This window comes from Notechis scutatus, chromosome 2, assembly GCF_049901735.1.
Source record: "Notechis scutatus isolate UNSWTSFEM ecotype Mainland chromosome 2, rNotScu1.2, whole genome shotgun sequence".
In the NCBI taxonomy this organism is placed as follows: Eukaryota; Metazoa; Chordata; class Lepidosauria; order Squamata; family Elapidae; genus Notechis; species Notechis scutatus.
The window spans coordinates 178,204,400-178,276,488 of NC_142010.1; the positions used below are offsets into that span (position 1 = coordinate 178,204,400).

The following is a 72,089-nucleotide window of genomic DNA, read 5'->3' on the forward strand; positions in this document are numbered from 1 at the left end:
ATGAACTATTGCAAGTCAAGAGCTACCTGCACAATGATGGGATAAACATGAAAGAAGGGACCTAGGAGCTATATAGTAGGTATCGTATGGAATGTGTGATTCCATGCATGGCTGGAAACTGTGAAAATGACAAATTTCATGCTAGAATTCATTCATTTCATTCATTCATTCTATTTTTTTATATTAGCATAATCATTAGGAAATGGACTCAAAACAAAACTATCAAAGTTGCAATTCCTTATGCATCTGGAACATTGTATGCAGTTCTGGCTACCATATTTGGGGAAAAGGTATATAGCACAGTTGGAAAATAAGGGCATCGAACTTAGAGGAACCAAACACAGCTCTTTCAACAGAAACTGAGAGTATTTGGGATTCTTCAGCCTAAAAAAAGGCAACTGCTGGTACAAACTTCATTGATTTGTAGAACATCGCATATGACATGGGGAAAGAAGCATCTTATTTTATTTTGAAACATTAATTCCAGGAGCCTTCCAATGAAGCTGATGGGAATAAGATCTAGACCAGGTAAAATTATGCATATGGTGCACAATAACCATTAAGAATTCATCACCTCAAGATCTGATGTTGGCTGTTCATTTGGATGGCTTTAAAGGAGAATTTTTTAATAAATTATTCATAGAACTCATATCTACTCAGGGCTATTGGTCCTGAAGACTTAACTCACCTTCACATTGGGGCAGCAGGCATTCAGATTCAGGAATGCAGGAGAAAGGTAGCTTTTCACCTACTTGTGAGTACAACATAGGTGTTTGCTTTGCTTTTGTGAACAAAATAAGATGGTCTTTGGCCTGATCCAGCAGGCCTCTTTTTACATTCAGATGATGACTTTTGGTTGAGCTAAATTAAATTATGTATATTGCCCATGGATATACTATGAGCAAATTATCCTCCTATCTCAACTGCTAGGATAAAGTGTAGTCCATATTTGATTTGATCTCAAGCTAGCAGGGTCCACATCTTTCTTCTTTTTGATCTTCTGCCTCAGCCTTGCTCCATCTGTGAGCAGAAGTTAGACATAATTGGATTTATATTACCTATGTGTACATCTATTGCCACTCAGTGGATGTCCAGCAGAACTGCAAAGAACATGATTTTATGCTTTTATATGTCTGCAAATTTAATATCTCATATAATTATTCAAAATACACTTTGGAGTTATGGGTCAGGCTGGCATTACAATTTATCCAATAGAAGGGGAAAGGAAGAATCCTGTTTAACTTTGCTGGGTAAAAATAAGTATAATTAATCAAACTGATCACAGATGAATCTTTCAAATTGACCTATAATCAGTACTCATGAAAATTAAGAGAATCTCCCCTAATAACAAACATAACATTTGACCTACAGTATTTTCTATGTTGATGGTTATTATGGTCATTGACCAATATTTTATTGGGGTTCATATCTTAAAGAGGTAGCTTCAATTTTTATGCAGAAATAGAATTTTAAATATGTATGTACAAGAAGTTATTATGCTTTTGCCAAATGCTATTTATGCTTTTTAAGAGCCTGTTCTGGAAGTACCCAGATTCCAAATTTCAATTGTTCACTTCGACAATAAATTATGCTGTACCTACATATGCAGTTTAGCAAGGTACATATACATTAGGGGTTCAGTGGGTCTCACAGCCATTGCACAAATTCCACAATATAGTATTAGTGAAGTGACAAAAATAAGATTGACATATCATTTATAATTTTTATGATCTATTTGTATTCTGGGAGCTCAGTTATGAATGCATCTTTAATAGAGCTCGGACTATCTCTAACTAATCGCTATTGTGTTGGGAAAATGAGAAAAAAGGGGTTTCTGAAGGAATAAAGTACTATAGCACATCTTCCTTGTTGTTTCAGCCTGCCAGCTTCTAATTAAGTGAAAGCTCTACCAGCAGCTTGTATCTGAGCCAGCATGCTGAGTGTTGGTTTGCATTTGTTAATGCACATCACTTTTTAGGTACTTAACCTGATACATGATAGCCAGTTTGGAGTTGTGGTTGAAATACCAAGCTAAGTCTAGTATTTCAAATTCAAGTTCTGATTTAGGCACAAAGTTAGTGTAGTAGTTGAAATTCTAAGCTAAAAACCCCAAGTTCTAGTCCTACCTTAAACAAAAAGTCATCTGGGTAACCTGGCTCCAGTCCCTCTCAGCTCTAGGACAAAACCACTTCACTTCACTTCACTTCAGCTCTAGTGGCAAACCACTTCACATATTTTGCTTAAAAAAAAAACCTGCAGGGACTGGTCCAGGCAGTTGCCAGAAGGCAACACTAATTTGAAGTCATTAAAACAATGACTTTATTCAGTGCTCTGCTGAGCAGCTCTGCTGTAAAAAAGAGTCTGTCTGGACTCAAGTCCCACTTTGCAGCGCAGAATGAATCTTTAGGCACTGCACTGAAAATACCAGCAGAACAGGTTACAGGACAGATGTCAATCTGTCTGTTATTTGTAGCCCAGAACCTGCAAAAGGCGTCAACCTAGTATAGTTAGTCAACTTACAACAGATCATTTAGTGACCAAAGTTACATCACTGAAAAAAGTGACTTATGATCATTTTTCACACTTACAATTCGTTGCAGCATCCCCACAGTCACCTGATCAAAATCTAGATGCTGGACAACTATCTCATATTTATGACAGTTGCAGTGTCCTGGGCTCATCTGATTAGCTTTTGTGACATTCTGACAAGCAAAGTAAAAGGGGAAGCCAGATTCACTTTAACAGCTGTGTTAACTAATTTAACAAATGCAGTGATTCACTTAACAACCGCGGCAAGAAAAAGTCATAAAATGGGGCAAAACTCACTTAAATGTTTCATTTTGCAACATAAACCTGGGGCTCAATTGTGGTCATAGCTCGAGGAATACTTATAACAGAGTTGGAAAGGGACCTTGAGATCATCTAGTCCAGTGGTCGCCAACCAGTGGGCCACAGCCACTGGTGGGCTGTGAGAAAATTTTGGTGGGCCGCAGAAAAATCTCACCCCCAGATCATACCCTCAAAGCAATTAATCCAGGTTGCGCAGAAACACAAGGCTGCGCCGCCCACATGGTCCGCAGGAACCCTCCCCACCCACTCACTCCTTACTCGGCAAACTTGCCTGCTAAAATTGTTATTTTTCCTTTTTCCGACCATCATCTGTTCTGCTGTGCAGGGAGATTTAGATTAGCTAGGAAGCAAGAAATGGTTGGATTTCTTGCTTTCTAGCTTTAGATCTTCTGCTCTGCTTTTAAGCACAGCTGAACCTCTCTTAGGATTGAAGTGCAGACTCACAGCAAGCAAATTTGAGACTAGCCGATGGCAGATAGATAGATCACTGAACGATTCTGTGAGCAACTCAACCTGCCTGCTTGCTTTGCTTGATTTTGGGTAAAAGATGCTCTTTTTTAAATAAAAAATTCAATATTTACATACATGGCGTGTTGTGAATTAATTTTATGAGTTTGCTTGCAAGCAAATTTTATGTGACAGACTGAGCTAGCCAATGGCAGATAGATAGATCTCTGAATGAATCTGTGATTCTGTGAGCAACTTAATCTGCCTGACTGCTTTGCCTGATTTTGGGTAAAAGTTGCTCTTTTTTAAATAAAAAATTCAATATTTATATATTTATAATATTTACATCCAAGCCATGCCCAGCCAGTCACATGACCACCAAGCCACACCCATAAATTAGGCCATGCCCACAGAACCGGTTAGTGGTCCCTGGGATTTAAAATTATGAGTTTGGTGGTCCCTGAGGTCCAAAAGGTTGGTGACCCCTGATCCCATTCCAGGCAAGTCCAGTCTCTTCTTAAAAGCTTCCAGTGATGGAGCACCTATTTTCTTTGCTTTGGAAAATAGGTTGATCGGAGTAGTCTGTAATGCCCTGTATAAGGGGGGGACGGGACCTTTTTATACGGTATAAGTACGATTATTATAATTTTCGTTCTCTTAATCTCGAATTGGCGATATTCACTTAATTTCCAAGACGGTGATTGGCTAAACCTAGACCCGGTGGGCTTGCTGTTTCTCAAGGATCTCAACGAGATGCGGTTGCACCGACTACCGTGGCTCAAAATGTGCACTCCTGCTGCCGGCAAACCACTAACCCTCGGCATTTCTGTGTTCTCGGCCCGCCTTACAAGCCTCAGCCAATCGCCTTTCAATCCTGGACGACGTTAGATTCGAGCCGGACCAATCATTCCTCCGCTCGTGGGCGCGCCTTTCTTTCTTCCGCCCTCCCCTGCTGACGGTGGTTTGGCCTAAAGAGCGACGACGGGGCGGAGTTTTAATTTACCACAGCCGCATTCTCACGCGCGCGGCTTTACGCCGTGAAAGAACGGGGAGGGCGTTAGAGTCCCCTGTAACCCCGCCTTATTTGAAATTTGGTCCCGCCCCCTTCTCGTGCAAGCTTACCTTCGCGTTTTCGCTCGCCGCTCGGCAGAGTTGGCGCCTGCGCACCAGCGTCTGTCGCGATGGAGCTCTTGGGGGATTTGCCACTGCGCTTCGCTCGTTTGCCCATGTTTCCCTTCTTTGACTTAGCGCATTACGCCGCTTCCATTATGTCTCTGAAGGAGCAGCGGGGTGAGTGAGTAAGTAGGCCGAGGCCTGGAGTACAAAACTTGTTTTTAGTCCTAAGGGATTCCGGGAGGAGCAACCATAGCTCCTGAGCATGTCCAGAGTCAACAAGCATTCCTTAGGTGCGACCAAAGGGCTTACAACTCACCAAGGCTACTAGCTCAGGCATTTTCCAGATAACAAAAATTAAACTTCCTACTTTGGGTATTTGGAGGATTGCTTATAAGGATTGACAAAAATAGCTATTTTTATTTCTGCGCAGCATAATTAACGTATGAAATTGGACTCCGTGAGATCGATTGATGAACCATCACTAGAAAGTCTCTTTTTATGTATTTGGTAACTTTTGCAGTTTTACAAAGGTTCAAATTATAATTATAATAAAATTATAATAAAATATTCTTTATAATGCATCAAAACTGCATCCCTATTTTTTTTAAAAAAGGGGATCAACTGCTTCGGGAAATAAAAGTTTTTGTCTGATGTTGAAAGGATCTCAGTAATATTATGAAAGCAATATAGGCGACGTATTTGGGTCACAAATAATTTCATACACATTTGATGGAAAAAAATCTTTTAACGCCTAGCAGTTAAGTGGCTTAGCTGAAAGGATTTTATTTTGTTGGAAGGTGTCATGTTTTCTTGATAACAAAACTTCACATAGATTTTGCAAGCTATTTACTATTTGAATGCTTTTAAAAAGGAAGGATTAGAAGATCTGCAATGATTAGCCAACAGGTGGAAATTGTGCAGATTCAGTATAAAGTACCCTAAAATGGCTTACCAGATGTACTTGGTGTTACTTTTAGAAGCAGAATATTGGGCAAGAGAGATTTTTGGCCCACTCAGTGGAGTTCTTTTTATATAACATCCACTGGGAACTAATATGTGAGATAATTTTCTATTTTTAATGCATGCAGAGTATTAGCTTCATTTTTTTTAGCAGAATGACAAGGTAACTGTAATATCAGAAGATAGCAAATTTGAGGGAGTTATTTCATATGTATAGTCATACATTTGCCTGCTTCATCTCTGAAACAGGTATATTTGCTTTGCTTTGATTCATTTTTGTCATTCTTTACAGCTAGACCTGAATTTAGGACCACAATTAAGCCCAATATTTCTGTTCCTAAGTGAGACAGTTGTTAATTGCATTTGCTCCATATTACAATATTTCTTGCTACAGCTGTTAAGCAAACCATTGCAGTTAAGTTAGTAACACTGTTGTTAAGTGAATCTGGCTTCCCCATTGACTTTGCTTGTCAGAAGATGGCAAAAAGGTGGTTTATATGACCACATATACACGGCAACCATCATAAATATGAGTCAGTTGACAAGCTTTGGAATTTTGATCATGTGACCATGGGGGATGCGTCAACGGTTGTAAGTGTAAAAAACGGTTGTAAGTCACTTTTTTCAGTGCCGTTGTCACTTTGAACAGTCACTAAACTTTTTTTTTAAATTGTAAGTCGAAGACTACCTGTATTGTTCTGGATGCATATGCACACACCCCAGGTACAGTTGGCCCCCACCTTGTTTTTCGGAAAGGCCCTAAAGATGTTTGTGAATGGAGATGGAACTGCCTGATCTGTTGTGTTGTTGCTGTCCTCAGTGAAATTGAGTTTGACACCCCTGACATATAGAATTGAAAAATACAAAAAAAAAATCAGTTATTTCTATTTCACTACCTATCATTTTTTATTTTAAATTTTAAAACTTATAATATTTGAAGTTGCAAGGATATAAAAAGTAACAATTGTTTTACTACTAATTTAAACGTATAACAGTAATGTGACATTTTAATGTCCACCTTAGGCATGAAAGTCAGCTGGATGATTTTGGGCCAGTCATTCTCTCTCGGCCCAACTCAAATTCACAGGGTTGTTGTGTGGAAAATAGGACAAGTATTAAGTATGTTCACTACCTTGAGTTATTTATAAAAACAAATGCAGGATAAAAAAAATGTTAAAAAATTACAGTTCTGAGTTTTAAGAATAGTTTTGATGTGGGCACTAAGCTATCTGAGCAATAAAATAGAAACTGAATTTTAAAGATTCAGGTATTGCCATCTGTTGTGGATGCTCTTTTTATGCTAATGTAATTATTGTGAAAAATAATGTTCAGTGGCCTCTCCATTTCAGGTTCTAAAGTGCTCCCAAGTTGCCTAATGGCACGTACAAAATTTTTGCAAGGGAACAGTACACTTCTATCTTCTGTTTCATTTTCTAACATTTTTTCCAAATCGATAGAAAATTATTTTAAAAAGAAAGGATAAAAACTCTCTCTCTGGAAGCCATCCCAGCACTGTTACACATAAATTTATTGGCAGCTGATAGAGATCCATCCCTAATACATTCCAAAAATGCAAGTGTAGTTTTATTTCTCTGCATTTAGGGGCTTTTAAGAAAGGGGTCCCAAGGCACAAATCTAAAGTTCTTCATAAATAGAAATGTTTCAGTTTTTAGAAGAATAATTTAGCAACATTAAGTTATCTAAACCAGTGATCCCCAACCTTTTTATGCGCGCCCGGTACCGGCATCAGCTGGCGCCCTGGCCGGTGCCGGCATCAGCTGGCGCCGCCATCTTTTTTGACGAAAAAGTGCTTCCGGTGAGCTTTCTACCCGGAAAAGCTCACCGGAAGCACTTTTCATCAAAAGATGGTGGCGCCACAACTCAGCGGCCCGGTAGGACTTGTTCCGCGGACCGGGACCGGTCCGCGGACCGGTGGTTGGGGACCCCTGATCTAAACTATAATTTCATTTTAGTAATCCCTGGTTCACCAATATTAATAATCAGTAAGGAACCTGATTATTATTATATCAGGATAATATAGGAGGGCTGTCCAGAGCATTTGCACTAATATTTCTGCTATTCCGGCTATTTACTACATCTCAAGTATAAAAGGCTGACAATCAAATTTTTAAACACTATTTCTTTTTTGCTGAATCAACCAGATTTTTAAATCATACAATAAATTATATGTGATATTTCTTTAAATAGTACATTTTTGTCCGAGGTGTTGATTTTCTAATATAGGATAGGCAAATGTACTAATGCAAATTTTATGTATATTATTCAAATATATTTTTGCAATCTTTTAAAAATAATGTTGAACTATTGATTTTGTCTCTATGAAAAAGAAATCTGCGAACATTCCAGTTTTTTACATTTCATAGATTGCTAAAGCATTGGGATTAAACAGAGAATTTAATAATTTATACATAGGGTGAGAACTAGCTAGCTTTTTGGCTGCTTTTGATAAATTATATTTGTTTTGTAATTTTTCAAAAGCCTTGAAGATATTATTATTTGTTAACAGATTAAGAGTAATTTATTCAATTATTTCTGTTGTTTTTATTGCAAAATGATCTTGATAGTGAGCCAATTCAGTGGCTCTTAGCTAACTTTTGTATATAATGAAAAGGAAGCAGTTAAATGAAATAAGCATAATTAAAGTATTAAAATATAAAGTTACTAAAAAACAAGTTGTTAGAAAACATCGTTATTTTCCCCTGTGAAATATTCAGCTGCATGGATTGCAACCCTTGGCTTCCCCAACCACTATGGCGATTGTTGAGATTATTGCGATTTAAAAAAAGTGGCCAGTACTAATTGTAAATAGAGGATTTTTGACTTTTTAGTCTTAACTAAATATGGCTGTCCCAAGGTTGCCCAGTTGATTTCCAGGTCTAAAATAAATCTAGAATTCATGGTTTCTTGTCTTCTAACTCTTTTCCTTAACTACTACTATACCACACTAGCTCATGTAGGATGTGTGTGTGTGTATGTGTGTATAAAATACAACTTAACCAAAAAAAGAACAAAATCCCTGTGAGACAAAATATATGCATACACACACACACACACACACACACACACACAGAGTAGATATGTAAAAATAACATATCAGTGTTTGATATGGGATTATACTGATCAGTCTTTTCATTACATAAGTAGACAATTCAAAGTCTGAGAGTGGATATACCTGTACATTTCTGAATTTTAAATCCAGAGTAGTAGTTTCTTTCCAAAATACAAAAACTATTTTAGCTACTCTAAAATAGCACTTGGGATTGTGCTCTTAAATTGCAGCAAATTTTGCTTTGGAGTTTGTACAGCTTGTAAGTATGGAAATGGAAGTGTTTTGCTGCCATTCCCAACCTGTAGATTCTCCCAAAGGGGAGGGGAAATTTTGGCTGTGCTTCTTCCAATGAGGTCACTAGTTGTCTTCCTCAGCTGTCTACAAGGTTGGGAAGTTAAGCTGCTTCTTCTCAAGGATAACAACTTAATAATAACTAATAACTGATCTAACTTCATCTTCAAAGGTTTTTATAAATAGAAAATAATCTACTAAGGTATCTTGGTTGTAGACATCTCTATTGTATAGAATTTCAATATATTCATGAGTCTTCCAGAACAATGACATTCACTAACAATTTAGCCAGATTTAAACCCTATTTTTCCAGCACAATGGCAATTTTTCTCAGCATGCTGGAGAAACGGACCTCAAATCTGGCAAAAATGTTAGCAAACACCATTATTCATATGATTGTTCTCCCCATTGGGGAAAAGGCCTGGGTCTTGTGAGTGTACTAGAAGCCTGGGCTCCGTCCTTGCCCTACCATACCTGGGAGACCTGAATCCTCTCCCCTGCACTAGGCTTAATGACCTGTGCAATTGTTTATGGACCACAGTCAGGATCATGATCATTGAACAAATCGTCCAACGAGATCGTTGGTCTCATGACATGTCACTTAACAATCGCTTTGCTCAGTGACCGAGATTCTGGTCCCTATTGTTGCAAATGGAGGACTACCTGTAGTAAAAAGGTATAATTTAACTGAGAGTGTCTAGTTCCAGTCCATTTCAATTTGCTAATATCTAATATGTCTTCATTTCATTCTTTACTGCACTGAACTTCCCTACCTTAATGGTTCTTAGGTTCCATGTACTCATTATAGTTCTGTCTTTACAGCATTCTTTTCTTGATTGATAACATCAACAGCTAAATACCTTGAAAATGTTAATCTATTCATGTAGATTTAGCACATTCAGCAGCCTGTCATGAAACCAACATCTGATTTTTCTTTTTTAGATTCTATTAGGCATGGCCTGATCAGTTGCAGTAACTATATCGCACAGTATAAATATTTTGAAATTCCTCTGAATCATTCTTCTCACCATAAATCCGACAGAATTTACATTTGTCTAAAAGAAACCCATTTGTGTTTGTCAAGTCCACAAAAGGACTACTTCTGCCTAATCAGTAAAATCCCACCTGTCTATAAGAAATAAATGGGGAAATGATCACTTCCTGTGTTATTGACTTGGAGAACTTCCCAGCCACAATAAGACTGGATACATCTGGAAACAGTTTAATCTAAAGAAGAAAATTTATGCAGAAACAAATCAAACTGAGTGGGGGGGTTCCATTCTTAGAAAGAATCAACTCAAACTTTAAAGTTTTCCAACATTTCCCATCCCTCCTATTTGAGTTAGAACTGTCCCATAAAGAGCTATGATGATTGAAATCCCCACATTAAAAATCCCTTTGAATTTATCAATGGATGATTCAATCATATATCAAGCAGGAAACAGGAAATATAAACATTTATATGATTTCTTCAAAGGAATTCCCTCTGAAATTTCAGGTTAATCACGTCTGAATTGTTTAAACTTCCCTTCAAGAGAATATGCCCTCCTTCCCACAATGTGCTCTGTCTTTATGAACAACAGCATAATTTCAGATTCTAAAATGCAAGATTTCCAGTTACTATGTCTCTTGAATACAAATTATATCAGGTAAAACTTTAAACAGTAAATCAAATAATGCGTGTTCCTCCTAGCTAAGCTCACCAGACCAAACTGTTTGTAGCTCAAGATGATGGAGGTGTTTGTACGGACAGGTTTCTTAGTTCCCCCCAAATTTTTGCTGCCTTCAAAACAGAGCTTATCAAACTTTTTCCTCTAAGTTGTACGATTATTAATTTCCACAGCAAATGCTGCAGTAGTTAGTTTTTATTCAAGGACAAATTGGGATTGGATTTCTTTCCCCTGCAGCCTGAGACATTTAGAGTTATTTGCATATTCTGACCATCTCTGGCCCTCTTAGCAGCCCTCACTCCCTGAGTAGCACTATGCTCCCTTTCATAATTGCAGCAAACTGAAGCAAATGGATCACATTGATCAAATTCATGTAAACTACATCTCCCACATTGTGTTGAACTTCATCACACTCCAGCCAAAGATCTGAAGGCAGCATTTAAATAGCATTTAGCATTAATTTATTTATTTTATTAATACACATTATAAACTTCTTTAATGTCTACATTAAGAATGTTGGTTTGTAAGTGAAACCAGCCAGTGAGCCATTTTTATTGGATATATATTGGACAAGAAAAACACCTGTATGATGGAGAAACATAAGGTAGCATTAGGCGTATACACTATACGCCAGGGGTGTCAAACTCAATCTTGTTGTGGGAGGATTGTGACATTGTGATGTTTTTTGCCTTTGCGGAGCTGGGGTGGGTGTGGCCTCCACAGGCCATTCCAGACCGCAGGCCACCAGTTTGACAGGCCTGCTTGCTGTACACTATAGTATACACGATAGGAGTATATTATCATTAGTATACACTAAGTCAGGAAGCTTGTGGCTCTCTTGTGTTTCAAAAACAGATCCCCTCCTTGCCTTCACTGAATCTAACCCATATCTATTCCACCATTTTTCTTAAGCCATATAGTCCTATGGCTTTGATTACCAACCTGCTCTCTCCATCCAAGGGTTCCCTTTTTCTGCTTCTTCACCAGAGCTTCTTCCTCTCAGACCCTTTATTTTCCTTAGAACATGCTGCTCTGGTCTGCATAGAAGTATCATTACAGCTTAAGAAACAAGCCACGATTAAACAATATGCAGAGCTAGGATGGTGAAGTGGTTAGAATGTAGTATTGCAGGCTAATTCACTGCTCACTGCCAGGAGTTCGATTCTGACTGACTCAAGGTTAACGCAGCCTTCTATCCTTCCGAGGCCAGTAAAATGACAACCCATGATGCTGAGGGCAATATACTGACTTTGTAAACCACTTAGAGGGCCGTAAAGCCCTGTCAAGCGGTCTGTAAGTCTACGTGTTATTGCTATTAGTGTAAGCAATATACTAATGTACTGTAGTGTATTAGCAGTAAGCCGATCAGGGAATTTTGCAGCAAATTAAAAAGCCAAATTCCTCATAAAGAGCTGTTTGTATCTTGTTTTCAGGAGTAGTTGAAGTCGCCTATGACAGCCCACTTGCATGTTGGTTTAGTGCTATGCTTTACTGTTTTGGTGGGTCCATATTATCTTCACTGATGCTAGCAGAACCTCCAATTGCATTTCTTGCCAACACCACAGGTGTCCTCCTTGCCTCATCCGTCTGGTAAGTAACTTTTAATATATGGTGTATTTTTTTGATAACTGATACATATTTTCAAAGTTATGGCTTCAAGCCATGCTATAAAGAGTTCATTTTAAAGTTGTCATCTGGTTAAAGAAATCTGTCAATGAATTTTATGATTGTTAATAGAGTTAATTTGCATAAACATGCTTACAGCTCTATCAGTAATTTGGAATGGAAAAAAACCCTTTCCCCCTAGAAAAAGCTTTTTTTTTTTCACTGGAAAGAACAAAAAGTCTTCTGATGGATAGATTTGTGGATAATTTAAACAATGTCTGATTTTAAATACAAGGAATGGTCTGGACTTTTAAAATAAATTTAGAGATTACTAATTATTTAATTATTAATTATTTAATTATAAAGTACTAACTACTATTAATTAATAATTATTTAACAATTAACTATTAAACATTTTGGATTTCTAGGAAAGATATTAGGAATCTATAAATAGTAAGTGAACATTTGATATACAATGACAGACATAAAACCAACAATTAACAATATATAGTTAACCTCCAGATTGTGAAAAGATATTCTGTGAATTTTGCACAGAGTTATTATGAGGGAGAGAGGGAGACTGAAGCGTTACATGGGTTGCCCCTCTGGAATGGTCTCCTGTTGGGTGTTTATTTTGGATCTAACAGTATCTGCCTTCTAGAAAAAGCTAAAGACTGAACTTTCCCAAGAGGGCTTTTGGGGACAAATACCTATTACTGGTTTTAATTGTCTGGTTTTAATTGTCTTAGTATTTTTTTAAAATAAATTTCTATCTCTGCCTGTGTCTCTATATCAGAAACGTGTGTGTGTGTGTGCATGCACGTATGCATGCAAATTTTGTGAACTTTCAAGAATCCTCTGATTGCTTGGCAATATCAATTGGGTTAATAAATGAATAAAATACATGAATAATCCTGATGGGCTGGCATAATCAGTCATCATGGGTGGTCCTCAACTTAAGACTGTTGCTTATTAACCATTCTGTCATGCCCTTGTTGGAGTCTGACTCTGAGGGGGAGATTGAGGAGCTGACAGGGAGTGGGAGTATGGCTCTGGTAGCTGTGGAAGAAACGGGGGAAGAGCACAATCCAGAGGAAGACACAGGGCCATCCCCTCTTCATCCTAGAGCACACAGAGAGGAATGGAGAAGGGAGCAACGTGTCTTATGGAAGAGGATTAGGCCCTGGTCCCTTTCATTAGTTGCAGCTGGGAGAACAGGATATAAGTGGGGCATTTTAAAAAACTCTTTGCTGGAAGCAAAGCATGCTTTATCTTGGTCCAGGCTTATCTGGGTTTTGGCATCTTCCCAACTGTGGTTGCTGCATTATCTTGTGGAAGTCTGCAATTTATCATCCTGGTCTGCCATGTTAATGACTCCAGTGTGGTTTGTGTTGGGCTTTTTTATTTCTAATTATCTTTACTTTTGGTTCGCACTGCATTTACTCTCTTTGTAGACTGTTTTTGGAAGACTTTGATATCAAGCCAAGGATAATTGGACATTGGGGCCCAAGTTGGAGGCATTAAAGAGAATTTATTCTACTTTTGTGACTGTGTTATTTTTGTGTCATGCCCTGGGTCATCACACATTCGAAGTTAAGGAGGACTTATCTTGGAGCTACTTAAGATCCAGATTTGAAATTCTGATGATTGCCCCCGCCCCACAGTCACATGAACAAAGTTCAGGCGCTGGCAACAGGCTGCATTTATGGCCATTTGCATTATCCTGTGGTTACTTGACTGTGTTTTATGACAGTTTTTCTGAAAGCCAAAAACTGGTGTTCTGCTTTTTTGGTAAAACTGTACCTATAGTGAACTGCGTTAATGACTATAGTATTTGCTTAATGAGCAAAGGTCATGAAATTGTCATGATTTTTGACAGCGATGGGCAGGCTTCACTACAGTCATAAGTCAAGGACTACAGCAGTCCAATGCCAGCAAGACCCTCCCTGTTTCCTTCCTTTGCTCCATTTCTATTAACTCAACATTGTTGTGCCAGTATAATTCACCTTTTTTTTAAAAAAAAAAAAATGTGTGCACTGAAGGTATTTTGGATGCAGTACTTACTTTCTTTAAAAATGCCTCATGTTTCTAATGGGAGATGGGTCATTTAAGATAAGTTTTCACATGATTGACGGGTACATCTGTCTATGAGCAAAATGTAAAACAAAAATGCTCGGGGAAAAAAGCATGGTTTTGGATTTTAGTATTTAAAGTGTGTTCATTGATGCTTTTCTTACAGGCTGCTTAGGAGGAGCAAGTTCCAATTGAAACTCAGTGGTGTTTATCTTTCCATATTTGAAAATTGGGTCAGTCAGGCTGCCTACACCCCTTATTAGACTAAAAATGGAAGCCAGCAATCTGTTACCTTTATGGCAGTTACCTTTCCTGGGATTGCTTGAAATTTAACATTGAAGGAACAAAGAATAGAGAAAAGATATACTGTGTATTATGGACTATAAGACGCATTGGACCATAAGACACATCTAGGTTTAGAGGAGGAAAACAAGAAAAAATAATAATTTTTGCCCTCCGCACATCCCGCTTTGCCCTCCCTGGCATCCAGAAGCACTCTGCAGCCCCCAAATGGCCCCGTTTTTGGCCTTTTGAACTCTCTGTGTGTCCTGTTTTTAGCCTCCCTGGCGCCAGGGAGGGCAAAAACGGAAGCCATGGAGGCCTCTGGAGTGCTTCTGGACACTGGAGAGGGCAAAAACGGGAGGTACAGAGGATTTGGGAGGCCAAAAACAGGCACACATTCTCTGAATAAGATGCACAGAATTTTCCACCTACTTTTTTTGGGGGGGGAGGGGAAAGTGCATCTTATAGTCCAAAAAATACAGTCTCAGTCTCTCTCTCTCCCCCCTCTATCTATCTATCTATCTATCTATCTATCTATCTATCTATCTATCTATCTATCTATCTATCTATGGTATTCAGCTTTGTTGGGTATTTTCCCCGTCATTGTAGTGGTGCTTTTAAAGTTGTAGCAACATTTTGGCAGAATCTCATCTGCCATCATCAGGCTTCTGTATGATGGCAGATGAGATTCTGCCAAGCGTGCTACAACTAAAAGCACAACTCAATGACGGGAAATACCACAAACTCATCATTAATGCCCGAAAACTTAAGAAAACATACATACATACATACATACATACATACCGTGTTTCTCCAACAATACGGCCTCCACCAATAGGACGGCCCAGCATGTTTTTGGGCATAAAATCAAATTAAGCCCCTCCCCAAATTTAGGCCTATTTTAAAATATGCAAAATAAGGGGAAGGTCGGGAGACTTGCCGTTAGGAGCGCCCGGCGGGCGGTCGTCGCCACCAGCCATACTAAGGCGATCATGGCCAAGCACAGAGAGCTCCCTACTCCCACCTTTGCTGCAGACACCTTTGGCACCCGCCGCTGTTGCTTTCCCTTCTGCCCATTACGCCGCCACGTTTGGAGCTGCCGCTTCCGTGTTTGGAGTGCCGTCGCCATTTGGAGCTCCAAGCGCGGAAGTGGCAGCTCCAAACATGGCGGCGGGCGATCTTTTTATTTTGGTCCAGCGAAGTTAAGCGAGCAAGAGAGGGAGACTGCGATGCCTCCATCCGAGATGGCAACCTCACTAGTGGATCTGGCAACGTGGCTGGAAGCCCGAATTGGCGGGATACGATGGCAATCTTTTTGGAGCGAGAGGAAAGGGAGAGAAGAGTTGCGGCGTAATTTGCAGGAGGAAGTGGGTGTACCCCACGGCAGGGAGCCCAAGGAAGAAGGGCTGGTAGGCACGGAGCGTCCCGTAGCTCCGGAAGCAGCCTAGAGGCGCGCCGGGAAGAGGCGCAGATGCTGCCTTGTAGTCCCCAAGCCAACTGCGTGCGCCGCCTTTGTTATGTGCGCTCCGCGCTTTGGACATCTCCGTGTGATCGCGACCCTGTCCTTTCCACCTGGCGCCCTTGCTACTTTCTGGCTCTTTAGCAAGGCATCACGGTCTCCCTCTCATGCTCACTCTGAACTTCGCGGACCAAAATAAAAGATCGCCCACCGTCATGTTTGGAGCTTCCGCATTTGGAGCTTCCGCCGCCGTTTGGAGCTCCAAACAGCGGCAGTGCTCCAAACACGAAGCCGGTTGCTAAAGAGCCAGAAAGCAGCAAGGGCGCCAGGTGGAAAGGACAGGGTCGCGATCACACGGAGATGCCCAAAGCGCGGAGCACACATAACTAAAGGCGGCGCACGCAGTTGGCTTGGTGACTACAAGGCAGCATCTGCGCCTCTTCCCGGGCGCGTCTCTAGGCTGCTTCCGGAGCTACGGGACGCTCTCCGTTGCCTACCAGCCCTTCTTCCTTGGGCTCCCTGCCGTGGGGTACACCCACTTCCTCATGCAAATTACGCCCGCAACTCTTCTCTCCCTTTCCTCTCGCTCCAAAAGATCGCCATCGTATCCCGCCGATTCGGGCTTCCAGCCACGTTGTGATCCACTAGTGAGGTTGCCATCTCGGATGGAGGCATCGCAGTCTCCCTCTCTTGCTCGCTTTGAACTTCGCGGACCAAAATAAAGATCGCCCGCCGTCATGTTTGGAGCTGCCACTTCCGCGTTTGGAGCTCCAAATGGCGACGGCACTCCAAACACGGAAGCGGCAGCTCAAACGTGGCGGCGTAATGGGCAGAAGGGAAAGCAACGGTGGCGGGTGCCAAAGGTGTCTGCAGCAAAGGTGGGAGTAGGGAGCTCTCTGTGCTTGGCCATAAAAAAATAAGGCCCGGCCTTATTATGTGAGAAACACGGTACATACATACATACATATATACATATACATATATATGCGCTAGTGATACTCTGAGCAAAGATTATGCGCACTCCAATGTGAACTTCTTAACAAACCAAGAGACCCAGCAATAGCATTTAGGCTGCTTTGCAATTGACACTGATGTCCTATTACCCGTAAATAAAATACATGCTGTTCTTTTTAGGGCTTCTCATTAAGTAATAAACCTCATTAGTAGCATTGAATGGTGTTGGGATGCTTGAATCTCAGCCTTTTGCAGTTGTTGCAACATAAAACTGCTGAATTAACTTCTTGCTGCCCTCGTTTTGCTGAGTACATTTTGTTTAGTGCGGTTTGCTTTCACCCCAGAAGCTTCTCAGCTCAAGAACTAATAACATGGACTAGTACTTAATGGCAGGGAGAGAATATGCTTTGTCTTAAGCAGTTTGGTTTGTGGCCTGACAGACAAAGGTTCTTCTGGGAAACATGTATCTTGACTTTGAAGTTTCCTTCTGTGAACAGTTTCTTTTAATACCATGGGGTTTTCAAATTATGTTCTTCTTTAGCTATCTATCTATATATACACACATTCAGTATGTTCTTGTGGGCTGCCTGGAGATGCTGGGGGATGTCTGTGGGTGGTGGTGATCATGGTAGGAAGGAGATAAAGAGGAAATTGCCAGCTTTGCCTCCTTCCCATTTTCATAAACAGAAGAACAACTTGGAATCTGAATCTATGGGTTGCTAGTTTTGTCACAAATAATTGACAAGCTTAGATTTATCCCAAGCTGCTGAAGCCGGAATGTAGATACAGCGAGATACGCTTAGAATAGTCTTTGTGTATAAAAGGCTGCTGATTGGGGACTTAAATAGTTATGATTCACAATGTTCTAACTTTAGCAATTAGAAAGAGACCAAGGTCAATGGACATCTTCAATCCCTGCCTCTCCGCAAGAATGTCATGGTAAGAAGTAAGACGGAAATTCACCCGATCACATCCCTCTACAAGGGGAGCATCATAATGTTCACAACAGAATAAGTGAAGATTATGTGGGTTGAAACAAATATAGATAACTGGCTTATGACCTGTCCCTTTATTCTATCTTGGGAAAACTCATTTCCTAATTTTTATCTCTGATGTCAGGGTCTTTTTCTTTTTCTTTAATTCATGTGATCAAGTTTAGAAAGCAGTGATTGTCTAAAAATTGGATAAATATATAATGAACAAGGGAATAAATGATGGTATGTTGTTACAAGCGTTCATTGTAAATAATGTCATTATTCAGGCAAATCATTATCAAGGGAAAAATATTCATGTTGAATATGGTTTCATACAAAGCAGTTTTTCTAAATTCATATGCATTAATGTTCTTTGGCTTTAATGTTAGCAATTTACACATATTTTGGTTGCCTGATTCGTTTATATGGGATTTAACCTGCTGCCAAGAAAAATAATGAAGTGTGTTTTCTTTTACATACATTGAGGATTATCAGTGTAGTCTTTGCTACACAATATACTAGCACCACTAGATGGCATTCAAGAATCTCCAAATTTCTAGTTTTTGTATTAAATATTGGTCCAGATTCCATGAGTTGTACAAATATTACAAAATCTCACTGTTAGTACATTAGGTTTCATAAACTCTGGTCTATTTTAAAAAACGAATCGTATAATTCTTTTTGGTATCTCTAACATCAATGAAAATTTTAAAAAATCCCCTTCATCTCAATATGTTGCTGATCCTTGACATAGTTAATCTCTAGAAAATGGCCTGTGAAGCAACTTTTGGTTTGGAACGATTTTGTGTGAATTGAGAAATCAATCCAATTCGGATTCCATAGATATTCCATAGCTATTGTTGGTGCCAATTGATGCATTTTAATTACTTTTAACATGTGCCATTGTGTATACAAGCCAAATGACTTAAGGTTAGCTTGTCTTATTCCATCAAGGGACTAAATCACTTGAGGAGAAGGAAGAAGAAAGTACATAGAGATTTTCCTAAATATTTGAAATATTAATTTCTCTGTATTGTTGTGTTGAAAGTCCCTGTTCCCTTCATATAGTTAATTATCTTGAGAAGACAGAGCTGCACAAAGCTTTAGGACTTTATGAGGAGCAGCTTTTGCATTGTTAAAGCAACCATGTGCTTTTCTAGGCTGGTGCAGCTGTTTCAAAAGCTGCCCCCAAGTTCTCTCTGCATGCATATAGCACATCCTTTAAAGTAGAGGTGGGGAACGATCTCCCCTTTATGACTTGTTGACTTCAACTCCCAGAATTCCTGAGCCAGCATGGCTGGCTCGGGAATTCTGGGAGTTGAAGTATACAAATCATTAAAAGGGCCATCATTCCCCAACCCTGTTTTAAACAAGAGAAAGAACACTAAAAGTGCACAAGTGAAAAATATTAATTCCATCCTAAGTCTCCACATTTGAAGCTTCTTCAATGACGTGACTCATAAGTGACTTTGTAACTAGTGACATCTAATGGTAAATTCTTAGAACTATCACCTCACAATCAGCAAATAAGTAGTTCTTTTATCTACAGTTTCTTGTATATTAATTTCCTTAAGACTACAGTATAAAACTGAATATGCCAGGCCATCTGTAAAGCTAGTTTCCAATAAAAGAAAGTATAACAATGAGTATAGATTGCAACTCTACATTAATATTGATTTTTAAAAGTCACTGTGATAGGCAGGTGAAAATGGAACTGGATGCTCCCTAATTGATCTTGAACTGAGCTGGTTTAAGTGAGAGGGGTTTTCAATATATACAGCTGTATTGGGCTCAGAAAAGAGTGTAGTAGTCCTAAAGAGAGTAGCAACAGCCAGAGGTTGGCTGTCTCAGAGTAATGTGAATGGTGTAAAAGCAAAAAAGTTATAACTACTTGCTTCTGTGGTGTTGCCTTTGAGAGAACAGTTGGTGTTTGGCTTCAGCAGTGGGGTTTTCAGGCAGATAGGTCCAACCACAGGATAGCTCAAGTCCAGATTAGCCAATGAATCTATTGGACCTGAGGGGATGGTGGGAGGTGGCATGAATTCATAAGCACCATACTGTATTGACTGGCAGGTAGTTTAAGCTAATGGGCTTTTCAAAAGGGGCATGTCCAGTGATGGGATTCAAAAGTTCCCACCACCGGTTCTGTGGATGTGGCTTGGTGGGTGTGGCTGCAGGGGAAGGGTCGTGCGACTTGCGTGCACGCACACACACCAAATGCACGCTTTGTGCATGCGTTAAAACAGTAAAAGCTAAGCTACTGCGCCTCTCAGCTGTTTAGCACAGCAATCCGCTCTGCCACGCCAGCTGAGAGGTTAAAAAGGACCTAGGAACAGGGGTGGGCAGGTGGGCCCAACTGCAGAACATCAGAGAGACTCGGAGTGAACCGGTTCTCTGCCAGCTGATCTTCGGCGCTACCAGTATGCTGGAACTGGGCCGAACCAGTAGAATACCACCACTGGGCATGTCCATCTTTAGGGTAACACAACTACCGTTTGTGAATTAATGGGGAAACCAGGGTTTTAAGCAAGGTTTTATTGTGTGGTGCATTGTATTGTTCAATGTGCAGATCCTTTTGTCAATGCAAAGGCTTATTTCTCCTGAAATGCACTGCCTCCTCCTCCTCCTCTTGCTGCTCCTCCTCCTCCTTCTTCTCTTCCTCTTCTTCCTCTTGCAGCTGCTTCTATCTTGGCAGTTACTGTAGAGGAGAGAGCTTGCAAATTTGGTATTGCATTTAGCCCCCAAGCTGCATACACTGGGCCTGACCCCCAATTAAGTGCATGGGCCACTTTTTAGAAGAGTATTTTATTACAAGAATTTCAAGCTGAATATGGAAAACAATCACTTAAACCAGCTCAATTTCATTTCGTGACTGTTGAAAAGTTACAATAGCACTGAAAAAGATTTGATCGGTAGACATTTGAAATACATTATTTGTAAGGTTTTTTTCAACAGCTTATAAAGATAGTTACAAAGCAGCCCTGCCTTCAAAGTTAGAATCTAAAAATCACAAGAAAAAAGAAAAAGGAATTGGGAATAGAGAGGAAAAAATAACTCCTGGCCATAATGTATAATAGTTGAAAAAAAGGAGCCAAAAGTCAGTAACTTGTTGGGTAGTTTTTTGTTACTCAAGTGATATCATCTTTCTTCTCATTCTTTCTTACCTACTTCTTTTCGTTTATGCATCTTGCCACAGTTGTATCTTTACAATTAATGCTTTAAATTAGAGGTGGGGAACTATGGGCCCTTTAGGACTTGTGGACTTCAACTCCCAGAATTCCTGAACCAGCTCAGGAATTCTGGAAGTTGAAGTCCACAAGTCATAAAAGGGCCACAGTTCCCCACCCCTGCTTTAAATGAAAAACAAAAAAATCTAAAGCTTATTTAATTAGATGATGCTATTCCTGGGTAAAAGGGAATTATTAGCTGGCCCAAATACCAGGATCGTTTGGAAGTTCAAACTTACAGGGGAATGGATTCCAAAATGGGGCAAAACAAAAAGGTATAGAATTTGCAGAGACCAGTATGGTGGAGGCAGAAAAGAACTGAGTGAGTTTATTGATTACAAATATTAGTGGAGAAGATGGAAGAAAACTGGGGAAATGGCATGAAGTCGTCTAAAAGAAAGATAGTAGAGCTCAATTTCAGAAAGGCAGCAGTTGATATTGTGACATTTTGCTATAATTTTGAATGTACTGAACCTTTCTGCACTGAGGGAAAAGCTGAAGCGTTTATGATGTCTCTTCTCCCAACCGTGAATTTTTCCTTAAAACTAATATGCTTTTCACTCAAGTAGACTTATCAGACTTACTTAATTTTGTTTTGTTTGGTAAACTGTTTTACAGTATAGTACAAAATAGTTTCATTCCTTTTCCAGTAAGGAATAAAAGGAATTTTGTGAAGGGTAGCACTTGAAAAATGGAAGCAGAACTGTATTTTGTTTTCTATATTGGATTCCTATTGCTGTTCCTTTCCCTCCCCACTGAATTGTTTTTATGCATCTGTATGTCCTTTTCCTATTTCTTATTTGTGCTTGAATTTTGTGTCCCAAATTCCATATATGACTTAGAGATCTATCTATATCTTATATATATTAGTTTTCATATACATATTACTATATACATACTATATTATATACATACATATATGTATGAAGGCTAGGTATCCACTATATAAGTTCCCCAGACATAAAATTTGGAAAGTATGTAGTAAGAGATAAAGCTAACATTTTAAAAAAGCCTATAAGGAGCAGTAATAGTTAAATGAATGTTTAAGTTGCCCGGTATCCTAAGATAACAGATATTGAAACTTAATTTATTGAAAGTGTGATATTTAAGCATCCTGTAGCCTCATACTATTATTTCTTATCATTTATGTTTAAGAAGTTTTTTAATTTGGGAATTTGTTTCATGCTTGCATAGTTGGCATACTTTTGCTCTAAGCATCTTCGGGAGACTGAACCTTTTCCTCCTGATTGTTTAGGTATCTTATATTTTATTGCCCACATGATCTACTCTACCGCAGTTTATGTTTTACACCTATACGACTGATGATTGCAGGAATGAAGGAAGTGACAAGAACATGGAAGATAACAGGTGGAATTGTTCACGCACATAAACGCTTTGCAGACGCCTGGCTAATCATGATAGGAGTCGGTTGGGCCAGAGGTAATACATGAAACCTCTCTGTTCTGAAACTAATTTTTGATCTGTTCTTTACTTGCTTTTATGGAGGGTGTCTGCGACCATTTGGAGAAGAAAGGCTGACTTCATACAAAACTGCTCAGGGTTATTTATTTTCGGCTTCTCAGCCCTCTGAAAATTGCTAATTAGAAATAAATTCCTTTTATAGGAAGCATCAACATGTCCAGAGAAGCAATGTTAGTTTTATGGTGCTATTTCATAGCCTTTTGATAAAATCTGCTGCAATGGTTAACATTGCTGACCTGTAGAAACAAGTTTTCTCTATCTCAAATCCAGGGTTACAGTTTGCTTCCCCCCCACCCCGTCTTATTTTCCTTTCAGTTATGTTGGATAGTTTCCCTACGTCTTTTAATTTGATTAAATCCTTTTTCTTAATTTTCTCTTTTTCATATACATTTTACTTCACATTTATATCTCAATATAAATAAGTTGAAGAACTTAAAGCCGAGAACCTTTTCACATATCTGGTGTTAGGCCTTTGCATTTAAACTGAATGTTCAGCAGAAAGTTCTGCCTAGTAAATGTGTGTAAAATTAACTGGTATGTGGGCATACTACCTGGGTTAAGCTATTTTTTTAAAGTATTTTTTTTTATTATTTTAAAACAAGCAACAGAAAAGTGAGCATAATATATAAATGAAGTTATAATTAAAATAATATATAATATTGTGTGTGTGTTTACACAGTCTAGCCACACTAGATTCAAAGTTCTTCATTTTATATCTAGTCATTTCTGACATACTGAGAGGAACTGAGGAAAGCTCTCCAAATATCTGCTACAGCTTCCTGTCTGAAGCAATTTCTACTCATTATTGTATTCTCTAACCAAATGGGGCCATATAGGATTAGGATACAGGCCAGCCTGGGCAGTTGCATTTGATAAGCTGATCACAGGGAGGATTTTATACTTTATTGGGTGCAAAATTGGGCTGGATGGATTATTTTTATACTCTGAAGTCACTTTTTTTTCATTGAAAATGAAAGCTGGAAAAGAAAGGGTTCATAATGGTGTCCATTGGGAATGGGCTCTGTGACATAAAATAGCCTGTTGACCTGTCTTGCCTATTGGATTATAACAGGGTTGAGAAAAGTTCAGTCCTTCTGTGGCCTCCTTTCAAGTTCTTAATTTGTGCGCATTGGTCTCATGTTATAAGCAATTAGTTCTCCTTATTTGCACCAAGCAAGTTATAGCCCTGTCTTCTTTTAAAGCTTACTGATTTCTTACAGTAAGTATAAGGCCATTACAGATTCTAGACTTCAGAGTGAAGCTGCTGCTTCCTTTTTTTTTCTAATAAAGATTAAACCTTTCCATCTCAGAATAGGATACTTTCTAAAGAGTCTCAATTTGAGGATCCAATTTCAATAACTGTAAAATAGGTCATTTCATTTCTTCCTATAACTTAGAGGGCCCTATCTTGTGCTTCTGAAAGTAATGTGATGGATTTGTAGTTTTCTTAACTAGAAGTGGGATTGAGTGTCTAAGATCTTTTGAACCAATTTAAGCATGTAATAATTTGTATTGAATTACAGGAGCTGGTGGCGGTCTAATATCCAACTTTGAACAGTTGGTGAGAGGTATATGGAAGCCTGAAACTAATGAACTGCTGAAGATGTCATAGTAAGTCAGTGAAAAGCACATAACAATTGGCAGTTCTGGGAACATTTCTTCCCCTCATTGGAAGATCTGTATAAGTAGCTCTTCAGTAATGTAACTTTAAGCAGTATTATAACATGATTTTTTTCTAATTTTTTTCCCTTAGAGAGGATATTTCTCCACACTAATTTGGTATCTGAAAAACCCTTTAAGCACGTGACATTGAAACTTGGCATATTGCAGAACACTGTGACGTCCTTATAACTTTGTAAAAATTGAATAGTGATGGAGCCAGATAATCCAGGAATCTCAGGGACATCAACAGTGGAGTTTGGGGGAGAGTGTGTATAACTGAATTCTATTAAATCATTTAGTGACAATGAGGTTCTCATTATAACATAAGACTATAAAAATGTGCTCCTTTATTTACTAAATCAAAATCTTGCTGTCATATAAACAGACTGCATCTAGCAACCTAGCAGAATTCTGCATTTACTGGAAAATGGGCAAATTTGCACCCTCAAATAATTATCCCCAAAATCTTTGTACTGCTCTTCAAACAGATATGAATAACGATGATAGCCAGATACTTTGGCCCAGTTCTTGAATTAAGTGGATGTCTTATAATACATTCTTTAGGTTGTATATTGTGGAGAATGTTGGTGCTGGCAAACACATTTTTCCTAGAATATAACAACAGAAGAATAGCTGCAATAGCTAAGATCCAGCAAAGCTCATTTTAGCCCACCCTTTTGGTTCTCATCCTGCCAACCAAATGCCTCTGAAGGGAGCCAGAAAGATATCCCTCTCCCATCATTGCTCTTTTGCAATCTGGAGGCATGCTGTTCCTCCTGTGGGGCAACATGGAGATTTCAAGATCACCAGCCCTTGAAGGATCTTTCTTTCAAGAATTCCTCTACCCCAGGAGTATCAAATTTTGGCTGGGGAATTCTGGGAGTTGAAGTCCACAAGTCTTAAAGTTGTCAAGGTTGGACACCTCTGCTTTATCTCCTTTTAAAGTCATCCAAATTAATGGTTCTTCCTACATCTTGTGGGCCTGCATTTCCCAGAATTAATTGTGTGGTGTGTAAAGTGTCTCCGTTCATCTGTTTTAAATCTTCCAATTAACTTTTTGCGTCGCAGTACTGGTGTTTTTAAGAGAAGAAAATAATTTCTCCCTGTCCATTTTTCCCACACTCTGCATGACTGTAAACCTCAAATACATCCCTCATTGATCACCTTTTTCCAAATTGAAGGCTAACATTCTACCCTTTTACTGAAGAAAGTTGTTAAGAGTCCCCTAATCATTTTGATAATATTCCTTTTCACATTTTCCAGCTTCATTATATTATTGTTTTCATTGTGATGATAGAGCTGTACCCAGACATGCAGGGCATGTTTTTCTAGTGAAATGTATAAAGCTCAAATTCCATCCATGGACAGCTGAATTTAGATGTGTTTTTTTTGCCCCAGTAGGCTTCATTTTAGAATTATGTAAATTAAAGTGATATGCCATTTAGCTAACCATTTCCCCAGTTTAACGGAACATTTCTGAAACTCTTTTTACAGACACTCTTGCTTTTTACCACTCTGAATGGTTTAGTGTCACCTACAAATTTAGATGGTTCACTCTAAATGAAAAACTGTTATGAATAAGTTAAAAACTCAAATCTCGGAGACTTAACTTATTATCCCCCATTTAGAAATGTGTCCATTTTATTGTATTCTTTTGCTCTTCTAAAGTCAGTTTTTAAAAAGACTTATTGACAAGGAATTTTGTAAAAAGCCTTTGAAAATACAAGTACAGTGTCCATCCTGTTGAAAGCTCTTCAATAGGTTGATGAAGCAGGATTTATCCTTGCCAATTCTTTAACAAGGCTTGTCCTTCCATATTCATAGGTTGTTCATCTTTTTTAAAATTGTACCCATTTGCATAAAGCAGATGTTAAACTAATTGGCCTATAATCTGCAGGATGTCCTCTGTCCTGTTACTTTACATATAATTGCTCAAATTTTACATTTGAGTTTTTAACTAGCTCTCATTGTTATGCAATGTAGTCTCTCAAATTGTCCCATAATATTTTCTCTTGTTACTGCATTTCAGATATTAGGTTGTTTTCTCCTTGAAAAAAGTCAGTCCGCATTCAGATATCTATCTGCCTAACCTCTGTGCTTGCTTATTTTTTATTATATTTGTCCACTTGGAAGACATACTCATTTCTTGTAGAATGTGCAGGTCATTGAATTTGCTAGTTTCTGCTGTGCTTTTTTAAAATTCAAAATTAGCCGCTTCTGTACATGCTTCCGTAAATACAGAGACAAAGAATTCATTTAGCTTCTTGGTAATTACTGTCTCTTCTCTGAGGATACATTTCCTTCCTTTATCATTTAATATCTGACGGCCTTCCTGGTTTTTTTTTTTTTTTGCTTCAAATATTTCTAAAGATGATCTTATTCCCCCCTTCCCTTTTTTGTCATATATCTTTCAAATGCTTCCTCTTCTTTCTCCTTATCACATTTTCTGCCAGAATATCTGCTCCAAGTCAATAGAATGTTAGATGATTTCTCCAACTTGTCTGCCCATCCACCTGTCCACAGCTAATAATTTTCCAGAAGATGAACAGAATGGGTTAAAATGTGCTATGGTGAAAAAATATATATAGCAGAAAAAGAAATTCACTTCAAGATGACCTGGATCCAGCTAGAGATGTGGAGAAATTCTCCTCCAAAATATCCTACTTGGGAGTTGGGTAACTGCTTCCTCTTGGTTATGTAATCCAGATCTGAAATTGTATAGTCCATCCCAAAGCAAACATACATAGAAGCATGCAGTGTAGTAATCCAAGAGAGAGCAGAAAACACACACACACATACACACAACACACACACACACACACACACGGCATCTTGTGACATGGGATAAGTTATAGACATTTCCTATGGCCACTGCTGGTGAAGAAATTAGAAAAAACATTCAGAAGCCAATCCTTGCATGTGTCAATTATATCGTGCAGCAGATCGTGGTCACTACTTAGGATTAAGACCTAGGGTTGCTTCTCCTTGGTCAGCTCAGGTAATTTATTCTAAGACAGAATTATTTAGGATATATAAAAATCATGACTTGAAAACATAGCCAGTCTATGTAAAGGAATTCGTCATTATTACAAGAATGTCTCTTATGCATGGCCTCCTTATTTATATAAATATCTCAAAATTGTCCTTAGTATTTTGATACCATACCTATGAATCTATCCCTAAATCTAATTTACACTTGAGATCAGATAATTGCCAGACTAGTTCATTGAATGTTTTTTCCTCAGGAATGCTTTCTCCAAGGAACAAGTATAAGACTGCAGTTAGAAAACCATCACCATGAACTTTATTTTAACATTGCCTATTTTGCTAAGAAGAGGAGATGATGTGATTGCTTTCTCCAAAAGTATTTATACAACTACTACTTTAAAGCTTTAAGATTATAAAACTGGTCCAGCACTGATTACAGTAATAAGAATATTGTAGGCCACGAAGCAGCCCAGTTTGAATTTCTGTGGGCAAAATCCAGATAGACAGAGCCTGCTATGAGTAGAACCACTCTCTGTATTCAGCTTATCTTCCGGTCATCCAGTTATCTTTCCCCACAACTATATTACTCCACTTAGAGGGTCATGTCTTCTACTCAATTCTGTTTTTTATTCAGTTCTATTTTAATCAAAGCCTGGGGTCTAGACTGCAATGCTAATAAGTACACTGACATTCTTAGAAAGTAGCAGGGAAGAAGTCATAGGCTGGATGTGGTCTTGATCCATACAAGATGATTTAGGGATTTTAGTAGTAACTAAACTCGGAATAGATGGTAGCTTTTTAACCAAGTTCCACTCATTCTGTGTGTGTGTGTGTGTGTGTGTGTGTGTGTGTAATTTGCAGATCTTTTTCTGCTGGAAGGACAGTGTTTCTTTTAGCAATAGCTGCTGTTCTTTCTCAGTTTGCAGAACCAGTGACAAGTGCCTTTCATTTTCTGTTCTATATTGAGACAGAGCCAATTTCATCTGGTAGATAAAGTGCTGGATTAGAAGCCATAAGACTGAGTTCTGATTCTGCCTTAGGCACAGCCTGGTGCCTCTCAATCCTAGAAGAAAGTACTAGCAAGCCACTTCTGAACATGCTGTCAAGAAAAGTGCAGGGGCTTGTCATCAGGAATCAGAGTTTGACTTGATGGATCACAACAGAAATAAGTGATTAGTATCAGATCCTGATTAGGAAATTGGATGAAACCACAGTTACTAATTCAGTTATTTTTGAGAATGTATTTCTTCTGTTTCTTGTCCATTCTAGTGAATTCTCAAAGCGGCTAACAAAATTAAAATATAAAAGGTTAAAGGCTTAAAATATTAAATATAATTCACTTTATATTGAAGTAGTATCAATTTGATGTTTTAATATGGAAAAAGAGATGCATCTTTAGAAACTTTTTTTTCCTGAACACCAAGAGAGTGAGGGCCAAACACAATTCCCACAAAAGCTCTACAAGAGAAGTACTACACAGCCTCTGCTGTCTACCAGGTCTCTCAGAAGAGGTGCATCTTCAGAAAGACCTCCCTTGAAGAGCTAAGCTGATGACTAAGTTCACAGTGGGAGAGATTGGCCTTGAGCTATTTACCACTTGGAAGGTTAATACTGGAGCAACTTCTTAAGTTGTGCTTGATAAACAAATGTGAAAAATCCAGATCTTTCAGTACAGACGGTAAGTGTCGTCCCCATCCCCCCCACTTTTTTTTTTTTTTTGCATTAATCCCTGGTAGAAGCATCAAAGCTATCATCTGAGTGCAAGGAGGAAGCAAGACCGTAAGGCTTATGAAATCAGATCATCACCTTTGAACAAGTCTTTTCCGCGGATTGCTTTTGGAGTTTAGTGTTAAGCTGTTCCTATATATCAGTGATTCCTTTTCAACGGGTGTTGGCAGGGAGTCTGCAAGGAGAAGATTATTGGAACAATACAATCTTCCTTTTGACCCACTTTATCGATGGAGGTCATTTTTGCATAAGGAATAACCTTCACTCCCTCATATTGGTGAAATATCTATGTAAGTTTCACTTTGGGGGTAAGAATTGCAAGGGGTGGTGAAGATGATCTGTCCCTCAATTCTGAACCTCTTGCCAAGGCCTGTACTTTTTAGTACTCCGGCTTTATCTTTTGCCATCCACCAGCATTTCACTTTGTAGCGATGGAGATGGAGAAGGTCCAGGTCCAACTTCAAAACAATATTAAGAATAATTGAGAATAAGACTTCACTGAGTAAGCTAAGAGGAACTTGGCAGCAGAGTTCAGCAGGGAGATTTAAGAAGGGGAATCTTTAATCTCAAATCTCTTTTCTAACTTGACAGCTGGTGCTTAGCTAACTTCAGAAGAGAGCTAGGAAAAAAACCGACCCTATTTGGTGGTTCCTTAATAAACAGAAGTGAAGAAGAATGCCCATGGTTTACAGGCACGACCTAGAATGCTTGTGTCATGTTAGTGTATTGCCTTGAAATAAAAATTGGCATAGATTTGCAACAAGTGCAAGAAGAGCATAATTTTGTTTGAAGAAAATACACGAATATTCAATCAATGAATTGCCATATTTTAACTTATAAACTTACCATTATTCTTCCCTGCTAATCCATTTGGGGAACAAATTGCACTGTCAAGAGCAGCTACAACGGTATCAGCATGACTTTGACGCTCTAGAAACAGGATTCAAAAACTGGGCACCCCAGAGATGTTTTTATACTTTCAGGCTATGTAAAAAGCTAGAAAGGGGAAAAAAGGAATACTGCTGGAGTATTACTAGCTTTGGAAATTATGCAGATGGGAGCCATCTGGTTACTGGTACCATGGTCTGAATTATCTGGATGATGGATTGCTGGCACAAAACGGATTGCATCTCACCAAAACCCTTTACTATAGACCTCCAATGAAGATTTGAACGAAATGGGAATGCTGCTGTAATGGGACCTATTAAACCACTCAGTGAAATATAATTCAGAACATAAAAGTTAATGTTCTTTGTACATTAATGCTCAGAGTGTGGAAGATACACAAGATGAACATAATTCTTATTATAGGAAATGTGATTCCATAGGTATAAGAGTCCTGGTGGAATGAGTACCAGGATTGCAGTACAGTGGCTGAAGGACGCAATTTGATCAAAGGAACAGAAGCAATAGAAAGGAAGGAGAAGTTAAAAGTATCTATTTCTACTAAGAAATTTAAAAAGAACCTGATGATGGAGGTAGTCTCAAATTATGACCACAACAGGGACCAGAATTTCTGTCGCTAAGAAAAGCAGTTAATTGAGTGTCACCTAATTTTATTACTTTTTTTTTTTTGCTGTGATTGTGAAGTGGATCACTGCCCTTAAGTGATTGATGGAGTCATGAAGGGAATTCAGTTTCTCCCGTTGACTTTGCTTGTCAGAAGCTGGCTGGGAAGATTACAAATGGGGACCCCATGATCCTGGGACACTGCAACTTTAGTAAATATATGCCAGTTGCCAAGTGCCCAAATTTTGATCATGTGACCACAGGGAATGCTGTGTGAGGATTGGCTGTAAATTTGTTTTTTCAGTGCTGTTGTAACTTCCAAAGATTGCTAAACAAATGGTTGTATGTTGAGGATTAAGAGAGACTGGACCAGTCCCATAACTGGCTAATAAATAACTAAGAAAAGTGGAGAGTTGGATAGAGAAGCAGAACAAGATTGACAGAATCCTGGTGAGGAAATTTTTATTGGGATCTTGGAATCCTAGGGGACAATCACTTAAATATGAGCCAGCAATGTGGTGCAGCTGCCAAAAAAGCCAACACAGTCCTAAGCTGCATTAACAGAGGAATAAAACCAAGATCATGTAAAGTGTTAATACCGCTTTATAATGCCTTGGTCAAACCATACTTGGAATACTGCATCAAGTTTGGTTGCCACAAGGTAAAGATGTTGAGACTCTAGAATGAGTGCAGTAAAGAGCAACAAAGATGATTAGGGGACCGGAGGCTAAAAAAGAACGGTTGCTGGAACTGGGTATGTCTAGTTTAATGAAAAGAAAGACTAGGGGGAGACATGATAGCAGTGTTCCAATATCTCAGGGGCTGCCACAAAGAAGAGGGAATCAAGCTATTCTCCAAAGCACCTGGGTGTAGGGCAAGAAGCAATGGGTGGAAACTTAAGGAGAGAAGCAACCTAGAACTAAGGAGGAATTTCCTGACTGTTAGAACAATTAATCAGTGGAACAACTTGCCTCCAGAAGTTGTGAAGAGATTGGACAATAATTTGTCTGAAATGATATAAGGTTTCCTGCCTGAGCAGGGGCTGGACTAGAAGACCTCCAAGGTCCCTTCCAACTCTTGTCATTCTGTACTCTGCGAATTTACTTTGAGTATAAATTTTAAGGGCCAGATAAATTGCAACCTAAAGTACTAAAGAAACTTGCTGCTGGACCGGTAAATCCCTTTATGCATTATCATTAAGAAACTGAAGAATGGGTGAAATGCCAGTTGATAGGAGAAGAGGAAATCTTTTCTGTTGATATCTTCAAAAGAATAAAAAGTATCAGGGAGTCTACACACTAGTTGGCCAGACTCACCATATTTTATTTTTATATTGGGTAAGCCTCTTAAAGGAGAGAATGCCGTAGACATTTGGTATGATAATTAACTGGATCAATATAGCTGGCTTAGAAATTGTATTTGAAGCCTGCTTAGCAATGCTTCCTCATCAGACTAGACTACCAAGTGAGAGGCCACAAGGTTCACCATTGGGCCTTACATTCCTTGTTACTATTAATGACTTGGCTAAAGAGGTGGAAGGAAAGCTAATCAGTTCTGTGGGTTGTACAAAACTGGATAGGATGACTCATGCTTCCAAAATAAAATTAATAATGAGCTGAGTTAGAGAAATGGGAAGAAAATAAGAACATGAAATTTAAGAAGTGCATTCACAGCTGCTTTGCTGTGCTTTCCTCCAGTTCGATGTTGATGGAAACTACACCACACTTAGAAGTGCTGCGGTCTGCAGAGTTTGTATGTGAAGTGGCATGTAGTGAGGAAGTGGATCCTCAGGAGGGAGGGGTGCAGTCCAGGGGAGTAACAGGCAACTCAGCTCAGATATCCTATATGAGAGAAAGAGGGTGAAGACAGCCCTTCCCTAATAGTTCTCAGAGTATACTGTGTATGCAGAGATAGTAGAGTTCTCAGTCTGGCAAGGTCTTTTGTCTATAGGTGTGAAACAATAAATAACTCAATTTGGAAGAATTACCACATACCATTCTTGGGTTTTGGCTTGATAACATGTAAGATGCTGTAAGATTCAGTTTCCCCTGACAGAAATTTTTAAAATTGCTAACATAAGGAAAACCCACTACCAGATACCATTCAGAATGTGAGTCAGAGTGGCATTGTAAGGTCTGAATACTCTATCCCAGTGATCCCCAACCTTTTGACGCGCGCCCGGTACCGGCATCAGCTGGGCGCCGCGCCCGTTACCGGCATCAACTGGGCGCCGCCATCTTTTTGACGAAAAAGTGCTTCTGGTGACCTCACCGGAAGCACTTTTTTCAAATGATGGCGCCAGCGCTCCGGTGAGCTTTTTGGGTAGAAATGGCTTTCTACCCGGAAAAGCTCACCGGAGGCTGAGGCCGCCATCTTTTTGATGAAAAAGTGCTTCCGGTGAGCTTTCTACCCGAAAAGCTCACCGGAAGCACTTTTACCAAAAAGATGGCGGCGCCCAGCAACCATGCCCGGTAAGACCCCTGCTCTATCCAATCGTGTTCTTCTATTGTTTTCCAAAGGACTAATGATCCATCACCCTAACAACTACTCTCTTAATTTTAACATAATAGTTGCTTGGAGTTGTGCAATCCAGAAGTGCAACCCATGTGGTGTTTTTTTTAGAGTCAGAGTTCAAGAAAGAGATTCTGATATTCATGAGAGATATTGGGCATATCCTCACAATTTCTCCAGAACAAATAGTTAATCTGCCAACTAGCTGATCTAGTGATCATTAGATTTGATTTATTCTCCATAGCACCTGAGGGCAGGACAAGAAGCATATTAGAGGTAGATTCAATTTGGAAATGAGGCATTTCCTGATGGTGAGAACAATTAATCAATGGGATAGCTTGCTTCCTAGAGCTGTGGGTGTTCCATCATTGAAGGTTTTCAAGAAAAAAATAGACAACCATTTGTCCAGGATGATGTAAGGACTCCTGCCTTGGGCAGGGTATTGGACTGAAACAGGGTCTAAGAAATGGTGATCCAAGAACCTTATCTGAAACTAAGTTCAGTGAAGAAGGATTGAAGGATCTGGATTGAATATTCAGCCATGAGAAGACTGAGGGGAAAGTATTGTACGGTAGTCTTATTCATTTTACTTTATTCTATTGAATTTGAAATCTCTATTATTCTGAGCAGCTTACAATTAAAAGAAAAAAAAAGTAAAGGAAAAAGAAACTACAGCTGACTGGAAGACCAACTCTATAATAGATTTAAGTCACAGGAAGGCACATTCTAATGGAAGGCTAATGGCAAGAACAATTTGACAGTAGAAGCTGTTACCTAGAGAAATGGTGGACTCCCTCTCTTTGGATGAGAGGCGGGTGAGCCAGTGGTCACAGCTACTTGATTTTCAATTCTTGTTCAGAGCTGGGAGTTGGCTTCTGTGGCTAAATGGCTCCTTCTAACTTTTACAGGAGTGATATTAATGTGCTGTGAGAAACCCATTCCTAGCACACAGGGCATACTGCTTGAGTTGCAGCATCCAGCTTGGCCTCACAGAAGCAAAATTGAGAACATTAAATTGCTTCCACTTTTATTTCTGCCATAGGAAGTCAGAGCTGTAACTGGCTGGCCGGCCACAGCCTACTGCTGGAAGAGGTAAATGAACTCACGGTGGGCATTTTAAGGTCCCCTTGCCCTGTCTGTCTGACTTCCTGACGAGCTTTTTTGTGGAAATGATTATTTTGAAAACAGGGCTGTGACTTCCAGTGTGATAAAAGCAGCAGGGGCATTGAAGCACTTAGGCACCCTGCTTCCATGGCACTATCCTTGGTAATAAAGAATGACAAGAGAGAAACAGAGAAATTCAAGCAGATTTGTTGCCAGGTAGAGAAGAAAAGAATACAGTATGCTTGGGCGTATGAGCTGAATCCTTCAGCTATGATGAAAATTATAATTTCTGTCAGTTTAATTTACCACAGATGTGTGGTTTTTTTTCTGTTTTAAAAATATATGCTGGCCAAGAAAAAACAGCTTTAAATATTTACAGGCAACCATGTAAAGCTGATGAAAAAATAAATATTTATAAAGAGCTCATTTTGTTGCAATATTGTGGAATCTAGACATTGTTTTATGGATTTTCTTTTTTGTTGACGTATTGTTTTTATTTGCAACGTTGTTGGTATGTGTGTATGTGCTATTTGATGTAGATGGCTCAGAGTTGCAATTATGCGAGTTGGGTAGCTATATACTGTAATTCTAATAAACACAACAAATTTAATAGGATGTTAAAAAGAATTTTACCTCATGCAGATACAGAACCCAGCAATTTAGTGTTGATTTAAATGTAATTCTAAATCATGGATGTGATTGTTAAAGATGTTGCAGAGCCACAGAACCTAGCATGGTTCAAAATAGGTTGGGACTGCTGGATGTTAGTTCCCTATTCCTACTCCAAAGCATGGCATAATCAAGTAAATTGAAACCAAACTCAACACCACATAAACTCATTGAGACAGATGGCAGATTTCTGATATTAAAAAAAAAGTCTAGGATATCTCAGCAAGTGAGTCCTCTTGTATGTTTTAAGACAGTGGCCCCCAACCTCAAGAATTGATTCCATGAAAAATGGCAAAAATTGTGGTCTCAAAATTATAAAATGACAATGTCAGTAGCATATAAAGAAAATTTGTATAAGATGTTTTACAGGTGGCATTTCCCCGACAAGAATAGCAAGAATGTTCAAGAATAAATCCGAAATGTCATCAGATCCCTGGCTCATATTACCATATGTGGTGGACTTGTGAGGAGGCCAGGAAATACTGGACTAGAATTCGCATATGGTTGGAAGAAATGATAAAAAAACATATAGATTTGAAACCAGAGATTTTTCTATTGGGAATCTTACCTGATACATTTAATAAAAACTTAAAGTATTTGATTGTAAATGTGTTAACAGCGGCTAGGATTGTATTTGCTAGAAATTGGAAGAGTGAGAAAATACCATTAGAGGAAGAAATTATTAAGAAAATACTGGAATGTGCTGAAATGAGTAGATTGACATTTGAAATTAGAGAACAAGAAGATAAACAATTCTATGAAGTTTGGGATCTTTTTATCAATGGTTAGATAAAACAATATAATAGAATATATATATATTTTGGTTTTGATAATATTTTTAGAATATTATATTAAGATAGATTTGGTATGATTTTACGATTTGTTATAAATTAACTAAATTATAGTTATCTCAAGAAGTTATTTAGTCAGTTGTTTTAGGATATCTGCTTCCAAGTGATTTATTTACCTCCTTATCTTAATCTGCAAGAGAAGATTCCATAAAAAGTTGTTTTATCATTCCTTTAGGATTTTTTTTACAGTTTCTATTTTTAATATATGTTTTTAAATTATTAAAAATTTATAAAAAAAAAAAAAAAAAACAAAGAAAGAACGGTTCCCCGGGGGGACCGAGGGGGATGGGGGGGGATTCTACCCAATTGATGCACGGCCTGGCGCTCCTCTTCCATCCATGGACCGGGTGTTCTATTCGCCACTGGTGTACTGAATAGAAGTCTCACAAGTAGTATGTATATTATCTAATACTCTACATTTTAAAAGAGGGTTTAAAAAAAAAAACATGAAAGAGAAATTAAAACAACTCCAGTGTATTATTAGAAGAGAGGTCCATGCTGAATTTCCTCTTTTCTTCTTTTATTTCTTAATAGCATAGCATAAGAGAACCAAGCGTCTTAGATGGTAATGCCATATTTTCTTGGGCGTTAAGTGTTATTGGGATCAGTTGGGCCTAACTCCTTGCTGCATTAAAAATTCAACAAACATAATTTGAATTGCCAGCCAGCTAATGAGCATTGGTCCCTATAAACAAGTTAACTGATTAAATGTCTGAAGGAAGCCCTGTTAATGATCCTTGGTGTTAACAGCAATGATGAGTGAATATGTATTTTGAGAATAGAGAATTGGAAAATACACCTTGCCTTTTCTATGTTCCTTTTCCCCCCCAGTCCCGTGAAAGTAAGTTTGATAGGAGCAGTGCTCTTCACAATGCAGTGCAACTTTTATCTTCCAATAACAAAGAACAATCTCATGTTGCTTTATACCATGTTTTTGGTGGTCACAAAGGTAAGTTTTTCTAGTTTCTATGGAAGTGTGTTCAACATATTTTTTATCATGTTACAATAATATCTATTAGGCACATTCATGTGGCAGATATGATAGTTTGAACATTAAATAATAATACTAATATGATCCTTTCCAGCTTTGATTGTATATGTCAGCCTTTTTCAGTCCGGTACCCTCCAGATGTGTTGAACTATAGCTGTCATCATTCTAGTTCACATATATTTTCCGCATCTGTCTTCTATTAGGACCTAAAGAATAAAAGGAAAACCAGTCAGGAACGTGTGAGAAAATCATCACTTCCATAACTTTAATTTGAGACAATTGGGCATTCTAGGGAGTGGTTCACAGATGTATTGTAGGGTTATTGCACACTATTTCTGTTCACTGCCAAACCAACTATATCTCCTCCTAATGGCAATTCATGTGATTGTCATATCTTGGCTTTGTTTTTATCATTAAAACTGGGATCCCTGTGACAACATCTGCTAAAGATTTGGCTAGCTTTTCCGTATGCATGAACAGTGCCCCTCTGTAAATGTACTTTACTTTTGTATTGGACTGTACCACAAGGATTGACCACTTGACCACAAGCCAAGGTTGGACAGAATCCATTTTATGCATATTTCCTTTTGCCAGAATCAGGTCATGTTCCCCACCACCACCCGGTCCCCCTCCAACAGTTATTTATCTTCTTTTCCTTGGAAAGGCAGAACTAATAGGGAAATATTTAAAATTCCTCCTTGGGAAGAAAATACCTTCAATACCAGAATGTATCATTAGCATGTCTGCTTCGTTCATTCCACCAGCTCAACAGAACGTTGAAAAGAAATTATATCAAGGGAGTCAGAACTCTTTGTCTATCAGCAGGATAAATTTTGGAAAACCAAACAGAATGGGCCCCAATTATAGCACTGAGGAAGAAACTGGCAAAAGAAAGACCATTTTTGAAAAGATGACTTGAGAACCCAGGGAAAATTATTCCGGAATTAATTTGTCCAAAATCATTATGGGAGAGGCAAGTGGGCAGTGGCTGAAAATGTTGCTGACTGCTTTAATCTAAACCTTTCTTTTGTCTTTTTCCTAAACAAGTGATCCAGAGTATTCATTGTGCCTTCCAGTGTGCACATATACCCAAATACAAGTTTGTATATCACATAAGGGAAGAGCAAAGGAACACAACCACCCACATTACTTTGTTACACAGGAGAAAATATAGTTTCCTCCTGTGGTTTATTGCTGCCAAAAAGATGGGAAAGAATTCCAGAACTGTACTCTGTGTGCTTTCCCCACTTTGTTTATTAAAACTCTGCTGAATTTCAAGAAAAGGGGGGGTAAAAGTATTATAATAAATACACAGGTCACTTTAATTGGCCCAAAGGTTTGCATTGAGTTGTTGGAAAGGTATTATTTAGGCTGACTTTATCCAGTTTTAGTTGCAGAGCTGATGCCCTTGCTGTGTGTTTTCTTGCAGATAAACATGATGGTGACAGGATGCACAACTTCTCCATTTGCTTCCCTGGAGGAAACAATGGGTCGCCTCTTTTTTGGCCAGAAGAAGCCAACTGATTCACAAGCTGTGGATGAGATCAAAGGACCCTTAAATGGCATCTCCTCGCCCTGTGCCTGTCTTCTTGATGGAGAGAAGAGTGAGGCAGTCCAAAAGAAGCATTCAAAGAAAACTGAATAAGAACCTCAACAGTGCTGAGGACAGCCAAAATGGCTTGTTTGTGTGTGCCCATAAAAATGTAGTATTTCTCTTTCTTTCCCAATGATGTGAAATGACAATTGTGCATGAGGTAATTTCTGTGACAAGAGGATAGCTGCACTGGTCCTTCAGAGAAGTTTTCAGCGCAAACAACAGTTCAGTGAAGCTGTTATATTGCCCATGAACTGCTCCGATTGTTTACGGCAGCAGTTCCCATCCTGCTGTCATTTGGACATTTTAGGATGACAGTTCCCATATTTGTTAGCCACCACAGCCCTAAGGGTACCAGATGAGAGAAAGCTTGACTAATTCCTGCCCTATGGTCTGTGTAGCTTCCGAAGTTGGCTATGTTTTTTAAACTACAATTCATAGTTGAATAAGATGCATCATGTCAATTGTTTTTCTAATTAAATTTATTCAGTTTAGATGGCTGACCGTCTCACTATAGTGACTGGGAAACTAACCATATTTACAATCAAAATACAAACAACACAAAGCATCACAGAACATAAAAGAATGATAAAGATACTGTGATCAAATACTGTGAGTTTACTCATTTTTAATGGTTTTTTATTTAAGAAAATAATGCCTAACATAAAAATTTGTCAAAGTATTTTCTCCCTTTTTTTCTCATAGTGGCAATACGTAAGAACCAGATTTTAGAGTATGGTTCATCCAAAGTTGGGCACTTTTAAAAAGCAATGGGAGAGGCTTCACAATATGTATGTTTGGTCTGTATGTTTCTTATTGCTTCCTTATGACTGAACTGATATTTTTTTCTTTGACAAAATATGCTCTTTCAATATTTCAATTTACAAATTTTTTTTTTTAGGGTTTGTGGGATGTATACTTTTCTGATATTTGTACCTGTTAATTTTAGATATACTAATGCCCTGATTTGGAAGCACAAATTCTTAAGTGTTTGCACTTGGCTTGCATCACAAACTAATTTATATATTTTTCCACCAATTTTTCATACTAAATTTTAAAATGTTTGGATGTTAAATGATTTGTAGATACCTCTGCTGGATTCTTGTGCAGGGCAATGACATTTTTTGAGACCAAAATTCATATGCAATGTAACTTTGAGCCACTCTTTATAATTTTGAAAATGAGTATTATTTGGAATCTTATCTGAGATTAAAAAAAGTCAAGACAGGGATTTACAGCTCACCTGCCAGGAAGGTTGGTGAGAATTGCAGGGAAATCTCCTTTTCGCTGATCACCTAACAGCCTATAATGCACAGTCAGTGGCCTACCCTTGTCTCAATCAAGCTGCCTCCATTTCTTTGGTTAATATTTTTCATAAGCATTTTCAGGCTAACATTTGTAATCTTTTATAAACTACTAAAAATTTATATCCAGGTCAAAAATGAAACAGAAAATGGATTTTTTAAAAAAAAGAATAACAACTATTTGTCATATCATTTAGGGCCATTTTCACTCTAGATCTTCTATTGTAGAAGATTAGATCAAGAATGCCCAAAAAGTGAATTAAAATGTCCTTGTAGTGTTATTTTGAACTTGGTTTGTACTGTACATACTTGGAAAATACTTGAGTTGGACGCCAGCAGCCAATGTGCTTCAGAGGTTTATGAGACTTTTTTTTTAATGCATGCTGGTAAAATCACTGATGTCTTTTGTATGGTTGGGCTGAGCTTTTTGATTGGTATGATTAGTGTTGATGCTTTTTAGTCCAAGATTTTTTTGTGAAATGCCTTTGGTACTCTTGTCAACAGGCTCACAGTAATTACAGTGTAGGCTTTATAGCATACATAAATGTGAAAATGTATTTAAAAATGACTGTAAAATACTTAGAAGATGGTGTGCCTTGCATTTGAATTCAGCATTTTAAAAACCTGCTATTAAACAATGGAAACGGTTTGGCTCTCAGTGTGCTAATAATATGATCAGCAAATACATGGACATGAAAAATTCAGTGGCTAACACATTCTCCTTCTTCACCCAGAAAAGCCTATGTTCTTTCTCTATAGCAGGGGTCGCCAACCTTTTGGACCTCAGGGACCACCAAACTCGTAATTTTAAATCCTGGGGACCAATAATATGAATTTTGACTGACGGTGGCTTGCTGACGGTGGGAGAGAGAGAGATCTGATCTAACCTCTCTCTAAAATTTGCTAGCAAGCAAACTCACAAAATTAACACACAACACACCATGTATATAAATATTGAATTTTTTATTTACAAAAGAGCAAAAGCAGGCAAAGCAGGCAGGTAGATTGAGTTGCTCACAGATTCACTTAGAGATCTGTGTTTTTGCCATCGGCTAGTTGAGTCTGCACTGCTTTAGTCCTAAGGAAGGTTCAGCTCTGCTTAAAAGCAGAGTTGAAGATTGAAAGATTGAAAGATTAGCTCGAAAGCAAGAAATCCAACGATTTCCTGCTTTCTAGCTAATCTAAATCTCTCAGCACAGCAGAACAGCTGATGATCGGAAAAGAGAAAAATAGCAACTTAGCAGGCAAGTTTGCCAGGTAAGGAGTGAGTGGGCAGGGAGGGTTCCCATGGAACATGTGGGTGGCGCAGCCTTGTGTTCCCACGCAGCCTGGATTAATTGTTTTGTGGGGGTGCTCTGGGGGTGACATTTCTCTGCGGACCAAAATTTTCTTGCGGGCTACCAGTGGGCCGTGGCCCACCAGTTGGCAACTGCTGCTCTATAGGACCTGAAGCACATTTTGTTCCATTTAGAATATTTGCATTTGCTTATTTTTAATTGAAATGGCAATTAAACCTTGAAAAAATTGGATTTGTTTTATACATGGACGAGAGACTACTAGGGCTTATAATAGGTTGTGAGAATAATCTTGAAAGACAGGAGCAAGAGCTACAATTTGGACAACAGTACTTTAATCGGCTTGGTTTTCGTTTCCTGGCCTGGCCTATTTTGAAAGGCCATTCATCAGGATAAACTTTGGTAAGTCATTCTGTCTTGCTGCCAGGAAAAAAACACACCTCTACATGGATATTTCCCTGAAATCACCAAGAACTGGAGAAGACTTTTAACATTTTTATATCGTAGAACATTTCAGCTAGCCTAGACTATGAGAAGTGTGGGACTGAATTCTGTTTGACTGACCAGTTTGATTGCTCTGAACATTTATTCAGCACCCAATGGTGTATTGGTAGCAAACATCGCTGCAATCTAACCACAAGGCATTTATCTTGAGATGTGGAATAAGAATGGTAGCAGGCAGAAATTTCTGTCATGCCTTCTCCAGTTCTGGTCTCTATATTGATGAGGAAGTCAATATTGAGATCTACCACTAAACATTTGGTTCATCCCTGGAATCTGAAGAAGGCAAAAGATCTATATTCTGCCCCATTATTTTTGTATTTTTGACACTGACCCTTGCATCAAGTAATCTTTTTTTCATAATTTCATGCATGAGTGAAGCTCAAGAGCCAAATATTAAGAACAAGCTGAATGATATTACTTAAATTTTCTCTTTCTGACTTCTAAACAGATGCTAAATTCAGAAGTCTGGATTTACAGTAAGCAAGGAAGAAATATATATATATATATATATATAATTTGGGGTCTTTGGTGATCCATTTTTCCATGTGATTTCCAATTTTCCATGTCATTTCAAAATCACCCTATGTATAAATGAAACAGTACTCGATACCTGTATTTAGCACACTGTTTGCATTAACATTTGATAGGCCACATTTTACTTTGTCCATCATTGGTGTCATTTTGCTAAATAATTGAATAAAAGCCTATTCCGTACACATTGGAGGGGATTTTAAAGACCAGTGATCTGTTTATCCCTGGATTACTTTTTTTTTTTTTTTTAATAAAAGGCCATGAGGTAGTTATACATGTCAATAGATGTTGAATGAAAGCAAAGGAAAAGTCAGTTTTGAGTCCTTATTCTTTATTTCAAAAGTTTAACGTCCATGCAATTCTCTGCCTTTAGGCAACTGCATTTTCCCTCTCCTGCTAGTATAAGAAATCATGACCTTGGGAGTGAGAAAAGAGGGCCTTTGATTGGAACAGCCAATCTCAGTGAGCTTAAATACGAGGGCAGAAACTTTGAATTGTTCTGAGGGAAGAAAAAGATTATTTTTCAAGAGTAATGCTCACACCAGCCTATTGAACTGAACAGCTGGGATGCTGTAGTCTGGACTTGACTTGTGTCAGGCTGTTTTTTCTTCATTTCTAGCACTACCGTATAGTATTAAACTACCCATTTTTTAATCTCCATTTATGAGACAGCCACTTAAGCACTTGACTTTGCTCTTTTGGGGTCAGCTGTGAGTCTTAAACCTGAGATCAGAGGTAGCCGACCTTGGCAACTAAGACTTATGGACTGCAACTCCCAGAATTGCTCAGACAGGACGGGGAATTCTGGAAGCTAAAGTTCACAAGCTTAAAGTTGCCAAGGTGGGACACTCCTGCCTTTGCAGATGGTATGTATGTATGTATGTATGTATGTATGTATGTATGTATGTATGTATGTATGTATAGGTATGCAGGTCTTGGCATGTTCGGGTCTTTTCCCATGTAAGATTGAGAGCATCTTGGCGACATTTCGACGAGGTCGTCGAAACATTGCCAAGATGCTCTCAATCTTACACGGGAAAAGACCCGAACACGCCAAGACCTGCATATATATACATATATACACATTTTCATACTTTTTTAAAAGAATAAATGTCTGTTTCAATCTGCCTGTGTTATTTCTTATTTATGTCACCGTAGGTACTTTTATGAGGCTGACTGAGGCAGTAGACTTTTAAGGAGTACGCTTGCTTTTTGTGTGTTTCACTTTACAACATTTCACTGTTGTAAAGCTGCCATTTCCAACAAAATCTCAGACCGCCTTGTTTTTAAAATATGGTGAAGCTCATCTCAAGCGGTCAAAGGGCTTCATACGGACATGGAAGCCCATCCTTCTGTTCCCTCTCGCTATATGAGATGTAAAAGGCCAGCTTCTGAGAAATGGAGTGTGGCTATTTGCTAGGTTTCTTTTAGCAATTTATGCAGTTTTTGCAGAGTTGAACTGAATATAAAATAATTCCTTCCCCCAGAAGGAATTTCCCCAGTATGGAATAACATCTTTAACCAAATAATCACATGGGGAGATCCACTTTGGTGTGGTTAAAGGTAACCTAGGATGGCTAGGAAGCAGGCATGGACAAATCAGTTCTGAAATGTTGCCCAGAAAACTCCCATAACATCATGAATCTGACTCAAAGGCACATACAGAGACGTACAGTAATGGACTCTGACAATTTTTTTCTTAGGCTTTGGTTCTCTGGGGCACATTCCTCACTCACTTGGGTTTTCTGCTTTTGATGTTTTTTTACTCCAATTCCAATATTCTTTATATTCTTCCAAATCTAGGATGAAGATGTGCTACTGTTTTAAAATTTAGATAATTCTCACTTAAACCACCACAACTGAGCCCGGAATTTCCATCATCATTATAGTTATTAAGCAGGGCACCACATAATCCAAGTCATTTTTACAATGGCCATAAAGTGAGTCACCATGAGGAAACTATCACTGGTACAAAGTGCTGTTTGGTGTGCTAAAATCTTGCCTTTCTTATTGCCCTGTGAGATAATTGCTGGATCTTTCTTTGCTAGTTTGGGGTAAGTGTATGTGAAGTAGCATTGGCAGTGAAGATGAGAAGAATACACACCAAAGAATCAAAGAATTAGAATAGAGCTGGAAAGGGACCTTGGAGGTCTTCTAGTCCAGCTCCCTGCTCAAGCAGGAGACCCTATACCATTTCAGATAATATTAAAAAAAAAAAAAAAACTTCCAGTGATGAAGGACCCACTTCTGCATGCAAGCTGTTCCACTGGTTAATTGTTCTCACTGTTAGGAAGTTTCTTCTTAATTCCAGGTTGCTCCTTGATTAGTTTCCATCCATTGTTTCTTGTCTTGCTTTCTGGTGCTTTGTTAAATAAGTTGACCCCCTTCTTATTTGTGGCAGCCCCTCAAATACTGGAATACTGCTATCATGTCAACCCTACTCCTTCTTTTCTCTAAACTAGCTATACCCAATTCCTGCAACCGCTCTTCATGTTTTTTTTGTCTCCAGGCCTTTAATCATTTCAGATTTTTCATTCACCCTTCAGATTTTTACTGATCTGGAAACAGCACCTGATAGGTCGACAAATGGGGGGGAAGGATGATGACTCTTCAGCTGCCAGTAATTCAAAGATTTCTTTGCCAATAAACACATAGGAAGCCCAGGTCTCCAAAACCTCTTGAAAGATTTCTGCATCTCATGTTTCAAGGCCATGGATTGATGGAAACCTGAAAGGTCTACCCTACACTCCAGCTGCCCTTCTGCAATTTTGAGGCTATATAGCTAGGCTGCCAGAAGCACTATAAAGCGGTATATAAGTCTAAGTGCTATTGCTATCCCTGACCCAACCATAAGCTATAGAAGGTGAAGGGGCAGCGTGAGAATGCCTTTATTGCCTATTCTACCCATGTAAATTTTCATTCATGAGACTGCCTTGTAGTGTTTAGCCTCATAAGCAAACTAGAGCTTTTCTTTCTCTCTTTTTCCCCCTGTTTTTCCAGCATGTGTTTGTAAGCCCATATGGACCTGCTGAGGATCCAGCTGGAAGATTGGCCTCGCCTGCTGTATAGCTCCTGGCACATTCCTTCACACATTATCTCTCTGGGAAGGCTTTGGAATAAGGCAGGATTAAAAGAAGAAGAAGAAGAGGTGGGAGGGGAAGATCATTGGCAATCTTTGGGTTAAACTGCTCCTGTAATTTATCTAGGATGCTGATTTTAGGGATTAAAGTGGTGTTCCTCCCATTTTTGTCCAAAGTTGTCAAGGCAGAAGCTGTTTTTCAGTTCATTCTTTTTATCTCTTCAGTTTAGAGAGTCCAGTCACACTTTACATTAAATGTGTGATTACTTCCAGTACACTGGGAATCCTTTTAAAATAGAACCGGTGGCACAGAAAAAAGATCAGGATCAAAGGTATTGACGTTATATTGCAATTTAAGGATACATATAATCATATACAAACCCATCCTCATTCATTCCTCCTCCTCATTTTTTTGGATATAATATCGTTCCTTTTTTGAGGTGTGAAGTTTTAAGCTTTTAAAATAGCTCTTAAATACACTGCCCAAAAAAATAAAGGGAACACAAAAATAAGACATCCTAGATCTAAATGAATGAAATATTCTTATTAAATACTTTGTTCATTACATAGTTGAATGTGCTGACAACAAAATCACACAAAAGTATCAATGGAAATCAAATTTAGCAACCCATGGAGGTCTGGATTTGGAGTTACACTCAAAATTAAAGTGGAAAAAAACACTACAAGCTGATCCAACTTTGATGTAATGTCCTTAAAACAAGTCAAAATGAAGCTCAGTAGTATGTGTGGCCTCCACCTGCCTGTATGACCTCCCTACAACGCCTGGGCGTGCTCCTGATAAGGTGGCGGATGGTCTCCTGAGGGATCTCCTCCCACACCTGGACTAAAGCATCCCCCAACTCCTGGACAGTCTGTGGTGCAACATGGCATTGGTGGATGGAGCGAGACATGATGTCCCAGATGTGCTCAATTGGATTCAGGTCTGGGGAACGGGCGGGCCAGTCCATAGCATCAATGCTTTCGTCTTGCAGGAACTGCTGACACACTCCAGCCACACGAGGTCTAGCATTGTCTTGCATTAGGAGGAACCCAGGGCCAACCGCACCAGCATATGGTCTTACAAGGGGTCTGAGGATCTCATCTCAGTACCTAATGGCAGTCAGGCTACCTCTGGTGAGCACATGGAGGGCTGTGCGGCCCCCTAAAGAAATGCCACCTCACACCATTACTGATCCACTGCCAAACCGGTCATGCTGGAGGATGTTGCAGGCAGCAGAACGTTCTCCACAGCATCTCCAGACCCTGTCACGCCTGTCATATGTGCTCAGTGTGAACCTGCTTTCATCTGTGAAGAGCACAGGGCACCAGTGGCGAATGTGCCAATCTTGCTGTTCTCTGGCAAATGCCAAACGTCCTGCACGGTGTTGGGCTGTAAACACAACCCCCACCTGTGGACATCGGGCCCTCATACCACCCTCATGGAGTCTGTTTCTGACCGTTTGAGCAGCCACATGCACATTTGTGGCCCGCTGCAGGTCATTTTGCAGGGCTCTGGCAGTGCTCCTCCTGTCCCTCCTTGCACAAAGGCAGAGGTAGCGGTCCTGATGCTGGGTTGTTGCCCTCCTACGGCCTCCTCCACGTCTCCTGGTAGCGCCTCCATGCTCTGGACACTACGCTGACAGACACAACAAACCTTCTTGCCACAGCTCGCATTGATGTGCCATCCTGGATGAGCTGCACTACCTGAGCCACTTGTGTGGGTTGTAGACTCCGTCTCATGCTACCACTAGAGTGAAAGCACTGCCAGCATTCAAAAGTGACCAAACCATCAGCCAGAAAGCATAGGAACTGAGAAGTGGTCTGTGGTCACCACCTGCAGAACCACTCCTTTATTGGGGATGTCTTGCTAACTGCCTATGTTTTCTACCTGTTGTCTACTCCATTTGCACAACAGCATGTGAAATGGATTGTCAAATAGTGTTGCTACCTAAGTGGACAGTTTGATTTCACAGAAGTGTGATTGACTTGGAGTTACATTGTGTTGTTTAAGTGTTCCCTTTATTTTTTTGAGGAGTGTATATAGATAGGAATTTAGTGTTGCAATTAAATAGTGTTTCAGGAAGTCACAAAATCTGCATTTTAAAACAATAATTCCTTTAAAAATCATATATTTAAATGCATGGTTACAAAATCCATACCATTGTATAAAGTTAGCACCCACCCTCTCCTAGAAGAATGAAATATTTTAGGAAATATTAAAAAGGCAGAATATATGTCCCTGGATGAGAAATGGAGAAACATGTTTTTTTAAGAGGCAGGATGCAGACTCACTCTTAATAGCCCACATCAGATGTCAGCACTTAAGAGATAAAGAGCTTATTGAGTTTCTAGGTAGCTCTATTCATAGGCAAAATACTGCAGGCCAATACTGCAAGCAGAAATCCATTCAAGACAGGATATTTTGAAATTCCCTGCAGCAAGTCTAAACAAAGGTAGGATTACCCCTCAGCTACAAATAGGAATTGCTCAACAAGCCCCTTCATTGCATCAGCCCAAACTTCAACCAAACTTAGCTCAAACTCCTAAGATTTGTACATGGCCCCATGGGAGACTGACAACAGCCAACAGAATACATGTTCTTGCACAGGAACAGGAAGTTCAAGGGCAAAGCCCAAGAGAAGGTATAAATACCCCCCATTCTCAACTCCATGTGGTCAGCTATACCAGAACCATGGGCTTGGTGGTTCTGCTTCATTATTAACCATCTTTCCAATCAGCCTCCATGTTTCCAGTGTCTTTCTCCCAGCTGGAACTGAACCAGATGGATATTTCTTCCAATACTATTTTTAAACAAGTTTTAATATATTATAAAATATATTCTATTTTACAAAAATAGCCCTGTGTAAAGTTTGTGACTTTATTTGCTCAGAGTAAAACAAGACAAAGGTAGCAGACAGGCTTGGCAAGCTATGTTAAATAATTTTTTTAAATTTCAAGGAATTTTTTTCTAACTTATATAGTCAGGTAACTATTTTGAAAAATTAACACCATCTCAAAAATTGGAAAACGTGGAAGAAAAAAAAGTTTAAAAACACATTGGCAAAAATAATCCTTTAATATGAACATTGGCCTGATTTTTACTTTAATCTTGTCCCTGAGGTTTTTGTCATGCAGCAGATAAAGCAAGCAAACAAATCAACTAACCTGGTTCTCAAGCCATTTTCAAGTAAAAGCTGAGGTGAGTAATTCCTTTTCCTCCTAATTACTACTCTCCAGATCATTCTAAAGACATAGGAAGACACTGCTAGTCATGGACAACCGTACCCAGGAACTGGAGCTGTATACATGCCCGTTGGTTTAGATTTTCAAAATGGATAAAGTTATAAACATTATATAAACACAGATGCAGGGATGGGTGATAATCAGAAAATTTCCAGGCTTTATGAGAATGGAAAATTTTAAAAAAATAATATAGGAGGTGGCAATGGCAAACAGTTTCTGTATCATGCTCAGCCAACTGCATGAATATGTCCATGCTAAGTCACCAGGCACTTGAAGGCGACTTTATTTTACTCTTATTATGACCAGCTGGGAATAAAACAGTTCAGTAGCATAATAGAATAGCTTCTGGCTAGGCAAGAAGCCCAACACAGCTGGATTCTCGCAGAGGCAATGTGGACGGACGCCAGCGTGATGTCAAGCAGCCACAATTGTTACAATTCTCATACCATATCAAATTTGATTGGGTTATATTCTCTTTGTATACAAGAGATTGTATACAAAACATGATGTCTTTTAAAAAAAAGTTTTATATGTTGCTCTTATATGGGATTCCTTCATCCTATGAAAGACATGGGAGCCCCTACAGATTCTTACCTAAAAGGTAAAAATCAAGTTCATTTCTGCTCATTTGAGCAGTTTCCAACTAAGTAGGTCCTCTCATACATTTGCTACATTCCATTAGTACGTCTCCCATAAGAGAAGTGATTTATAGGTTTTGCTGGCATGTCCGCAGACCAAGGAGTACAGTAGCCAATGAAGGGTGCAGGCTCACCAGCAACGAGGTGTCTGATAGGCTGCTGTTCCACCTTACTCCTTAGCCCCACCCTTTGCCCTAGGAGCTTGGACGAGGCCTTGAACCTGTCAATCTGTTGCCCACCCAGTCATTTACAGCAGGGGTCCCCAACCACCGGTCCCGGTCCGTGGAACAAATCCTACCGGGCCACTGGTTTGCTGGCGCCGCCATCTTGTTTGAGTTTTGATGAAAAAGTGCTTCCGTGGTGAGCTTTTCCGGGTAGAAAGCTCACCGAAAGTAGATTTTGATGACGTGAGCTTTCTCGAAAGCTCACGGCCTTTTCATCAAAATGCGTGAGCTTTTCGTAAAGCCATTTCCCAAGTAGCGGCGCATCAGCCGACCACTGAGCCTTTCATCAAACAATGCGGACTAATGCCGGTACCGCGGCATAAAAAAGGTTGGGGACCACTGATTTACAGGCTGCATTTAGGCCGTAGCATGTGGCTCATGGGTCATAGTTTGCCAATTCCTGATCTATGTCAACACTGGGCAGCCATATTTGCTAGAATCTCTGAACAATATTAAAATCCACTCAGGCAGACAATTTGGCCTCTCATGCTGATAAGTCTTTTTGATAGTCTTCTTTGATAGTCTTCTCTGTTGAAGTCAACAGAGGTGGAGGGATAAGACACCACCTATCCCCAATTTACAATGCAATCATTTTACCTATTCCAAGAAGATTCCACACTTCTGTTTCAGGTGACCCTGAGGTCACAGATAAAACCCCAACTAACCACAAAGGCTCTCAGAGAGTATTAAGACCAGTTGACTGCAAAGGAAACAGCAACACCCCCTCGAGCCAGAAACGACTAGCATGCATGTACAGGAGAAACCTTTACCTTTACAATAAATAATTTTGCATGGTGAATGACAGTAGTTGCTAATGTCAGCAAGCTGAATACAGGCTGTCTTTTATATATCACACAAAACAATAACACTGGAGAATTACATTTGCAGGAATCGACACTCTGCCAAAGGGCTCTTCAAAACTCAGAAACATTTAAAGAAATTAACGAATTCTGGGAAAGAAAAAGGGCATCTGGGTATTAATTACATTTACATCCAGCAACAATACTTTTCAGATCAGTGTTTCTTCTCTTGGCATCAGAAAGCCCACAGCAGACAAGTCCGATGAGAACATTTCTGATCCATCACTTTCAGAGATGAAATTCCAATTCTCTGAAGTCCACTTTCTCTTTCAGAATGAGGCTCCACTCTTCTTCTTTTGCAGGGCAATGCCCTTTGTAACAAAATAAAAAAGAAAAGAAAAGTAGGAAACAGGTTTGAAGGGAAATCTTTATTTAGTCCTATGTTTTGAAATGCTTGCGGCTCTGGCTTTTCATACAGAAAAATAAAAGAAGCATTTTGATTTAAGGATTGGTTTTGTGCTTGCTTCTTTAAGGAACATTGTTCTTTGACAATTTTGATTCTGGCAGAGAACAACTGCTCGGTTCTCTCCCAAATCCGTGATCTAACGCCAGTCTGCAGTAGCATAAAGCTATAACTCGCCATCCCAAACAATTTTATTACCAGACAGGCACCACGGTTTGCAAAAAGAACTTTTCACCACCCCTCTTCTTCCCTGCAGAGGTGTCCAAAGCACACCCCAGTGGGCTGCCACACACGGGCTACAAACTAGGTAATCCTAAAGAGAATAAATCCCAAATGTTTCCAACCACAGGCTGTGGTTCTACTCCAAAGGCATATTAAGCCATAATTAATTTAACTCAAAATTCATTTAAGTGGATTTACTAGAGTAAAGTATGGTTACTCTGAGTTCAATAGGCTGTGCAAATTCAGAAAAAGGTTTTAGTTTTCCTTGATCAGCAGCAGAGCATCCAAATTCTGTGGAAGTGGCCAAGAAAGGACCAGGAACCATTATCATATACTAGATATTATTGTGTCCTAATTTGAGTTAGATTTGTTTCTATTTAAAAAGTTATATCCTTGCAATTGGCATTTAAACTCTTGCCATTCCAACCTTGAGATCTACTGTAAACTTTTAACTACCATAATCCTGAATATCCTTGTCATCAATACACTAACCTGCCTTTTAAAAGCTGCCTTAATATAAAAATGCACCTGTTCCTTACCCTCTCCAAACTCTTTAGCTCCCCAATGCAGAATAGCTCCAAATGAGGAATCCTTGGTGCTCTCTGAACTTGTTTTCTTGCACAAGTTTCATTACCCAAATTAAGTAAAAACCACCAGCACAAGTGATGATGTTACCTGGTTAGGGTAATGAAACATCTGCAGGAAAACAGAGATCACCGAGGACCCCCTCATTTCAACCCTGAGCTACCATACAAATATTTTCCTTTACTGACCCCGCTCTAAATTTTGAAACCCTCTTCTTCTCAGACCATTGCACGCGTGCGGAGAAAGGCGTTATTTCGGCCCATTTTCAAATTATTATGAAATGGCTAAAGGAAGAAGACGGCGCCATAGGATCGAGCTATAAGCCAAGGAGCGAAGTAGACTTATCATCACCAGGAACAAAACGCCGGGAAACTTTGCCACCGAAAGAGTGGCGACCTGCCAAAATAGACTGCTCCTTCCCTCACCGGTTCGTGGTGAGGGTTTTAATTTACAGCCGCCGGCGGTGTCGGTAAAACAGTAGTATTAGCAGCCGCCACCAGCGAGGCGCGCTCTTTTACACCGTCGGCGATTCCCGACGCCGTGCAACGCGAGCGGGGGGCACGGGTGCGCCTCAGGCGATCTCTCGGCTGGCACCAAGCGGGCAGGAGATTTGCGCTCCCAGCAGGAAACTTAAAAAAAAAAAAGAGAGTTTGATAACCTGATCCCCGTTGGGGCGCGCTCGGCTTGGCTCCTCCGGAGGGAGCCCACGTGGTCCTCTGAGCTTTTCCACGCCTCCAGCGGAGGGAGGCCTTCTTCCCGCCTTTCCCACCCCGACCGCTCCCCTTCTTGCCGGCAGGTGGCTCTTTCCGACCGCTGCTGTTCAACTTGAATGGCGTGACGCGCGCCAGGCCCCAAGAAGCACTTGCACGCGCAAATGCTTTCTCTCTTCCCCTCCCCCACCTTCCCCCTTTCTCTCAAGCAAGCGTGTAAATACAATCCCGCGGAGTTGCACTCCACTCGATTCCCCCACCCCCCTTTACGTCTCCGTTCGGGCTCGGGGGACTTCGCTTCTCGCTTGCTCTCCCTCTGCAAGGAGTAGTAATTACTCTTTGGACCTTCGCGGCTCTGACTTGCAGCCTCCGAGACCCTTTGTTCTTCTCAAAGTGTCAGGACGCCGTAACTCCCTCTGCAGGACAAGGGTTGCCGTTACACTGATTGACCCCGTTTATACTTGGAGGCAGGCCAGAGCCTCGAGAGGGTTGCTTGGTTTTGGCTTAGAGTCTGCCGAAATTCCAGCCCTTTGTGGCTTATAAAACCTGGTATTTATGCTTGGCGTAGGGAGTGAACCTAGCTAGTTGTAGCTAAACAAATAATGGTTACTCGGACCATTTCTTGACACAGCATGCCACCACTGTATCCTATAGGAAGCAGATATACCCCACCTTATGCTCCTCGGGGCCATAACTTAAGATTTAAGGCAGCAGGTTAAGGAAAGGGGTGTGTGTTTCTGTTGGAACAAAGGTTGTGCAAAATCTTGGTAAGAGGCTTTGCAGTGCACATGGGAGTGCAAATGAAGCCTTGAACCATTAAAACAGGGGTTGCCTTAGAGCAGAGGGGTCAAACTCACAGTGTCACATTGCCATCACGTGACAATTCGCAATGGTTTTTCCTTTGCAGAGCTGGGACGGGCATGGCCTGTGTGACACATCCAGCCTGCGGGCTGCCAGTTTGACATCCCTGCAGTGAATCTCTGCACACGTGGGCATGTGTACCCATTTTGTCTTGGAGATCCAGGCATGGTTGTCTGAAAGATGCTTATTCAAAAGACAACTGACTCGTTTTCTGAAGGAAGACGGAGATCCAGGTCATGGTTGTCTGAAAGATGCTTATTCAAAAGACAACTGGACCTCCGTTTTTCCTGAAGGAAGACATTTTGCTACTCATCCAAGAAGCCTCTTCAGTTCTGAGGAATCATTCTTAATACATCTTAATACAGAAGATTCTTAAAGTGAATACCGGTATAAAGATAAAAACAGAGACTTTGCATTGAGGGAAAGGGATAAAGAATTTGAAAAAAAAAATGGAACTTTGAGGTTATATATGTGGATGGTAGGAAGGTTATGCACAAAAATGGAAGGACACTTTGATTCCCACAATGGATGAATGGCTGCAAAAGTTAATAGACGTAGCAGAGATGGCTAAATTGACTGCTTTGATTAAAGAAAAGAACAGAGTTTTGTTTCTGCTTGGAAACCGATTTTGGACTATGTGCTGGTGGTGGGGAAAAAAAGTAAAATTTTGATTTTGGGCTTTGCTGATTAGATAGGCTTGTTATTATAAAAATGACAAGTATATATATTATAAAAGAAAAAATTAAGTTTTCATGTTACTATCTTATTCTGCACCAAAAGGAGTTGGAAGTCACTGCTTTTCTATTTCTTTTTTCCCTTCACCCTATATTTTCTGTCTGCCCCTTCTCCTTTCTTATTTTCCTATTATTTTCATTTTTCTTTGTATTTCTGTATATTACATTTTGATAAATTAATAAAAATAGCAAATTAAAAACAAAGGCCCTGGAAGAAGATTATGTGGACCCTTTTTAGTTGGGATTCAGGCCAGGTTATGGAACTGCCTTAGTAGTTTTGTGGATGACTTCTGGGGGACTTGGGATGGGGATAGTGAATCCATTCTAGTCCTCCTGGATTTCTTGGTGAGTTTGATAAGATCAACCAAGCTTTGATAAGCTCTAACTATTACTTTGAACAATGTATATTAGCTCTTAATCATGCTGATTTCAGTGGGAATGCTTCTTTAGATTTCTCTTATAAAAACAAATTACTGGGCTCAGAAGGTATCTCTTTTTAAGTGGATTGTGCCCAAATCAACTTAACTTTATGGTAAAAAAAAATTTTTTTATAACCATAAAGCACTTCCCTATATAGTTGTTCTGGTAATAATTGAACCTCATTGAACACCAATGTACCCAAAAGGACCCCACAGTTTCCCTAGCCAACTACTTTGCTGAAGGCCAAAGGCTGTTCCATCTCCTTGGGGTTCTCCTGACTTTGTCAGCATGGAGTCTTCCAGAGGGGCATAGTCTTGTGTGGAGCTGTCACTAGTCAAATCTAAAAGAGAACAATTAACTGGTTCTTCATGAGTTATCAAGTCACAAATATTCTATATACTTTAAATATTACAGACTCAGTTTCATGTGTGTAATTCTCTTTCTCCAACTAGTGTTGAATCTGAAAATGTGTACTAGCAAAAAGAAAGGATATTTTCCTCTGAGCAGACAGGATTGGGACCCACTAACAGGTGAGCAAGAGATGGCCCAAAGGGTAAAGAAAGGTCAAATCACCCAAGAGGCCCAGCAGAGAAGCAGGTTGGGTTGCAGGGTCTCTTGAAGAGAAGAACAAAGGGAGACATGATGGCAGTCTTATAATACTTGAAGGGCTGCCACAGGGAAGAGCGTGTTTGTCAGCTTGGAAGCCATTTTTCTTTGAGGCTTCAGTGTTGACAATGTTGATTCTCCATAGCAGTTGAAGGAAGGACATGAACCAGTGGATGGAAGCTCATCAGAGAGAGATCTAACCCTGGAAATAAGAAGGAGTTCTTATGACAGTGAGGACCGTTAAGAGGTGGAACAGTTTGCCTCCTGGAGTTGTGTGTGCTCCATTGCTGGAGATTTTAGAGAAAAGATTGGGCAATCATTTATTTGAGATGGTATGAGGAGCCCAGCCTTGGGCAGGTTGTGTAGGTTCAAAATGTGGCCATTGTTTTCCTGGTTGCTGAGGGAACAAGGTTGTGAGTTTGCCTGAAAAGCCACCAAACAGTGAACAGCTGCCCATTCTTACTTCATGCAGTGAAATACCAACACCAGCTTGGTTATGGCAGCACGAAGGCTTTTCTGAGTAAGTGTGGCCATCTCAGAGGCCAAGAAACTGGTAGTAGAGAGAAAGTCATGCTTCCCAATTCTGCTTAGTTCATGTCTGTTTCACTTCTCTTCACAGAACCTCTGGAAAAGGTGTTCATTGCTTTTCTGTTGTATGAAGAGCGACATAGAAGACCTTCCTGTGTCTCCTGACAGGTACCATGGCCTTCTTCTTAAACCATGGGCATGGTGGGGCATCATTGATGGACTGTAGAGTCTGTAAGAGCCTCTCCCCAAAATGGCTTCCTTCCCAGAAGGGCTTCCAGGGGCAAGAAGATGGGCATACTGACTGGCTGGTCTTAGAAAGGAGAGGCTGAGCTAGATGGATGTTCTCTGACATGTCACCTTCTTCCTTTGGTCGGGACTGATGAGGCCCAGGAACATGGTGAGCAGCAGAGCCATTCTTGGCCTGGAAACAGATCTTCATTCCCAGGGCTAAGGATGGTTCTGCAACATGACCAGTGGGGGATCATGCCTCAAAAGCGGGTGGGGGAAGGGAGGAATTTTCACTTGCGGGAACCCGGCCAGCCTAACAAACTCAAGAAGAGCCCCTTGGATTCGTGGAATGATTTTGATGGTTTGGAAGAGGAAATACTGGGAAATACTAGGGAACAGCCATTTTGAGTCTCTGTTGACCAAATATTCCATGTTCTGCTGTTTCTTTGTCCTCTGGAATGTAGCCCTTCTCTCCTGGGAACCCAGACAATGTTCCACCACATGCAGAGAACTTTGATTTATCCCTACAAATGAACAATTGTTACTTTCAAGCATTGATGGGTCTTCAGGTGACTGCCCGGAGCCCCAGAATGGAAGATGAGACATCCCTTCACATTTTGACAAGGCATGTGTCCTCAGCTGAGGGATTCTGAAGCCCCCAAGAAGGCGGCTGCACTAAAGCCCGAAAGAGAAAGGCTAGAAGAAACCTTTGCAGAAGGGAGGCATCTCTACCCTCTACCTCTACTTCTGCTTAAAGAAAATAACTCAAGGCAACCCCTTTGGCAGGCTAGCTGGCAGGCCTCTTAAAGTCCCTCCACATGTCCACTCTTGAAAAAGAACCCATGACTAGTTTGATCTTTGGCCCATCATTCTCCCCCCAGAAATGAGAAGAGAGCGAAGTGGAGGCCATGACTCTCCACGATTTGGAGACCTCTAATGACCAGCTAACCAGCTCCTCACCATGGCAATAGCAGAAGCCCTTTCACGGAGGATTTGTTGATAATGCCAACAGACAGAATGTTTACATTGTTCTTTCAGGATTCATCAGAGGAATCCCTATCTTTGGATAAGACTAACAACAGGAGAAACGTGCAGCAGGAATGGAGCCCCTGTCTGTCAAAGTAGGTTGCATCTCTGCTTGTTCACAAGGGGCTTGCAGGGGGAAAAAAAAAGGATGGGCAGGCTGAGTGGCTCATCTTGGAAAGAGGAGGCTGAGCTAGCTTGATGTCCTTAAACATTTCACCTTCCTCTGGACAGGACTGAGATAGCAGAAGACAAAGCCGAGGAAGAGGACAACTCTCCAAATGGGGACTCAATGCCACCTCAGAGATAAGAAAAGTTTGGCATTGAGGCCAGTGGAGGCTATGCACCCGATGCTTTAGCCATCTTATTGGGATGCAGAGAGCGTTGGATTTAGTCTTGATCCTGCCATGTGCAGGATTCGATGAAAGTCCTGGGGGGGCTCCAGAACATCAGGCTGGAGGATGTGGACTCCATTATTTCCAACATTTGGGATGAGGAGTCAAGAGTTTGGAGCAGGCTGCAAAACTCTCTTCCAGTCCCTGGGTAAGAAAGACAATTTGTTTTCTTTTGGGGAGAGATGGAGGCTCTCTATTCAGTTCTCCTGACCTGAGTGAACTGGGCCGGAATGCTCTGGGTGCTGGAGCAAGATGAAATCTGGCCCTTGGGACAACATACTTAGACTAAATATATGCAGCCAATGTTGTGATTGGTTCATTTGTCGCAAAACACCCAGGGAAGGGCCCATTGCAGTTGACTGGTGTCCTAAACGGATGTGACCCACCCTGCTTATGCGTTTTCTTTTTTCTGTATCACACTCTCCAGCACCCTGCTGTTTCCAGGCAGGGCTTTTAACAACAGGCAAAGAGTAGAGAGCCTGCTTTTCTGGGGAACCGGTGGAATGGGAGTGGATATTCCTCCACCTCCAGAGATATATCCAGGAATAGAAGCATTGTTCTGGTCAGGCATCCCCATTCAATAGTCCCTCTTTTAGGAATTCTGAGTCTCTTTTGCCATGATGGCTAAAGAGGAATCATTGTCATTCACAGGGTTCTCCCGAAGGAGGGAAATCCACCCTAGATGATCTCGGCAGCCTGGAAGAGGACTCCGGGGACTTTACTCTTCAATTCATGGATCACCACCTTCTTGTATCAAGGAGGCTTGCGTAGCTCAATGAAACATTGAAGTATGCCATGCAGCGCCATTCAAGATGGATAGGTCATAGTGAAGAGTGCTGGAACGATGTGGTCCACTGATGAAAGAAATGGGAACCCACTTCAGTATCCTTACTCAGAAAACCTCATGAAATGTATCAAAAGGCTAAAAGCTGGGATGCCATAAGATGAGTTGATCAGGTCGGAGGGTGTCCAATATGCTACTTGGAAAGCGTGGAGGGCAATTACAAGTATCTCGAGATGGAAGGAAGTGGAAGGGCCAAAGCCAAAAGGATGTTCAGCTGGTGGATGTTTCTGGTGGTGAAAGAAAAGTCAGATGCTATAAAGAATAAAAGAGAAGGGGAAGAAATGAAAGCAGTTACAGGTTTTATTTTCTTGGGCTCCAAGATCACCTGAGACAGTGACTGCAGCCATGAAATTAAAAGACCTTTGCTCCTTGGGAGGAAAGCTAAGGCAAACCTAGATAGCATATGAAAAATCAGAGACATCAACTTGCTGATATAGGTCATATAGTCAAAACAGTGGTTTTCCCCATAGTAACGCATGGCTGTGAGATTTGGACCATAAGAAGGCTGAGGCCTGAAGAATTAACGGTTTTGATTTGTGGTGTTGGAGAAGACTCTTGAGAGCCCCTTGGACTACAAGGAGATGAAATCAATCAATCCTAAAGGAGATCAACCCTGGCTGTTCTTTGGAAGGACAGAAAGTGAAGCCGAATCTCAAATACTTTGGCCACTTAATGAGAGGAAAGGGCTTATTAGAATAGATCCTGAAATTGTTGAAAGGTTGAAAGCAAAAGGAGAAGGGGACAGAAGTGGATGAGATGGTTAGATAGTGTCATTGATGCAATGAACATGAATTTGTGCAAGTTCCAAGAAACAGTGGAGGACAGGTGGAGCTGGCCGTGCTATGGTCCATGGGGTCTCAAAGAGTTGGATAAGACAGAGCGACTGAAATAATAATAAAAAAAACCTCTTTGAGACTTTATGATTTAAGAAACAGCACAGGAGGGGACTAAAGATTCAAGGTAGAAGGAGAAAAGAAACAAAAGTGAAAAACCTGCCTCTTGTCTTTGGCCAGCTTGGAACTTGTAAAATGAGAATGGACAATGGACTCACTGTTCCTGCACGGGAGCCTGTGGCTCTTCTCTCTTCTCTCACATCCAACTGGTGCACCAGTTGTGCTGATTCCTAGAACAGGAGGCCCATCAGATGATCCTCTACGCACTAGCCATCTCGTGATTGGACTATGGTGCAGCTCCACTGGAGATAAGCAATGATTTTAAAGTATCCCCCCATGGGAGAAAGCATACTGACATCTGGAAAAGTGGCATCCTCACCTGGAAAAGAGGCACCCTCTTGTAATTGGAAGAAAAGCTAACCTAGATTTCTGTAGGAAAAAAAGGATGTGTCGGTGATAAGGAAATTCAGTTCTCAAGGGAATCCCCAAGATGGTTTCCTGTCCACAAGAGGTTAGCAGGGGAAAAAGATGGGAAGGCTGACTGGCCAGAATTAGAAAAGCGAGGGTGAGTTAGGTGGATGTTCTTTGACATGTCACCTTCTTCTTTTGGTCAGGACTGAAAAGGCCCCAAAACGGGGTGAGGAGTAGGGGAGCTTTTGTGATGGAGACACATCTTCATCCCCAGAGGTAAGGACAGTTTTGCAACAAATCCAGTGGAGGCTTATGCCTCAAAACTGAGTGAGGAACAGGAGGACTTCTCACTTGGGGCAACTTGTCTGGCCCAACAAACTCAAGAAGAGCCCCTGGATTTAGTAGCACAATAGGGACTAGATGATTGTTGCTTAACAGATTATTGTAATCCTGGACTACCTGCATGCTGTAATTCATGGCTGATGTAAGATTTGATCCAAGTCCCTAGTGGATATCTGTTGCTTTAATACCAGCAGCACAACATTTCAATGGCTTGACTTGCAGACTGTGCTGAATTGAATTCTGATTTGGCATGCCATACCCATGTCCTAAAATAATTGATATTTTCTTCCCATTCAAAACCTTTGTTTTCCGTAATTTATCATATATTCCCCTTGTAAAACATAAACTTCTCTTAACTAATTTTCCACCTATAGAATAAATCCCAAGTAATGAATTTCCCAGCAGTTACATGGCATTTGTAACCTACTAATCAATTGAACAGCTGTGGTGGCGCAGTGGTTAGAATGCAGTATTGCAGGATAATTCTGCTGACTGCCAGAAGTTTGATTCTGACTGGTTGACTGAGCCTTACATCTTTCCGAGGTCAGTAAAATGAGGATTCAGATTGTTTGAGGCAATATGCTGACTCTGTAAAACTGCTGAGACAGGGCTGTAAAGTACTATGAAGCAGTATATAAGTCTAAGTGCTATTGCTAATTCCAAAACCTTTGGCTGCTTGTCATTTTGAATTGATATCTAACTTGATTAAGGAAGGTGTGCTTTATTTATATTACACACATTTTTTTTCCTGAATGGGATTTGGAACTAATTGAGCCACCAAAGTATCTTCAACCAGTACTTTTGCAGCAGAAACAATCCTGGTTTACTGGGAAACAGTGAACTCCCAGTTGTCTTTCAAACGGCAGGGTAACTCACTCTTTTGTTGTTGTTGTTGTTGGACAAGAAATGTAGACATTTTGGTGAGTGAAAATAAGCAAGGAAAAAGACACACTGCAACTAGAGTGGCACATTTTGTGGTTATTTTACTTATCACCCTTTAAACCTGGGAAGGTTATCTTCAGAGTTGGATAAACCTTCAACAAACTTTGGCTAAAAGTGTGGTTTGCATGGTTGCTATTTAACCACACTGGGTTTGTAGAACATTAGAGCTACAATGAGTTTAATGTAGCATTTTGTGCAAACTGAGACTTATAATTGGGAATGTACTGTGTCTACTTCCAAAGACTTTAAGAGGTTAAGATCACAGACTCCCATAGAGCACCTATCTTCCTAGGGCAGCTTTCACTATACTGTAATTTTCCACCGTCTGCCTCTTGCTGCCCCATCATCACAGATGTAGTAGGAGATAAATAGAGCAAGATACTTTTTTGATTCTTGAGAAAAGCTTTATAGGTTTTGATATAGACATACACCCTGGAGTAACAAGTATTCCAATTCAAAAGTGTGCCAGAATAGGCAAGGCTATATTATAACAAGAGTGGTAATGAGATTTAAACCAGTATTAAAATAAAAACATACTGCATACTGTTATGACCTTAATGGAGCCTACCCAACCTGATTTTAATTACCTGTTGTGCAACTATCATTAAGCGAATCGTTGCAGTCATTAAGCAAACCAAGGGTTCTCTATGGTTTTGCCAAAAATTGGAAATAAAAGCAGGTTTTCGGCAAAAACATCATAAAATCCAGTCACTGCAGGACGCAGCGAAGAGCCATGAATGTGGCTGCAGAACATCTGAACTACAGTTATGTGACCAGGGAGTTGCCATTGGAACTTTGAATCTGGATTAGTATCTTCCAGGTAGGTCCATTGGAACTTTGAATGGTTGCTAAGTGACTGATTGTAAATTGTGGGCTTCCTGTAATCCCAAACAGTTAAAATGCCTGAGAAAACAAGCTTTTTTTATTTGGTATTATAAAGGGACCTCAATTGCCAGGGTAAAGACCTATCAGAAGATGGAAACCCAGTGATATTATTACATTATTGGATTTATGTGCTGTCCTTTCTTCACATGTTAAGGCAAAATAAAGTACTTTTTTTTACCTTAAATAGCAGAAACATTTTGAGATACGTTATGGAGAGGGAGAGAGAGAGAAGGAGATAGAGAGGGGGAGAGAAGAAGAGAGAGAGAAGGAGAGAGGGAGAGGGAGGGAGAGAGTGAATGAGTCAGTCAGTCACTGACGGAGTTTTTGTCTTCCTTAATTCCATAGGTTTTATATTTGTTCTGTTATGTTTATAAAGCAATTTTGGGGAAAAAAAGATATGAAAAATTGCCTTTTAGTTGTTTGATGCTTGGAGAAAATGTTTCATGGCATATAAGTAAACATAATCTCAACTGTTTATACAATGGTTTAGAAACCGTATAGTGAAAATGCTTAAAGATTAAACTGTTGTAAAAGGTTAATTTACATAGACATCTATCACGTTATTCCTTTTCAGGGTCAGCTACATTTTGAAGAAAAAGAGCAAGAACCAGGAAACTAAACAAATTAAAAGTGGGAGACAGGAGAAAATGAAATGAAATCTGTAGTTGCAGTAGCTAATTCAGAAACTGTAACTGTAACATTACATAATAGAGTTTGAATCTGCTTTTGCCAAGGTTTGAGTTGACTTTTCCAAGAGCCCTAACATCAAACTTTCTCTTGTTTAGCCACCGTTTTTCCAGAACAAAGAACTTGAAGTGACCCATAATACACCAAAAGGATTTTTTATTGTTGGTTATGTAACTATGGGAGAAAATATGTCTGCCCTTCTGCAAATTGTTAGTTAGAAATTAATAGGTACAACATTTAGCTAAAGTATTTCATCAGAAAAACTGTTAAAACAACCTGTTATCCAAACCCAGGAAATGTACTTAGCAGAGATTGAAGTATGTTGTCTTAAAAATTTGTGAAAAAAAATAACAACACTTGGCTAAATTAATGGTGGTTCTTAGCATTCTCATTAACTTATAACTGAAAGGATTCTGTGTGGGTGGGGATGGCCATGATAATGAAACAGTCAGGAAAATGATACCCATTTTTAATGTAATTATGTCCTTAAAATTTTATATGCTTTAATTCTTAGCATATGTTGACGATTTCAGGAACTATAGTAACAGGAAAGAAAAAAAAAACCTTGGATTTGAATCAACTCATGGTGGTGACTAAAACTAAGGTGTCATGTATTAATTGATTTCAGATACCTGCTTGTCGATTATATGTAAAGCTTGATTATTTAATTGAATGCACAAGGTTGGAAGTTTATGAAAGAAAAAATTCTGTTTTTATTGCAGCGCTAATGATCTGTTGCATCATATTTGTTCAATTGTGGAAGCTCATTAATTTCTTTATGATAGGAAATCTTTTCTCCTTTTCATTGCACAACAAAAACATGATGATGCACAAAATCATACAGTAATCCTTTAATTGAACTTGGCTACTACTACATGAGAAGTCAAGAGTTTAGGAGGAGTTTTTCCTTTGATAGAGATCAGGAGTGCAACAAAGGTAATATGAGGAAATATTTAAGATATATTTTTATGAGTAAATAAGGAATCTTAAAGTTGGGCCTGAATTTGACAAGTTCAGATCTGTCATACTCATCATGTTGACCTTTTTGTGTGAATATTGTATGTCTCTTCTGCTTCTGTTTGCTTTAGAGGTAGAAATTATTAGGTCATGAAGAAGCTTGCACGCACTCATAGAAAAATATAGTTTATCTGACCTATCTAATCCCTAGTTTCATGTTGTATCCAGAGGTGGTATTCATCCGGTTCTGACTGATTCTGGCGTACCGGTAGTGAAAATTTTGAGTAGTTCGGAGAACCAGCAAATAACACCTTTAGCTGGCCCCGCCCCCATGCCCTCGCCCTTTCCTGTCCTATATTCCCATTGTTTTTTAGTTCAGCTGATTCATGTGGCAGAGCAGCTTGCAGTGCCTCAGCTGAACTAAAAAACAGCTCACCACACTAGCGCTGACACAGAAGGTGGTTTTTGAGTGTTGCGCATGAAGCATGCTGTCATAGAACCAATCGCACCACCAGCTGGCCCAGCCCACTTCATCCCGCCCTGCCCTATATATCTTGCCTTTGCCACACGGCCCAGCTAATCTCCGCACCTCGCCCGCTCTTCTCACTAAAGGTAAGCATGCCGCCTGCTCGCCCTTCGTCTCGGATCAGGACCCAGGGATGTGCCATTCCCTTGCTCCGGCCTTGCCCTGGAGCCTCTGCCCACTCACCCTTCGCCTCGGCTGGGTCAGAGAACTGCCATTCCCCGGGTCCAGCCTTACCCCGGAGCCTCCGCCCACATGCCACCTGCGTTCCCTTTGACTTGGGTCAGGGGACACGCCAGTGCCCTGCTCTGGCCTTCCCGAGGCCGCCTCCTGCATGCTGCCCACTCGCCCTTTGCCACGCATCACCCAGTTTCCCCTCCTTCAGAGGCCCTGGCCTTTACTCGATTTCCCTGCTTCCTCCCCCATGACCGCCTCTTTCTTCATTCCGCAACCTTACCTTCCTCCCACAGCTGGTCGCGCTGGGTTCCCATCACCACTCAGGATGCAGCCAGGCTTCAAAGTTAAATGCTTCCTTTTCTTGCAAGTGCATACAAATATCATGAAAGGGAGAAATGGTGAGTTCTGTAACCAGAAAAAACTGAGAATGAAAACAATGTATTCCAGTTAAATTAGAAGTGGTTCTTTGTGAAGGATCTGTGAAAATTTTGGAATATTGCAAGAAAGCCCAAGAAAAAACATAAAGCAGAAAGATTTAATTAAAGGGGAAGAGAAAGAATGGTAAGACATCCACTAACCGACTGTTTGAAAATGCCTTTCAAATGTGTTTTCAATTGTAGGATTGGAAATATTTGCTTGACTCTATGCTTTAATGTTAAAAAAGAATAATCTTTATCAGTATAAGCAGAGAGGTATTCTTCAAGCTTTAATGCATTTTGCAAAAATCATTGTAGTAAACTGAATACCACTGCAGAACATCATTTCTCACCAAAATGCAATTTAATGAAGAGTAAAGTAAGATTTTATACAGGCAAGAAAAAATGTGTAGAATAGGTGGTGCCTGGCTCAACTGGAAGTAACTGTGAGATGGAAAGTTATCAAACAGATCCAACCTCGAAATAAGGAGAAATTTCCTGACAGTGAGAACACTTAATCAGAGAAATGGGATGCCTCTACAAATTGTGGGTATACCATCACTGGAGGTTTTTAAGAAGAAATTTGTCCATAATAGTATAGGGTCTCATGCTTCAGCAGGGGTTGGACTAGAAAACCTCCAAGGTCCCTTCCAACTCTGATATTCTTTATAAAACTCCACTCAGTCTTACCAAGAGAATGGTGATAAACAATATTTGGAAATGTACATCAAGTCTTCTGATAGCAAAATCTCATTTTATTGTCTAGTATCAAGGGGAAGATGATTTTGAAAAAGTTCCCTGTCTTATCATAACATGCAAGACGAGGCAAAGAGTCCCTTGTTGTGAGTGACATTGAGTTGGCCATGCCCACCCAGTCACATGCCCACCCAGCCACGTCCACTCAACATGACTATCAAGCCATGACCACAGAACCGGTAGTAAAAACATTTGAATCCCACCATTGGTTGTATCATTTTTGTTCTAGGAAGCTTGATTTCATCTGTACTTTTTTCTTTCTAAATGAGAAAGTGATGAATGATGCCCCATCATTTGCAACTTGAATTTATATTATTTATTTGTTAAGCTTATATGCCACCCACCTCACTGTACAAAGCAACTCCAGGTGGCATTGGGTTACTTGTCTTTAAAAGAAAATTCAGCAATATGCCTGGATGCATTCCAAATCAATAAATTCAAATGTGTTCTGACCCAAACCTTGTTCCAAGGAAACAAACACGAAACAAAGGCAATAGCAAAACCTTTTAATGATTCTTTACGAGTTCCATTCCTTCATGGTTAAAAGGCTGTTTCAAACTAATTGTCAATGATAAGAACGAGCCTTGCCAAGGTTGTGCAAGGCTGCCAAGAACACTAGATAAAGTTGCAAAGAAATATTTCAAACACAAAGAGTCTCCAAACACAAACTATGAGGGTCCTAATGTCCACAAGGCTTGAGTGCAAAAACTTCTTTGCTTCCTGCAAAGAACTCCGGTTTCTCAGCTAGCTTTTATCTCTAAAGGGAGGAGCCATTACCTTGCAGCCTTACTCCTGAGTGGCTTGTGCTGCTGCAGCTGCTTGTTCCTTCGAGCAGCCCTGCGTGTACACGCACTGGGCACAGGCTCCTCGGGGACCTCTTCATCACTGCTGCCAGCCTCCACAATCTCCACAATCTCCGTCCCTACATCACACGCAGGTCCCTCATCTGAATCCTTGCTCTCCGAGACCTCAGCTATCCGCACCTGCTGCCGGTGAACCACAACAAAATGTCCTGGTAATGCACATAGTCCATATCTGAAAGATTAACTAACAATGGGGATTAAATTCTAAAGATGTATAGGAAGTCTGAGAGAGTAACGTGATGACCTAGAGTTGGGGTTCTCGCTTCACAATCAGGAGGCTATGAGTCCGATCCTAGGTAGCGGCAGATCCTCTGGCTGCAATGAGTAATTGTCTGCTGCAAACTCAGTGTAGGTGTCAGGAAAGGCATTGGGCCAGTAAATGTGCGAGCTCCGTTCAGTTGCCCTGACTCCACACCAATGCAAGGGATTATAGGGTTGTTAAAAAGAAAAAGAAAAGGATGTCTGAGACCTTCTCCATGGGAATATACTACTATATTTCCTTCTGGCCTGCTTGAAGAATCAAAACTCAGCTGCGTGCCAGCAATCTTGTTCCATTGTGTTGATGCCGGTCTTCCAAGACAAAATCCAAGTTGCATTCATAACAGCCCACTGCTTTCAAGAAAGAGGTTTTGCTGAACATTCCTTACTCTGATTTTGCCTTGCTGAAGGCTAATCCTGCTACTCATTTATTCAGGAAAAGTCTGTCCACCAATTTGCACGCCAGCAGATCTTTGTGCTGACTGGGCTACCTGCAGTTCACAATACACCTTAACACCTGCAAGGCATGAAAGACATTTTGCATTAGGTGGCACTGAGATGTTTGTGCATATATATTTCGAAGGCTTCTATTCATTTGATTTGCTCTGAATGGGACCAGCGTCATCCCTCTGATTTCATGATAATGCTGGATTTCAGGAGCTTTTCTGCAGCTGAACCAATTAACTTCTATCTCAACTCCCTGTTAATATACGCATGCACACACACACACACACACACAAACCACATACACATACACACACATATGTAGAATATAGAATTATACCTTTATTGTCATTGCACTCCACATATATAGAATATAGAATTATACCTTTATTGTCATTGCACTCCACAAATACAATGAAATTTGAAAGCTACTCCAGCACAGTGCCCCAAACACCACATCACAATCATACTACACAGTATTTAAAAATTATAATAATTAATAATAATAATAAGACTAAATCACAAATGCACTGTTTGATTCAAGACCATTACTGCCTTGGAAAAGAAACTGTTTCTCAATCTATTACTCCTCATTTTAAGACACCTATAACGCCTCCCTGATGGTAACAGAAATATGATGTATGTCAGCCCAGTATGATAACACCATCAGTGGCCAGGAATGTCTCATTCTAGCTGAGGGGGAAAGGGTGGGAAGAAATGGAGGGCTACTGGAACATGTTTTACTCTTTTATTTTGCTCTTTTTGTAATCCTATTTTCATTCCAACCTTCACTCTAGCATCAAGTTCATTTTTGCACGTATTGTATTCTTCTGCTTTCTCTTTGTTTTTTCCCTTTGATTGTTGTTTATTTTGCTTAATTAAAGAAATGGTTTTTTTGTTTTTTCAAAAGAATAGCTGAAAATGTCTCTTGACTCCCTCCACAGCAGTTCTCGTGCTCAGTAGCAATTTTTTTTCTGGGCTTAATAAGCTGCTGCTATTGAGTTAATATTCTTTGGTACTTGGCCAGAATTTCATCAGGGTTCTTAAATTGAGAAGGATAGCGTTATTTTGTTCCTGCAGAAACAGGTATCATGAGGCAACAACAAGAGTTGGGAAATTACTGGAAATGTTGAAACTGGGGGATGAGTGGTGCAAAGTTAGGATGCTGGACTAGAAACTGAGAAACTCTTTGAGTTAGGCACAGTCAAGAGGGTGACCGATCACTCTTCCTTAGCCCCACCCACTTCACATGGTTGTGGTGGGTAAAATAGGGGGCTAGAGTATTAGGTATGCCCCCTTGAGTAGTACAAAAGAAAGGTGGGATGTAAATATAATAATACAAATGTTTTAACGCCATCCTTTATCCATCTGCATTCACTTGGCTATTTGAAGAACGTACAGTGCAAGTTGCCTGGCTTGGTTTACTCTTACAATTAACGTGTCTAATGTATGGTTTCAAAGTGACAGTGTAATTTGTCCAGACAGTAATTATTTTTATTAGGATTTAAAATCTTCCTGGTGGTACAATTTTGACACTTTTTTGCTCATTTGAAATCTAGTCAGAAACAGACTTGCTGACCTTTGGACAAAGCAGACAAGCCCACGAACAAATTAATCACCATTTTTCCCCTCTGGGTCTTGGAGCGCTATTCCTACGGTAAGGACTTATACAGGTAGTTGTCAACTTCTGACTCCAATTGTGCCCCAAATTTCTGTTGAATTACATGACCTTGGGACACAGCCACAGTCATAAGTATGAGTCAGTTGCCAACTGTCTGAATTTTGATCATGTGACCATGGGGATGCTGCAACGGTCCTAAGTGTGGAAAATGGTCGTAAAAGTGACTTCTCAGTGATGTTGTAATCTTGAATGGTCACTAAATGAACCATTGTAATTCGAGGACTACCTGTAATGCACTGAAACTGCAATGTTCTTTGAGCTGCAGTAAGTAAAAAATATTTTGGGACGTAAGGGACAGTGGTATTTCCGTGTCTGATTGCATTCATTATTCGAAAGTAAATCTTCATTTGGAAGGTTTTCCCCTGCCCCTACTATCAAAAAGGTTTCATTTTGCGGGGGGAGAGGGAGATTCTCCCATTTTGGGGTGTTTTTTTTTTCATGCTGAAGTTTTGCAATGTTCTCAAAAATAAAAGCCAAGATAACTGCCATGGTGGTCATCTAGAGAATGACGAGAGGGAAGACGGAGATAGTGTATTTTCTGAGGATATGTGTGTATGTGTGGGCAGGTAGCTCTTGACCTATGACCACAATTGAGCCCAAAATTTCTGTTGTTAAGTGAGACATTTGTTAAACAAGTTTTGCCCCATTTGCCCTACTTTTCTTGCCACAGTTGTTAAGTGAATCACTGCAGTTGATAGGTTAGCAGCAGTGGTGGGATTCAAAAATGTTTACTACCGGTTCTGTGGGCGTGGCTTGGTGGGTGGGGTGTGGCTTGGTGGGTGTGGCAGGGGGAAGGTTACTCCATTCCCTCCTCACCCCACTAACCTGCTTTCCAGCTCCGTTCTCCTGTGCAGGGTAACAAAAAAAGACCCAGCTGTTCAGCTGGGACTCAATGGGAGACAGAGAATAGATGGGCCAGGGCCAGTCAGAGGTGGTATTTGCCAGTTCTCCGAACTACTCAAAATTTCCGCTACCTGTTCTCCAGAACTGGTCAGAACCTGCTGAATACCACCTCTGGTTAGCAGTTAGTTATGTGAATCTGGCTTTCCCGTTGACTCAGCTTCTTAGAAGGTCACCAAAGGTGAACCCTGAGACATAGCAATGGTTATAAATACAAACCAGTTGCCAAGTATCTGAATTTTGATCACATGATCACGGGGATCCTGCAAAAGTGATCATAAGTCACATTTTTCAGTGCTGTTGTAATTTTGAATGGTCACTAAACAACCTGTTGTAAATCGAGGATTATCTGTATGTGTGTGTGGAGTGCCTGTGAAACTAGAGGTTGTATGAAAATGTCTGCTAGATATGGACAAGATATTTTTCCTGATTGGTGAAATTTCTAGAAATGCTGACGACTGACATACGGTGTTTTGAACAGATCGTTGTTGTTTTTTTTGTTTTCCCAAAATAAGGCAAATTCCTACCTCCCATCTTTACAATCATCTTTAGGATAGGCAGAGTAATTACATTCAAACTGTTCTTCCTTGTGGATAAATATGATAAAGAGCTTTTGCAAAAAGTTAGAATTATCAACCAAAAAGAAAAATGGAGGAAAGCAAAATTAGTGTGTGCAATGATCACTTTAATTGTTGTGCTTTTTGTTGTCTTCTGCCGTTAGGCGGTAGCAGTGAACGGTAGAGGGATTATAGGATTATAGTGAAAAGGAGCTGTGAGTAAAAGATGTAAGCTTAACCAACGCCTATGCCTTAAATGAATGATGATAAACTTAATACAAAAATATGAAGTCTGGCTGCAACTATCAAGATCACCACCAGATGGCAGGATAGAGTTACTGTGTTATTTTTGTTTCTCTTTATTGCCATTTAGTGGTTGTAAAGACTTTTTGCAGTCCAACCCATAATGGTACTTATCAGCTGAAACTTGCTTCCTATTTTAAGTAATATCACCAGTAAACAGTCTCTCGCTATTTACTTTTCATCTACAGTGATTAAGTAATGTGGTCGTACTCTTCATCTTACATGTAATGTAGTTGCTCCCAGCTTTTTAAAAAATATTCTGCAATGAACTGAAGGAGCATCACTGACCTTCTCAGACTGAATACAATCTTTTAAGCCTTGCAATGCATTTCCAAATCTCTATTAGTATGAACTGCTTCTCTCTCTCTCTCTCTCTCTCTTTCCCCTCCCTGTCTCTCTTTTTAACAGCAGCAAAGAGAAAGTGCCAACCCAGAAATGAACGCTTAATTCCTTTTCTGTCCTCTTGTCCTGACATTAGTGGCCCATGTGTGCTTCAACTGGACCTCTTAAAAATCCCGCAACCTTTGGAAAGCCTCATTTGACAGAGGAGGCAGTTGTAGCAAAGATGGCCTTGAAACAAAGACTGTTGGGCAAACTTTGCCAAACCATGTCACAGGAACAGGATTCTGGGTAAATGAAAGTTGCACGGCCTTCCATCAAAAGCAACTTGAAGTAAAGTGCTTTGACAGTAATACTGCAGATGTCTGCAGGAAACCCAGAGGGGGAAAAAACAGCCTTGAACACTATAGTTAGATAGCTGTGCAAAAAAGTATGCGGAGGGAAGAGCTAATGTGCAAGACTTCTATTTAAGATAGGGGGGAAGGAAATAGAAATTGTGATAGCATGCTATTTCAGGTAATAATAGAAAGTACTTGATGTTTGCATGGTGAATGGATCGATACTAATTCTGTAGTCGGGGCACATATACAGTAGTTTGGATTATACATGTGATAGATGTGCTCAGTACAGCAGAAATTTTCACACAGCAACATTTTATTTTTCACTGCATGCTGAGATGGAATTTTTCCACCCAACTATCTGGAAGGATTTGCATAAGAATGGTGATACGGCAGTATTCTTTAATGATGTGCTTTTCTTTGTGAAATTTTAAAAATGTCTACGGTGCATGATGAAGTTCAGATGAATTGCTGCGCTAATGCTTTTATATTTTCTTCTAAAGAGCTTATCTTCACGGTGTTGTGGAAGTTGCTTTGCCTTTTCTCATAAAGGTTGAGGCTGGAAAGCCGAATTTGGTTACAACCCTTCTGGTTGGTGTCCACGTCTGTCCTTCAACATCTTTATGCTCTGCTTAATCCCACTTTCCCCAAACTAGTAATTCCAAGATGTGCTTGATTACACGTCATAATTCCCAGTCCAATGGACCAAGTTTTACCTTGGCTGGAAATTGTTGTATTCTAAATACACTTGGAGAACGTAGGGTTGAACAAACTTGACTTAAAGCAGGAGTATTGAATTTGCAATCCAACAATTGTTGAACCAGAGTTCCTAACCCCTTTCAGCCCTTCCTCATACTAAATGAGGAGGATGGGCATTGAATAAAGAGTATTAGGACCAGTCATTCAACAGCAAATTTGGTTAGGACCAGTTGTTTAGCATGCTATGTGAGGTGCATTTAGATTTGTAATTCAACCATATATGGACCAGTTTCTTCACACCTTTGTACAAAGTATACCAAGGCAAACCATGTATATTGTAAAATTTTGGTTTCAAGGACACATTATTTGTTTGCTTATTTATTAGATTTGTTTGCCTCCCATTTCATTTCAAGGCGACTCTGGATGACTTACAACATTAGAAGCCAATAAAACCACGAAAGATAAATATTTCTAATAACAATTAGAATTAAAAAATGTGGGGATTAGCTTTGCTCCAGATATATACAGTAGAATATTGCTGAAGGTGATTTTCATTTAAAATAAGGACTGCTTAGTATTTGGAACTAAATTGTTGAAGTGCCCTGGGATGCCAGGAAGTGAGTCAGATTCACATTCTTTGCAGAATGATGTTCTTGAGCTGAGGAGACAAGCTTAGGCTGTGCTGGAACTATGCCTGACCATTGAGGCTTACATAATTGTACAGTTGTATAAGGATTTTCACATTTTGTTTTGATAACCAAGTTGCAAGTCATGAGTGCTTGCACATTCCTTCCTCTCCCCTTGTCCTAAATTTGTTGGAGGCAAATTCAGCTCATGAGTTCCAACTGCTCAGTGGTGACAAGGGGTGAAGAACGTCCCTCCAATGGCAGAAGAAGCAATTGTAGAATTAATCTCTGCCCAACTTGCCACCTCCAAATTTAAGAATCAGAAAAAGATAGGAGCTATTTGTTTTAGTGTTGGACTGATGAAGTGCTTGGAACATCAGAGTAAGTCAGCACCAGAAATATCAAACTCCAGTTTGGAATTAAGTAGCCCCTATAAGAATCCTTTCCCAACATTTCTACAGCATTCTGTAGCTGCGGTGGTACAGGGGTTAGAATGCAGTATTGGAGACTACTTCTGCTTACTGCCAGCTGCCTGCAATTTGGCATTTCAAATCTCACCAGACACAAGATTAACTTAGCCTCCCATCCTTCCGAGGTGGGTAAAATGAGGATCAAATTGTTGGGGACAACATGCCGACTCTGTAAACTGCTTAGAGAGGGCTGTAAAGCACTGTAAAGTGGTATATAAGTCTAAGTGGTATTGCTATTCTAGATACAGTTCAATTCCCCCATTCCCCTATTCCCCCCCCCCCCCCCAAATCTACAACTCCAATCTGGGTTCTTTTGTT

The 72,089-nt window shown here is 40.0% G+C and overlaps 1 protein-coding gene across 3 annotated transcripts; it reads left to right on the forward strand.

Annotated features, from left to right (window-relative positions):
* Positions 1–4,412: 4,412 nt before the first annotated feature.
* Positions 4,413–40,018, forward strand: TMEM38B (transmembrane protein 38B). Of its 3 annotated transcripts, none has more exons than XM_026680577.2 (6): positions 4,413–4,587; positions 11,838–11,994; positions 22,234–22,418; positions 23,984–24,071; positions 36,314–36,431; positions 37,903–40,018. In XM_026680577.2, exons 1-6 carry the CDS (start codon positions 4,479–4,481, stop codon positions 38,116–38,118), a joined length of 873 nt encoding a protein of 290 aa, XP_026536362.1. In that variant the 5' UTR covers positions 4,413–4,478; the 3' UTR covers positions 38,119–40,018. The 3 variants fall into 3 exon arrangements, with proteins under 3 accessions (XP_026536362.1, XP_026536363.1, XP_087813641.1); XM_026680578.2 differs by having other exon boundaries at positions 4,437–4,595; XM_087957515.1 differs by having other exon boundaries at positions 4,446–4,703.
* The last annotated feature ends 32,071 nt before the right edge of the window (positions 40,019–72,089 follow it).

Coding starts and splice junctions, on each gene's coding strand:
- TMEM38B (XM_026680577.2), top strand. CDS start 4,479: ATGGAGCTCTTGGGGGATTTGCCACTGCGCTTCGCTCGTTTGCCCATG. Junction 22,419..23,983: donor AGGAGTCGGTTGGGCCAGAG/GTAATACATGAA, acceptor ATTGAATTACAG/GAGCTGGTGGCGGTCTAATA. Junction 36,432..37,902: donor TGTTTTTGGTGGTCACAAAG/GTAAGTTTTTCT, acceptor GTTTTCTTGCAG/ATAAACATGATGGTGACAGG.